The 72,089-nt window shown below is 32.4% G+C and overlaps 7 protein-coding genes across 8 annotated transcripts; 6 read left to right on the top strand and 1 right to left on the bottom strand.

Moving 5' to 3' along the window:
• The first annotated feature begins 20,720 nt into the window (after positions 1-20,720).
• LOC105776384 (copper transport protein ATX1) lies at positions 20,721-22,778 on the top strand. The gene is made up of 3 exons (XM_012599003.2): positions 20,721-20,911; positions 21,790-21,865; positions 22,469-22,778. Exons 1-3 carry the CDS (start codon positions 20,903-20,905, stop codon positions 22,630-22,632), a joined length of 249 nt encoding a protein of 82 aa, XP_012454457.1. The 5' UTR covers positions 20,721-20,902; the 3' UTR covers positions 22,633-22,778.
• Positions 22,779-23,207: 429 nt separating this feature from the next.
• Positions 23,208-26,926, top strand: LOC105776382 (uncharacterized). The gene is made up of 3 exons (XM_012598998.2): positions 23,208-25,577; positions 26,256-26,367; positions 26,510-26,926. Exons 1-3 carry the CDS (start codon positions 24,141-24,143, stop codon positions 26,764-26,766), a joined length of 1,806 nt encoding a protein of 601 aa, XP_012454452.1. The 5' UTR covers positions 23,208-24,140; the 3' UTR covers positions 26,767-26,926.
• Positions 26,927-28,534: 1,608 nt separating this feature from the next.
• Positions 28,535-30,453, top strand: LOC105776383 (40S ribosomal protein S15a-1). Of its 2 annotated transcripts, none has more exons than XM_012599000.2 (4): positions 28,535-28,675; positions 29,601-29,754; positions 29,828-29,988; positions 30,075-30,453. In XM_012599000.2, exons 2-4 carry the CDS (start codon positions 29,622-29,624, stop codon positions 30,171-30,173), a joined length of 393 nt encoding a protein of 130 aa, XP_012454454.1. In that variant the 5' UTR covers positions 28,535-28,675; positions 29,601-29,621; the 3' UTR covers positions 30,174-30,453. The 2 variants fall into 2 exon arrangements, with proteins under 2 accessions (XP_012454454.1, XP_012454456.1); XM_012599002.2 differs by having other exon boundaries at positions 28,537-28,675; positions 29,604-29,754.
• Positions 30,454-33,672: 3,219 nt separating this feature from the next.
• On the bottom strand, positions 33,673-39,576 carry LOC105776863 (uncharacterized). Its single transcript, XM_012599803.2, has 5 exons — positions 39,095-39,576; positions 36,388-37,096; positions 35,320-35,689; positions 34,154-34,511; positions 33,673-34,052 (listed from the first exon to the last, which is right to left on the bottom strand). The coding sequence occupies exons 1-4, from the start codon at positions 39,336-39,338 to the stop codon at positions 34,461-34,463; spliced, it is 1,374 nt and encodes a 457-aa protein (XP_012455257.1). The 5' UTR covers positions 39,339-39,576; the 3' UTR covers positions 33,673-34,052; positions 34,154-34,460.
• Positions 39,577-46,038: 6,462 nt separating this feature from the next.
• Positions 46,039-48,407, top strand: LOC105777376 (putative pentatricopeptide repeat-containing protein At3g08820). The gene has a single exon (XM_012600627.2). It carries the CDS (start codon positions 46,232-46,234, stop codon positions 48,308-48,310), a length of 2,079 nt encoding a protein of 692 aa, XP_012456081.1. The 5' UTR covers positions 46,039-46,231; the 3' UTR covers positions 48,311-48,407.
• A 210-nt stretch (positions 48,408-48,617) lies between these two features.
• On the top strand, positions 48,618-51,429 carry LOC105777377 (organelle RRM domain-containing protein 1, chloroplastic). The gene is made up of 8 exons (XM_012600628.2): positions 48,618-49,212; positions 49,307-49,535; positions 49,625-49,722; positions 49,805-49,870; positions 50,466-50,537; positions 50,776-50,844; positions 50,925-51,031; positions 51,136-51,429. Exons 1-8 carry the CDS (start codon positions 48,633-48,635, stop codon positions 51,229-51,231), a joined length of 1,317 nt encoding a protein of 438 aa, XP_012456082.1. The 5' UTR covers positions 48,618-48,632; the 3' UTR covers positions 51,232-51,429.
• Positions 51,430-68,295: 16,866 nt separating this feature from the next.
• On the top strand, positions 68,296-70,090 carry LOC105777365 (cytochrome P450 77A3). The gene has a single exon (XM_012600611.2). The coding sequence runs from the start codon at positions 68,376-68,378 to the stop codon at positions 69,891-69,893; it is 1,518 nt and encodes a 505-aa protein (XP_012456065.1). The 5' UTR covers positions 68,296-68,375; the 3' UTR covers positions 69,894-70,090.
• The last annotated feature ends 1,999 nt before the right edge of the window (positions 70,091-72,089 follow it).

The raw sequence follows: 72,089 nt of genomic DNA, 5'->3' as shown, positions 1-72,089 counted from the left end.
CTCCAAGTAGTACCGAATGCGGCACAAAAGAGTAGTTTGCAGCTAAGCTGCCAGTAAATTAGGTTTAAAGCCTTTCAGTACACTTCCTCCAAATAACAACCCCCAACCCAATGCAATGCAACATACCATGGATGATATGCTATTATGCAATTTCAGTACATATATTCAGTTCAGATATTAACATGCTCAGAACAAATATCATTCAGTCAATTTCACACATTTAGGGGTCTAAGTAGCGCTTACCGACCTTACAGTAGGTTCACAGTCGACTTAGGCAACCCGTGCAACCTTAGAAACATTTCGGTAAAAATGGGCTCATACGTCCATGTGTGTCCACGTGGCCACTCGACCCAAATTGGTCTTGGCCATGTGATCAATTTTTAATGTAACCCATGCTAGCTAAATATTCATATATGTTTCCACTATTTACTGATATGATCATTCAGAGTTGTCTACTTGAGTCATTATCACTAAATTATTTATAACTTGAGCTACAGAATACCAAATTAAGATCCGCTTGATGTTTTCAAAACTAGACTCAAATACATTTCTACCATAAAATTTTCAAAATTTATAGCTTACCAAATAAGTACAGTAAAATCTTCAAAGTTATCCCTATTCTGCTGTTTGACAGCTTCAACCTTTCCTTATTAAAAATTATTTGTCTCTTAGTACGAAACTTGGATGATGTTTCTATTTGTTTCTCTTGAAAGTAGACTCATTAAGGACTTAAACATATATATTTAAGCCCCTAATTATTTTTTTACAAATTTTGATGATTTTCCAAAGTCAGAATAGGGGAACCCGAAACCATTCTGACCTTGTCTCACAAAATTCATTATATCTCCTAACTTACAATTTCATTGCTTACATTGTTTCTTCCATGAAATACTAGACTCAGTAAACTTTAATTTCATATTTTATTCAACCTCTAACTCAATTTCCACTATTTTTGATGATCTTTCAAAATTAGACTATTGCTGCTGTCCAAAACTATTTTCGTGTAGAATGTTGATTTCCAAGTTTATAACACCCTTATTTCCTTTCTCTACAATTTTTCGTATAATTTTCTCTTAATTCTCTTATTTCTCGACAGCAAGCAATTTCGGCTTTTCCCCGAATCCTATTTTCTGCATTTCGGGTACACACCTGGTATCGATTCGCTCTGCACAGTAACTCGAGCCTTCAGAAACCTATATTTGACCAATATATCCCTTAATTAATCACTTGATTCGTCAATCAACCAAACATCCCCAACATAAAACTCGAGAAACTAAACCAACAATGATTCGAAAACTTACCGCGATGAATCTGATAATCAGTCGTCTCCACACACTAGAATATCCGTTTAAAACCTTTGAACAGTGCCTAAACAAGAGTAAAACGAACCATTTGTTAACTTCCTAATCGAAATACGATAACTAAGGGGGGAAATTCCACTTACCGAAACAGATGAAGTCGAAAGTTTCACCCAAAGAGACGACTCACAAAAAAAATACAGAAACGAAAAGAAAGGGGAAAGAGAAGAAAAAAGATTCGACCAAAGAGGAACAAAAACCAAAAGTGAACAAGAAGGGAGAAAACAAGGCAGAGAAACAAAAGTCTAATGTCAGAAAATTTGTTGGGAAAAGAAAAAAAAGAAAATAGAAAACTGATAAGGAGAAATCTTATTTTGATAACTTCTCCCCAATTATCTCCTAAAAACACTCCCTATTAACCCACTAAAACACAACTACTCAGCAGTCCAGTTTAATTTGAACTCCACCACGCCACACGCCTCAAACAAAAATTAATTCCCCTGCGCACAGTACCTCTTACACACTACCACTCCACTTAACCACCAAACCAATTGGCTCATTCTGATAATTTTTTACCAACAATCAAATAAAAGCCTACTGAACAAGAGTAAGGCCGGATTCATTCAAAATACCAAAATTTTTCCAAGCGAAGGCTTGAACTTGGGACCTCCCAAACACTCCCAGAACTCATAACCACTAAAGCTGACAGATATTTGTGTTATATTTTCACAATAACGAAATTAGAAATTTTGGGGCGTTACAATTACAACATATTATAAAAATATTTTTGGGTCTTATATGAGCTTACAAAATCTCTTAAGATGACTCAAGGTTGAATAAGGACACAATTGTAAATTTACAAAATATCGTGTTGATGTCACTACTACAGGGGTTCCTTATCATGACACAACTCACTAACTCGATCTTATCGCAACTTTGAGAATACTTCATCATGACATAACTCACTGCTTGATCTCATCGCGACGTTCAGAGTACGTTGTGACGACATGACTGCTTATTTCCCAAAAGGACCATACGATACCAAGTTGAAACACCTGAACAATTGTGTAACAACTTCAATTCAGCCAATTCAAATATCATACCAATTCCATATATGCCTAAAGATACCATAAACTCGATTTAAGATAGTGTTAAATAACCAAACTTCCAAAATGACTAATTTCGATACAAAACTAGCTAAAACCCTAGGTACATACAATTTATTAAAACAACAGAAACTATACAAAAATTGTTGAGTCAAGTGTCGTGCTTGGGATGTTGGATCACTTCTTGTAAATTTGAGATTGACTTAAATCTGTGCTCGAAATAACAAATCGTACGCTGAGCGATAAAGCTAAGTGGTACTTTTATGGTTCAAGTTAAAGTTATAATAGCAAATACATACAGTCAAACTCAAATCTATGTTTAACTCATTCACATATATCATTTATGCCAATAGTTTCCATTCATATATGACCTGAATATATATAGCAATTTGCATACCAATGCACTAAAATTTTGCATATAACTTACAATGTTATAACATTCAACATTAGGATACCATTTCTTTCATTTATATCACACCAAATTGAAACATATTCTTATTGACAAGTTCATATGATTGTGTCATACCATACTCTTTAGTACTTACCATACCATTTTCCATTCATTTCATATGCTACTTAGTCAATTCATACCATCATCTATAAGTATAAACATATGCATAGTTATTCACTAAACTGAATACTCAATCTCAGTATACCAACTCAATCACTTTCGAACTTAATAGCTCTTTCATACTCAAATTGCCCCCCAAGGCTCAATTTTAATCGATTAGTATAATATTTTATATACTATTTTATCGCAAATTACATATATACAGATATAGTTTCATATCATTAAATCATATCATATACCAGTATGAATTCACAAGTGTTGGGAAATGTGTCCATATTGCAGTAAACATGTAACTATTTCTATGTATTTGAATGATGAATAAATAGATAAAATTAATTTCACATTTCACTATTATATCTTTTGTGTTTTGTCTTTCATGTTTTGCATACAAAGCGAAATTGTGACCAAAAAATATCAGTTTATTGATTGTCTAAGTTCATACTGATGATAAGTAGCATTGTAAGAATATTTACATTTCGAGAAAGACAACGTGCTTTAGTAGATAATCTAAACGAGTTTATAATCTCGTAAAAGAATCAAAGTGAGCATTTGTTCAAATACTTAGGAGGATTATAATGTCGTCTACAACTCGAATTAGGGAGATGGCTAGTCTGACTATCAGAATAATTGACTCCATGGATAGAGATATAGATGTACTCATTGTAAGAATAATACATTGGACTGGACCCAAGTTTAATAAATTCTAAATTTGTTTGTGAATTGATGCACTTGTGACATTCATGGTGTGACTTAACTAAATCCTAATTTAAATTTGTTTGTGAATTGATGCACTTGTGACGTTCATGGTGTGACTTAACTAAATCCTAAGTTAGTCACTGACCATGCGTATGTAAGTCATATGCTTTGATATAAGTGGAGGCTTATGCTCTAAAGATGAACAAACCAATAGCTGATATGTTGGGTACATAACTTGTGTATGGCATGGCTTTACTAGCAACTATGGAATTCATATCTCAATTAAAGAGTTAACGATATTCTCTCATTGACATTGTGTGGATTGATAAATATGAAACGTGGTTACAAGTTGCTTGTTCTAGAACGAGCAATTTATCACAGTCATTAGCTGGCAGTGGTCATATTAATCATTAAAAAGACACAATAGTGACAATGAGATAAAATAGGATTGTATTGAGTAAACAAATTTAACTCAAAGGAATCAAGGATATAATATAAGGGTAACACACACATGGTGAGGTCATTAGACAAAACAGTTGGATGAATTGCTTTCGTAAAGAGTATACAATAAGGAGTTTTCAATCATGGTACTTCTTGTGGATTGACTCCATGATTAAGTAAATTACGAATTATCGGAACGATGCTTCTGGACATAATTGCAATTACTCAAGCATAATTGTATATGTCTGATTGGTCCCTCCACTAACTCAACAAAAGTTCGATCAAACTGCATTTGTATCAGAATAAAATTCTACGAATTTGGAAATAATTTAATTAAGTCGATTTATTCGGTGCGAAATTAAATTATGTGGTCTTGTGAATTTTTCAATTAGAGAATTTGATTAAAAAAATTTTGAAAAAATAATTTGGAAAATCTCAGTGATTTTTGGGAAATTTAATCAAATTAATTAAAAATAAATATGATATTTTAGGAAATTAATTTTCAAGTCAAACAATTAGTCAAATGGGTAATTAAACTTGAAAATTGAATCAGAGATTGAAAATTGAACCAGAGAACCAAAACCGAGACCAAAACCCAAAAACTGGTTGAATCAGACCCTATGTATGAAACTAGGCCAACGGTCCAACCGATGGCTGGACCGGACAGATCGGGTCGTCACTGGCTTAGACCGAACTGACCAGGCCCATTTGGGCAAAACGGCAACTATGGCACCTTCAGGCACGACAGCTGCAACAGCAGTGATTTGACGACCGACGGATGGCCAGTGGCAGTGGTTCTTAAGTGGTAAAGCAGTGGAAAAACTAGACTCCTAGTGGGATTCTACTAGGTAACTTGATTTTAAATTAACTTTTCCAAAAATAATATTATTTTAATAAATTTAATATTTATCTAGATATTAATATGATATATTTAATTTAATATTTATCTAGATAGTATTTTATTAATTTAATATTAATGTGATTAATTCTAATTGAACTCTCCCAATATAAAGAGAGTCTCGAGCATTATTCTTATACACTTGAATTCAAGAAAAGTTGTAGAGAGAAAATTATGTGAAAAATATATTTTAGAAAATTTCTAGAGATATTCTTGTTACAAACAACTTGACCTCAAAAGTTTAGAGAAATTACAAAATTTCTCACTGGTAATTTTGTGAAAAAAATTTTAATTCGAAGCGAGCCCACACTCGATAGACATGACCTTGAGGATAGCAAAGAAGACTACTCGGTCGAGACATTCATCCTAGACGAATCAAAAAGATACAATTTTGGTTAAGTGTTTATTACTTTAGATAACACAACCATGTTCTTGTTTTTGGAAAAAAAACTTTGGTTTTTCCTTAAACCTATTTTCCATCGTGTTTTTCAAACCCAATTTTCCAACAACAAGTTCATATTATTTCAATTCATATCATACATTATAATAGTTACCAAAATTCAGTTTATTTCATTTTTCAATTTCAAGTTTTGATTTCAATGTTTCGTTCAATGGAACCCTAGTAAAATGGACTCGGATACACAGGTGAGCTACACCACACCAAATAGCTCATAAGAGCTTAAACTACACCACACCAAGGCACCAAAGTGTAATGCCTATGGGTATTAAATGCATAAATATGTTTAAATACATCCCTCCACCACACCAAAGTCTATGTAGAGACATATAATACTCGATGATCCACAACAGATGTTAAATCTCGATATAACCTGTAATAATCATCGTACAATCACATATCTCGTACAAGCGCCCATATGACCCTATTGGCATGTCAATCATATCCTAACATTTTACTAAGTTCATATGGGCATCAATATTCATATTTGCATTGTCATACTTGTAATTACTCTTGTTCGCATATCCATAACCTGTAATAATTTACATTTACCTATCATACCTTATGTTTGGTCACATTTGAATTTCCGTATCTTGTACACTATTCTATCATATAACAATCATTTGTCATTTAATTTAATTTCAATCCAATTCATACATATATATAATTTCACATTCAATTTCAGAATCACATTTCAATTCATTATCAACACACAACATTTCATATCATATAGCATGTTCCAATCCATTCTTATATTAAAACCTTGTCCCACTAAATCATACTATTTTTCATTTTATTCAATTCATTCCACTATCTCGATATTCAAAAATCAATTAAAGAAAATCAATTCTTACAACAACTATATACTCACCTTCGAAATCGCATCATAAAAGTACGAATCGAAATCTCGCATCACTCGCCGACGACTGTTTCTTTTCTTTTCCCTCTCGATGGCCTGGAAATCATCTTTAGCTACCACCGATAATCCAATAATAAAAAAATATCAGATTTCATTGGATTCACATCCAAATACAAAGCCACACACATTTTACATTTTATTCAATTTAGTCTCTAAACTCGGGATAAGCATATCTTTCGATTCCTAGCTTTGGATTAAAATATGATTTTATATTCTTTCATTAGAGACTTTATACTTTCTATTTATATCAAAATTTTATTACAAGGTTTACATTTATTCAATTTGGTCCCTAATGTTACAAAACTAACAATTAAGATTAATTAACTTTGCAATCTAGTCATTTTAATAATCTAAGTTTAATATCTATCAAATTCAAGTCTAATTCATCAATTTATGGTAACTTTCTAAAATTTAAACAATTAATCAAATTGGTACATGGGCTAGCTAAACCAAGCTCCCATGATAAAAAAAATCTATAAAAATTACAAGAAAAGGACTTGAATTTCATGCTTAATTTACTTGCCTAACCTTGAAAATATTTGGGGAGGTTTTTCTTCCTCCATGGATGATGAATGAGAAAAATGATGACTTTTCATCTTTCTTCACTTTCTTTAGTTTTTATACTAATGTTTAACCTTAATTACTTTACTTAATTAACTTAATTTGGATTTATTTTACTTCAATTCCCATTAATCACAATTAGTGGTGAACACCATCATCACCCACTATCTTATGTTTCACAATGGTTAAATAACCATTTTGGCCCTTTGGTTATTTTCCATATAAGTCTTCAAGGATTTGTCAGTTAAAACTCTATAATAATTGGAATTTTATAATTTAGTCTCTGAGCTTTAATTAACTAGTTTTTCGGCTAATTTACTTAACGAAACTTCAATATATTTCATAATAACTTCATAAACATTTTTATTTAATATTTACGGACTTGGTTTATGAAAAAATAGTTTCGATACTGTATTTTTTAACACCACTAAGAATTAGGTCATTACATCTACCATAATGAATTCACACCCCTTGTTGGTGGGCCTTAGGAATTTATAATTCATGTTAGAGATTCACTTAGTACTACTAGCTTGGGTTTTCCTCAGGATCCCCTTTTTATGCTATCAAGTGAAGCATCACTTTTAAAGGTCATATTGAATGTCATGTCTGATTGGAATACAACTTTGTCATTGTAACACCTATTACTCAGAGTGAATCGTTACATCACGAGCAAAGGATGTCACATTTGGACACTAAAGCTATTGGATTCAAGTTATTGTATTAATAGAAATAATGTTGGGTTTAAATGTAGTTGCTCCGGCAACAAATGTAACATCTTATAGTTTGGATTTGACGACCGGATCGAGCGAAGGGTGTTACTATTTAGTCTCTTCTTACTACAATTTAGTCTCTTCATTCAAATCTACGCATTTTGTAATTAAAATTCAATTCATATTTTCACCAATCATTCATCAACTTTTATACATATATTCTTGACATATTCACATACAATTCAATCATCTAACCATTTTAATATGACTTACTCTTAGGTTAAGTTAGGTAAAGTGAAATTCTCGAAGTACTTACAATAAATGCTTGGATGAGCTCTTTCTTCTTTCTTCACTCCTTTATTACTTCTTTCCCCTTATCACGGCCTTATTGACCACCTTTCTTATTTTTCTCTTCATTAACATATCACATACATACAAGATTTAATATCAAAACAATAATCACATATAATTTCCATGCAATTTTAATGAAATAAACATGAAATCCTTAAAGAAATCTCATCATCTTTACCTTAAACTTTTACTCAAATCCCTAACTTCACTTTTCTCTCTTCTCCAATGTAAACACTAGTTAACTTTACAAGAAACTAAGCTTGCTATAGGGTTGCTCTATTGATTTCACTAAGAATCTATGGAAGAATTTGAAGTTTTTAAGCTTGAAGAGGTTGAGAATAGTAGAAATGACTAAAATGAAAAAAAAATGAAAATTGATTAAGAAGAGATATGGAGGTGACGTGAATGGATGATGATGGAAGTGTTTTCTACATCTTTCTTTAACAAATATATATTTAATTTAGTATTTAAAATATTAAAAATATTTAACTAAAAAAATCTAAACATCACCTTATACATCTTGTAGCCCACAATTATTTTCAATCTCATCCACAATTCATAACACTCTCTTGGTTGAATTGCACTTCTAGTCCTTTCTCTTTTTCTCCTCAATCTAATTCAATCTTTTATATTTTTAATTTGCACTATTTTGCCCCAACACTTTTCACACTATTGCAGTTAATCAATACCTTAAATTAATTTCTATCAATTCAAAATTCTATTTAATTCGCTATAGTATGTAACTACCTTCTCTACTAATACTCATGATTCCTATTTTATTTATTTTGAAAATTCTAACATGTGCAAATTCCAAAATAACATTATTCTCTTCTTAGGGGGTGTTAGGGATGTTACAGTCATCAGTTGAATATATTTCTCCGTTCAAGTACATTTGAGTCAAGAATCGATTCACCATATTGATGCTGCCAAATTGTATAACTATTATAAAAAAATTCTAATAATTTGGACAACTCAACAACAAAAAATCCAGCATCCTTGCCGCTAACTTCCTACAATGACAAGTGTATACAATAACACCAATAATAATACGACAATTCTAACAATTTCAACAATTCTTAATAATAGTAATTCGAATAACATTAACACTAACTTATTACATCGACCACCATATATAACAAACACAACTTCCTTATATCTTTGGTAAAGACATATTCAACAAGTCTAAAAACATTAATAAGATAACACTCCCATTAGCACAACTTAAAATTTTCCTTTCAACGTTTCATAAACACAATATTAACCTAAGTTTGGCTACAAAAACTAATCACATTTACAATACAACTATTTTACGTATTATGGAAAATGGCATTTAACTGATTAACTGAGTTGTTGAACCTTGTCAAAATCGAAAATTTTGTAATAAGATTACATATGATAAATATTTTAAAGCCAGTGGAATTTTAGTATTTTTACTTTTACATTTCTTTTGAAATAAAATCTCAAAATTTATAGGAAAGGGTATGTCATTACTTAGCTAAAAGTCAATAGTGTCGAATTCCTCCTTTACTATATGTCACCTACAAGATTCTTGAGTGAAATCTTTTATATCTTTTCTCAGTGCCGACTTCATTGTATAGTCTTTTATCATTATGAAATAAGTGGACGGTAATTTTTCACATTTTATCTAAAAATTATATGGATCTCGACATCTGAAATACTTCTAAAAATCGTATTTTAGAAAATAACTTTTTCTCTTAACTTATTTTAATAAATAATGTTAAATTTTATAATATCAAAGTAAAAAACCCCATTTGGATAAGGTGAAATAATTTTTTATATTATCATAAATAAATATGTGAACAAAACAAATTGTTAGGCTATAGAACTTTGACCCAGTTGAAGTCTTAGACATAAATTCATTAATATTGATCTAATATATATATTTGAACAATTTAAAGGCAAATGAAAATGATCAAATATTACTTTTAATTTAATTATGAATATATTTAATAACAAATGAAAATTAAATGTGTACCAATATGAAGTACTAATGTGTACTATGCTTTGAATGGAAACTTCTGTACTGCAACATAACTAACACTGAAATTTTTAATTTTAGCCTTTCACCTACTTCTGCCCCTCCATAACCACTTTTTTAATAGCACCAACAATTAGAAATATAATAATAAATAATATTTGTTTATGGGTGAAAATTATTTATAATAAGTTATATTAAAATTTTGGTTAGAACTATGGTGATTTATGTTCAAATCTTACCATGTACTATTTAAATTGATTTTATTGATTCATATCATATATAAAAAATGTCTTTAAAATAATATTTATTATTTTGTAAAACGAATCATTTTAACGATTTGATATTCGGTTAACTTGTAACATCGGCGTATTATATATAATATAGATATTTTAAATGATTATAATTAAAACTAAATTAAAATAATGTAGAATTGAGAACTATAGTATATCTAAAATCAAACTCACAAAATTAAAATCTAAAATAAATTTAAGAAAATTCGGACATAATATTATTTTTATATATAAATATTCAAGTTAGTTAAGTTGATTTAGTATTATTTTATTATTCTAACTCGATTTGAAACTTTTTTTAATTGAGTTGAGTAAAATGAAATTCAAGTTGAGTAGAATCAAATAAATTTGTTCGAGATAAATTAAAAAAATTAAACCGGCATATTGAAATCTTGTTGACAATATGTCTAAGTTCGAGTTAAATAACATAGGTACCATATGTATCTCGATTTTCTTTTAACAAGATAATTAGTATGATAAACTTGATTTGATAATTTATTTGTTTAAGATCTCAAATTTAACATCTTAGAATATTTAAAATTATAATTTAACATTTATTATTTAATATATTAAAATAATTTTTGAATATATGTTTTATAATTTTTAGAAAAATATTTTATAAATATTTTGAATTTTACAATATTATATATTTTTTCCATATTAAGATCTCAATTTGCACGTTTTCAAAACTATCTAGGACCCAAGGGTATTTATATCAATTATTTATTTGAGTTGCAAAGTACAAATAGACTCAAACTCAAAAAAAACCGAATTACTTTGATTCAAAAGAACCGAATAACTTAATTCAATTAACTCGAAATTTGAAGAAAAATGTTTTTAATCAAATCAAGTTTTGCTCACCCTATATTTATTTGAGTTGGGTTATTTATTTTTTGGATCAAACTATAGAGTAAAATTTTAAATATTAAAATAAGTTTCAAATCTCAAGACTCTTAGTATATTTGGAATTTGGTCCTCATACTTTTTTCAGAAATTTAATCACTATACTTTTTAGATTACTAGCTATTGACACAGTTATTTTTTTAAATATCAAACTTTTTATAATATCAAATAACAAATGATTGTGCTAAGCATTGTTCCCACTACTATATTTAAATTTTAGGATTTAGTATTATACTTTAATTTAACATAATTGTCCTTTTATAATATCATTAGTTAGTCTAAATAATTGACACTCTTAATTTCAGTTAAAATGCTTATGTCAAATTTTTTCTTAAAATACTCATTTCAACTTATCATGCGAAATAGATTTTTGGTGTGTGTTAAAATATGCTCTTTTTAAAAAAATTCACATCAACATTTTAACTAGAATCATTAAAAATGTTAACAATTTGGACCAACTAATGTCATTGTAAAAGTAGAAAATTAAATTGTGTCAAATTAAAATACAAATACTAAATTCCAAATATGAACATAATTTGACCATTATATATAAAACAGAAAAACATAATAGTTGTACACGCGTCATGCAAAGAAACTCTCAAGGGGCGTTTGGTTCTTCAAATGTAATATTACGACCATTTGTATAGGGTAACATTCCAGAATGAGATTTTAGTGTTTTGATTGTCAACATTCTAGTCATCTGTAACATCACATTACGAAATAGTGTTAAGATGCTATAATATAGGATGTAATCTCGTTACAGCCTCTTCATTAGGTTATCTTAGATTACGGGCATAATCTTAAATTTTGGATCAATTTACCCTTCGTTTTTATTATTTAATCAATTTAGGCTTTTCTCTTAAATAAAGTTTAAGACTAATTAAAAACAAAATATTTTTTCTTAATAGTGAATCAGTAGATGTCATTAACTACGATTATAATTATTATACTTTATTTAATAATTTATTAATTATTATATTAATTATTTTATAATTATAATTATGATTGGTGTTGTATCACTTTTATAAATTATTATAACTATGGTTTGTAAATTTATTTCAATATCATATATTTACTTATTAATATATAAATTGTAATAAAAGTGAAAGTTGTAATAATTTATCATAATTTTATGGAAAATGAGACAAAAATATTCAATGAACTAAACTTGTTAAAAAAATAAATTTTATAACAAGGACAATTGACTAAAATGAGTTTGTATATAATCTTACATTCCGTCAACCAAACACATAAATCTTACATTCTAGTCAAATGAACCAAATAATGAAATCTTACATTCTACCCGTAATCTTATAAGGGTATTCCTTTTATGTATAGGTACATATTTTTTTCCTTAAAATTACATTCTTAACATAAAAATCTATAAGAACATGGTAAGTTTAAACGTGTGTTTTTTTTTTTAAATTCCGCCTGGCATTTTAACCGAAATAGTTGAGGATAATAATTATTTGGACCGGCTAATATCATTATAAAAGTAAAGGGTTAAATTATGTCAATTTGAAATACAAAGATTAAAGGTTAAAGTATTAAGAAGGCTCTTGTACTAGAAGTCAGATTGCATTTTGCCACATCTATTAAAAAACGAGCAAATTAACCCTTATACGTTAGATCAAAGAGCAAACTGGTCATTTTCTTAAAAATTTTATCAATTTCTATTGATAAGTGATGACGTGGCAGACAAAGCAAGTAGGCATCAACACGTGACTTATCACATGTAGCTCATGTTGACATGGTATTTATACTGTCATGTTAGCAAATATCTAAAAATTATAAAAAAAATTGTAGAAAATTATTTAAGAATTATAAGAAATTATTGAAATTATTAAGATTTTATACAAATATTTAAAATTGCAATAAGTATTTGAGTTAGAAATTAATTATGATCGAGTTAAATTTTATTTAAATATTTAATAATTATTATGATAAATTACTATAAATATAAAAAAATACAAATAACTAGGAAATTAATATAAAATTCAATAGAAGTGAAAAGTTTGTTTTAAGCTGTTTTTTACCTCGCATCTTATCCAGTGCTAAGTGGATTGATTTGAGAAAATATTTTATAAGCTTACACATTAAATTATTTGTTTATATTTAAGATAAATTACACTTAAATCACTAATGTCATGTTTGGTTTGGTGTATTGGCTATGCCAATACACCCCTAATCGGTGGACCCCACCTAATCCCTCTCTATCCCCATGTTTGGTTCAATGTATTGGTAATACGGGTGTAATCGGTTACTTTCCTAATCGGTGAAAACCACCGATTTCTATTCCCCCCTTTTGCCCAGATTAGGAACGGCTTCAGCAAACCCTCCTTGTTTTACCCTCCCCCGATCCCCTTTGTTTCTCTTCTGTTCCTTCAAGCTTGCTCCCCCCGTTTCTTTTCTTTTCTTTTTCGGCCGATTTGCTCTCTGTCGATTTGCGTCATCGGTTAGTTTTCCTAACCCGATAGAATTCGAGGTCAACCTTTTCTATTGTTTTTATCTAATCGGTTTCCCCTTTTCTCCTTACAGGTTCTTCTTCATTGTGCCCCTTTTCTCCTAATCGATTTGCGTCATCGGTTAGTTTTCCATAGTTTTTTTGTTTGTATTGCATGTGCGATTGAAATGTGTTTTGTGTTGTTGGTTAGGCTTAAGAAATGCATACTGTTTTTTGTTGATATTGTTATTATGGATATTGTAGGAAAATTATGCATGTATGTCTTTATTCATCAACATAGGACCGACAATCCTTTGAAAACAATAGTCGGATTTTTGTTCTCTCTCTCTCGCTAATCTTGGATTTTTGTTTGTTCTGTTGTAATTTTTGAGTCCTTTTTGATCTCCAAAACCAGAGGGAGTATTCTCTTTGAAGGTACTTTTTTTATCGCTTTTTGGGTTATAACTCGTTTGGATCTCCATTTTTCGTGTTTGATTTCATGTTTATTGATCTGGGTATGCTTGATTTTGTTAGTTTTAATGGGTTTTGTTTATTTTTTTTGCTTAATTCTTGTTTTGATCTAATTGCCTGATGGGAATGTCAATTTTTTAGATTGTTCTCCAATTTCTATTTTATCTTTAACCTGGTAGGTCATGATGGTTCTATCTGCTTGTTAAATCTTTATTCTCCTATTTTAAGTGCAAGGGAATTTAAGAATTTAATTTGTTATTGGTAACTAAGCATTAGAGCTTAAAAGATCTTAGCTCTGAGCAAATTTTCTGAATGGTTGTTGAGTTCGTCTTATTCTGTTTTTTCTTGCTTTCCGGTCGCGTGATTGATTATGTTAATTGCTGCTTGGATTGCTTATCAATGGCAGTAATGCTCAAAATAATGTTCAAACTTGCAGTCTTCTGATTATTTGTGTTAATTGTTGATTTTGATTTTTCTACGGATGACAAGATTCGAACAAAGTGTTTAGGGTATTCTCCTAAGAGCGTGAAACAACTGAAAGCATGTGTTTGGAATTTTGTGTGGGTGTGTGTGATAAGTGGTCTTTTGTTATAATATAATCAAAATGATGGATGATTGGTTTAAAGAATGGTCGTTTCTCTTTCTAAAATTCAGTATCATGTGAAGTTGGCAAATCTGTGTCTATATGGAAATGTAACTATTTTTTGTTAGAGGAAGAATGCTAGTTGGTAAGTATGTATATTTGGTTTTGTACTTGATTCCTTTTGAGTGATATAATGCATGGTTTTAGGTGAAATGCAATTTATGAAGAAATACATTTTAGGCCGAAATTCATATGTTAATCGATAACTTGTATGTTTATATATATATATATATATATATATATATATATATATATATGCTGCCAAACTTAGTATGTATAGTTCAATAAATTGCTATTCAAGTTGTATATGTTTGGTTAACTTATGCTTAAGTTAATTAAGGTATTGATATGAGATCATTCGGTATTTGGGAATATAGTATTTATTAAAGAGGAATATTTGAACATACTTGTTTAGAAGATGTATGGGACTATGTGATTTGGATTGGTGTTTATATTTCATAAGCATGTACTGTCTTAATAGATAAATTGGTAAAATCGCTAAAGCATGAATTACTAATGACACATATATATAAGTATATGTTTTGGTGAATATCATGAAAACACATATTTACTATGGTTTGAGAGTTTTATAATGACCGTATATGTATAAATTAACTTGGATTATGGATTTGAGAAATGGTTAGTGGCACACATTAATATGTGTATGTGCACAAGTTAGTAAATAAATAAAAGGTATAATTTTTGGTTCTTTGAAAAGTTCAATATTGTATATGTTATTTTGATCTTAGTTATTTGGTTGTGGGTTATGACTAGTTTTAAAAAGTTATTAATAAGGGTTAAGGGTGTTACATTTTTGCTGAGAGAGTGACCAATTTATACATTTTCAATACTGACAGGGACCAAAAGAGCATTTATTCCAATTTGTTATTCGAATTATTTGAATTCTAAAATTTTAATTTGACTTGAAATCAAAGCTCAAACAGTTTATTTGAGTTAACTTGAAATTTTTGAATAACTTGATTTGATGAAAATCTAATTTTTTTTTATCTTTTTCGAATGGAATCAGATTTTGCTCGATCTTAAAATCTTGACAAAGTACAATGATATCTTTACTCAAACAACTTTTCATTTTCAATACATGTTGCAATTAGTGTCTTGTTTGATAAATTTATTTGAAAGTGGAGCTTCCATATTTAAGTTATAATTGTTGATTCAATTATTTATACATTTGATTTTAAAAATTACATCAATAATTAAAATAAGGACTTTAATATTTTATTAAAATAAGGACTAATCAATAATTAAAATAAGGACTTTAATATTTTATTAAAATAAGGACTAATCAATAATTAAAATAAGGACTTTAATATTTTATTAAAATAAGGACTAATCAATAATTAAAATAAGGACTTTAATATTTTATTAAAAATCAAGAAATTTAATATTTTAATAAAGAAATTTAAATTTAAAATGTTATAAAAGTTTTAAAACAAGAGAAAGAAGATTATTAAAGCAAATCCTCATTCTTATAAAAAAATAATGTTGCTTAGAAAATCTTTTCACATTTGAACCTACCATGTGAAGAAAATCTAATTAAAATTTGGTCTCCAAATTCATATTTATTGAACCCTTTTTACTATTTCTAATGAAAATTATATATAAATTTGTTTTCAAAGTGTTCAATAATGTGAAATCATAAAATGGAGTCGTATGTATGATTTTTCAATTAACATTATTATTAAATAAAGTACTAAAACAAACCCAAACCTTGTTGCTTAACAAAATATTTTTCTCAATCATACCACAAAATTTGTTGCTTTACAAAATAAACAAGTTTTGATACCTTAATTACTATAGTTAATATAAGGGAGGGCAATCAGGGATCTAGCTTTGTTGCAACGATATCATTTAGTAGATAATTTTTTGCTTCGTGTGTTCTAAATTTGTATTGTTTATTTTTATTTGATAATGTCTAATTGTAACTTCAATTCATTGATAGTGTGTTCTAATTTTAATATGTTGCAATAATGGCTCGTCTGCCTTTAATTGCACAAAGTGTGTGGCGTAAAAGAATTGGTCTTGCATTGACAATATGGTTGGAAATCTGTAGCATTGCGATTTGGTTCTTATTTAGAATGGGTGACAGCCTTAACCTACAGACTTATAGACCAAGGATTAGGTCCTATACCTTAGATTTTTATGCAAAACGGGATTATGTGAAGAGGCTTGTATATGCTAGTGACGAGACTTGTATTGAACAAGTTAGGACAAATAGAACTGTCTTTTTTAAACTATGTGAGATGTTAGAATCGATAGGGGGATTGAAGTCGTCAAGGTTCATGCTTGTTGATGAGCAAGTAGCAATGTTTTTACATATCATCTCCCATCACCTGAAAAATCGAGTTATCAAGCATCACTTTAGAAGGTCCGGGGAAACTGTTAGCAGAGCATTTCATAGTGTTTTAAATGTTGTCATACGCTTACAAGATGTCTTATTTAAAAAGCCGGAGCCAATTACAGCCGATTCTTCTGACACAAGGTGGAAGTGGTTTAAGGTATTAGACTGAGTTTTATATATAGCTTGTACAACATTTAGTTGACTTAGATTTAAATTAGTATTCTAACTCAAGGTTTTATATCATGTGATATAGAATTGCTTAGGTGCTCTTGATGGAACCCACATCAAGATTAGGGTGCCAACAGTTGATAAACCTAGATATCGAACCCGAAAAGGTGACATAGCAACAAATATGCTAGGTGTTTGTACACCTGAGATGCAATTTGTTTATGTTCTTCCTGGTTGGGAAGGTTCAGTTGCCGATGGATGGGTGCTCCGAGATGCCATTAGTAGAACACATGGACTAAAAGTTCCTCATGGTAAAGAGTATAGTTAGAGGAATTTGAATTATTCATTAAGATCAAACTTTGTGTGCTGAATTACTCATTTATTAAAAAATTTATTTTATAGGTTGTTATTATCTAGTTGATGCTGGATACACAAATTGTGAGGGATTTCTTGCACCATTTAGAGGACAGCGATATCATTTGAACGAGTGGCATCAGGGTTATCAGCCAAGTTCTTCGCAAGAGTTTTTTAATATGAAACATGCCTCAGCACGTAATGTCATTGAAAGATGCTTTGGCTTATTAAAACTTAGATGGGGAATACTTAGGAGTCCATCGTTTTATCCTGTAAGGGTGCACAATAGAATTATTATTGCATGTTGTTTGCTCCATAATTTTATTCGAACCCATATGAGTATTGATCCCATTGAAGCGGAGGTGGGAGAAGGATTACCTACTAATGTGGTGGATGACGATGAACCGAATATAACAAATATTCATCCATCGGATGCTTGGGCTACTTGGAGGATGGATCTAGCCAACCAAATGTTCGATGAATGGCAAGCATCTAGAAATTAGTTAGGTTTAGGGACAAATTGAGTTACAATTAATTTGTTGATGTTATTTTATATATCTAGTTTATGAAACTTTGTACTAAACTTTGTGTTATTTCATTCAATTTAGTATTGAGCTTTTGATTCATGATATTGAACTAACGATATAATATTATAAACTGTTCACCTTTTGATTCATGATATTAAAAACAGTAAATAATGTAAATTTGTTTTTTTTTCTTAAGATAAGTATGTCAGGTGTTCCACAATCACATGCTTCTTCTCAAGCTTCTCGAGGAAGCAAAAGAAAATGGATTCCAGAAGAAGATGCAGCCTTGGTTTCTTGCATGGTGGATTTGCACAATGTAGGAACACTTAATGTCGATCTAGGGTTCAAGGCCGGTTATTTGAACGAGCTAGAAAAAATGCTAGAAAAGGCTTTACCAAGAGCAATGTTGAAGGCGAAGCCAAATATTGAATCTCGGATTAGGTGCCTAAAAAGGGAATGGTCAGTCGTCTACGACATGCTTAATGGCCAAAACAACAGCGGTTTTGGTTGGGACGAGCATAGGCAGCTCGTTGTTCTTTGAAGATGCGCTTTGGGAATCCTATGTAAAGGTAAAATGTATTTCAAGTATTTATTTGTTTTTTTACAAAACTTATAACTAATATGATTTCCTCATTTTTTTTAGAGTCACAAAGAAGCCTCTCAATTCAGACATCGTTCTTTCCCTTACTACAACCAGCTTACTGCCATATACGCAAGAGATCGGGCGACTGGGAAAGACGCTCAAACAGCTGCTGATGTTCTTGAAGAAATACATGCTAAGGATGAACGTACTACGATATGAATGAAGAGAGAAACACATTCTATGATCAAGGTTCGACGCCTCTCTTTAGACGACATGGATGTTTCTGGTACAGATCCGCGATGAGATAGAGACCAAGGGGGTTCCTCATCTTTAAACAAGAGAAAGAAGAAATCTGATGCTCGTGATAATGTGTATTCTTCATTTGATGAGGCTGCCACTTTGTTGGGGGAAAAAATCCAAGCCGTTGGCGATCAAATCAGTAGGAGTATTGCCTCCGAGGTGGTAGTTCAGCAGAGGTCAGAAGAACATCAAAAGATGGAAGAGAAAGCTTCAAATTTATATTCAGCCTTATGGTCAATTGAAGGTTTAACCGACGATCAACGGTATGATACTTTGAGTAAAATTCCCAATCATCCAACTCAAATGATCGTTTTCTTTAGTTTATCTTCTGTTGCCCGATTGGAATGGGTCAGAAGATTTCTTTCTCACCATTAAATATCAATGTTCAAACTTTTTGATGTTGTAAAACTATATAACATATGGATTATGATGTACAATTTCATTTTCATCTAACCTTTTCTTAATATAAGTTAATTATGTTTATGCAGAATATAATTCTCAAGTTATATATTGATTTTAGTAAATTGATATAAGAACATTTTATTAGTAAGAATTTTATGAAATTACATTTAATATTAATTATTTTAAATTGTATAAATTCATATAAGAAAATTTAAAAGCATACAATTTTATGAAATTTAATATTAATTATTAAATTATATGTAATAATTATTATTTTAAATTATACAAATTCATAAAATATAATTTATTAGTTATAATTATTTTAAATTTTATTAAATCATATATTTTAATTAAAATATATTTAATATTAATTATTTCAAATTTTCATTTATAGTATCATATATTATGATTTGAGTAAATTCATATAAGAATATTAATTATTAAGAATTTTATTAAATTATATATTTTAATTATAATATATTTAATAATAATTATGTTAATTTATATTTTACAAGATCATATATTATGATTTGAGTAAATTCATATAAGAATATTAATTATTAAGAATTTTATTAAATTATATATTTTAATTATAATATATTTAATAATTATTATGTTTAAATACGATTAAAATATTTATTATTGATAATAATAATCTTAAGCAAATTTAAATAAAATAACAATATTTAATATAAATTTCGCTAATAACAATACTTATATATTAATTATTAACAATATTTATTATATATTAAATAACAATAACAATATTTAATAATTTACCAAAATAAATTTCATTAATTATTAAGAATTTTATTAAATTATATATTTTAATTAAAATATATTTAATAATAATTATGTTTAAATATGATTAAAATATTTATTATTAATAATAATAATCTTATTAAAATTTAAATAACAATAACAATAATCATTTACCAAAACAAATTTATGCTAAGGATATTCTAGTCATTTTAGTTTTTTCCATTATGCTATTACATCTCTATTCCATTCAACCAAACACAAGATTACTATTACGCCTCTATTCCATTACATTCAATGGAACAGTTGATTTGCTATTACACCTCTAATCCAATACACCTCTAATCCAATACAGCGAACCAAACGCAATCTAAGTTTATATTTTATTTATTTATTTTTAAATAATTATTAAAATATTTAAAAATTTTAAATTTTATAATTTTTTGAAGTTAGAAAATGTACAACGACTAAAGCAAAAAAAAAAAAAAAGTAGTAGAAAATGGTTGGAACAGCTGGTGGTTTGAGCTTTGAACATCACGCTACGTTGAATATGGAAGAAATGGTCCACCGCCCTCCAATGGTTCTTCTATAAATTTCTACCCTTTCCATATTCGCTTCTTCATACCTTATTCTCAACAATTATCTTCTTCTCCTTTTCTCTCCCGCTCTTTGAATTTCCAAACTTAAAAAGCTATGTCTCAGGTAACTTTTCTTTTTCTTTTTTGTTTTTTCTTATTCAAATTATCTCATGTTTCTTTTCGTTCCTTTTGGCTGAATTTTTCGAAATCTGTAATTGGTTTTCTGTATGTTGGGAGAATTTTATCCTTGCTTTCTGGTTTCTGGGTCTTTATCTGTTTGATTTTTGGATTGAAAATAGAAGAGGAAAGACTAAAACTTTAGGCCGTCTTTTGGGGTTCTCCCTAATTCAAGTTCCGATCGTTATATCAAATTTTGATAGATTTGGTATTTTTGGGGTTTCAAGGGTTTTGGGAGAAAATAAGGTAAGCTATTGCGTTTAGAAATCTCTAAATGGTGGTAATTAGTATCTGTTAGCTTTGTTCATTGAATTAGGGCTTTCTTTCTGGTTTAGGGTTGAGTTGACCTTCTATTGATGTGTACAGGGAATTTTGTTTAGATAAAATTATAAAATTTTGGAGAACCAAAGTTAAATTTCTTTTTGTTAAAAAGGGCTAAAAATGTAAGTTTTCCATGTAATCTAATACTAAAAAAGCTTAATTAAATGTTTTGATTTTTTAGAGGGGGCTAAAAAGAAAATTTCCCATTTAGCCAATGGGACCAAGGCCCTGCCTACCCTTTGCTAAGCCCCTGGCGGAGTGGGTGGTTTTTGTGGAAATTCTGCTTGTGTTGGTTGAACGACCACATTCTTATGAACACTTAGCCAAAAGAGGGAAAGAATATAAGTGGTCATGGTTGGCTTCCATAATCCATATCAATTTTCAAAAACATCTAATCATATGTTTTGGCCTGGTTTTGTTTGGTTCATGGTCGTTGAACACAGCTTTGTAAGGTTCCCTTTCCGATAATGTTATAAACTGTGTATTGTTTTTGGTTGATTGCAGACTGTTGTTCTCAAGGTTGGTATGTCATGTGAGGGCTGCGTTGGAGCCGTGAAGAGAGTTTTGGGGAAAATGCAAGGTGTGTTGTAGATCTTGCTTTTGTTTAACGTCTTGTTCGTTTCTGCTGATCATAATGTGAAATCAATTTCAACAACTGTTGCTGCCGTGGTTTTCCACTGGTCTCCCTGAGAATTACTTCCTAGGCAAGCATATTATGTCGGACTAGAGGAGCCGGTTAATTTAAGATCCGATTGTTTTGCAGAAAAGTGGCTTTTGAATTTGTTTTCTTGCATTCTTCATCACAAATAATAGTTTGGTCCCAAAAAACTTACCCATTTTTTTGAAAATGCCTTGTACCCTTGAAAAGCGTTGCATTTTCCGAAAGATTGATCCTACCAACCTGTTCTTGAAGCAAAACAGAAAAGAACTGATCTCTTATGTACTTATAGGGACCGATTCCTAAGAATTGAAGCTAGAGACTGATCTCTCAAGTGTACGGATTGACCCTTTTTATAGTAGAAAACTATAATATTTATACCCCCGTTTATTTAGTAGATTTGTGAAGGATTAGCTTCTTTCTTGCATTCAGGTGGGAAATTCTTCTCTCAAAGCAGACATGCATAGTTACACATATATTGGCTGAAGAATTAGAATCATAATAATGACTAATATTCATATTCAGGTGTGGAATCATATGAAGTAGATTTGAAGGAGCAGAAAGTGACTGTGAAGGGCAACGTCCAACCCGATGCGGTTCTACAAACTGTGTCAAAGACCGGAAAGAAGACTACCTTCTGGGAAGGAGAAGCTCCGGCAGAAGCCAAGACAAAGCCGGCCACGGCTTAAAATGTCTTAAGCCCTTATTGATTGATTGATTGGTGTGCTTATAACATTTCAAACTATCCTATTCCTATGGACTGTAGAATTCTTGGATGATTGTGATTTACTTCCTGTGTTGGTAACTAAAAATGGAAGATGATTTTCTTATGATATTTCCCTACTTTTTAAACAAACAAAGTCCGTGTGAGTTATCAGGGTGAAATAGATGGTGGATTTTAAAGAACTATTGGCTGAAAATTCCACTTGATATTTTGTTTGTCCGTAGACGGTAATGGAATTGAATGGTCTTCAAAACTTGATACATACTATAATCAGACAACAATTCAGGAAAACGACATACATTGTCCATAAATTTTATTTATTATTTTATCTAATTTAACTGTAAAGAAATAATAATAATAATAAAATTAAGAATATAAATATTATGAAAAAATATATTTCACGTATTTCTGTTGATGGATTTAAGCTAGCTACTTCTGGTCATACACTTTACGAGGCTTTTCAGTTTTAGTGTTAAATCAATGGCAGATGTTGAGAATTCCCATATTATTATTAACTTCCCGTTTTGCCCTCGACTTGCTGCTGTGCCAGAACCCTTCCGCATCCTACCACACCCAAGGCTCTTTTAGTCGTTTCACATCACTCAACCCGAAGCGAATTATCCCTTTAATACCAGTAGATAAAAAATAAAGAAAAAGAGAAAAGTAGAGGGCTAAAAACGGCCCAGTCATTGAATCCACCCAATAATCTCAACCGTCCATTTCATAATATCAAGGGTTCCCATCACTCGGCAAATTAATTTCCATTTCCAAATTATTCTTTTTCCCCTTTGGACACTCTAGATTTTCCCTCTTCAGTGGTTTTTTTTATCATTTCATCATAAACCCTAGCAGCCTCCATCTCTCTCTTCTAAAAAAAAAGACAAGATTTACGTGAAACTCCATAACTCTCTCTTCCCTCTTTCTCTCTCTTCAATTTTTAGTGAGAGAGACTATTTTTTTAAGTTTTTCCCTTTTTCTCTTCAAAGATCTTTGGTTTTTTTTCTTTTGTCTAATTTATGGGTTTTTTTTTTATTTTTTATCTGGAGTTGAACGATCTCTGTTAGTATGGTATTGTTAGTCACTCACTACTCTGTTGTAGCTATCTTTTACTAGTTTCCTTCTTTCGTAAGAAAAAAGAAAGCTTTTTTTTCCTTGTAGCTGAGTCAAAACGATCTGAGTTTCCCCGAGTTGTCGATTTGTTTTTTCTTTTCTTTTTTTGTGTGTGAACTAGTTGAGTTATGGGTATGGGTCCGTTTCGTAAATGGGGGGTCATCTGTTGGCTGAATATGTGTTAACGTTCTGTTGGGTTTCACGAGGTGGTTGGTGGAGTGGGGGCTTTTTCGGGGTTGGTTTTTGTTTTTTTTCGGGACTCGTCTGAGTCGAGTCGGTTACTGAGTCAACACGTGGAGTTGGTGTAGGAAAAGATCGTCCGAGAAGTTCGGTTACAAGCAGAAGCAGCAGCACTGGACGGCGATGCCTTCGGTGGGGATGAAACGGACCACAAGGGTTTGCAGGATGAAGAGCTCGGAAGCCCGGGTTCTTCGTTCCGGGCGGCAACTCCGGCCTGATTCCGGCGAAGTGAAGCCCAAGAGGCGCAGTAACGATGGCGTTGAATTCAACAACTCGGTGAAAAAAAACCCAAAGAGTGAAGTAAATAAATCCTCTGTCGCCGAGCTAAATGGGAAGCCTAAAAGATTAGGCCACGAAGAGATTCCAAAGAAACGGGCCAAGAAAATGAAAGCTGAAGCTCTAAACAATGGCACCGCTGTAGATAAGATGTTTGGGATTGTTTATACTAGAAAAAAGAAGAGAAATGGGGTCCAAAAGTGCCTTCTTTCTGAAAATTCAGAGTCAAAGACTACAATCAAGTCCACTGCACTTGAAATCGATAAAGTCAGCTGCAAAATTGTTTCGAGTCCATGTTTTAAAGCTTCGAAGTCAGTTCGAAGCAGTATTCAGAAGAGGAGGAGTTCGCTTAGGAGAATGAGGGCTAGAAACACTTTCTCTAATGGAGCTCTCATGTCTGATTTGATTACTAGTAGGAGAAATGGGATTCCTTTTTCCTCAGTAGTTTCGAAAAACAAGCTTAGGAGTTCAACCCGCAACGGTTCAGCGTCGAGCTTAAGCGACATGAGCTCTTCGGTATCAGATTTAGTGCCCAAGGTAGAACCGGATTCATCGCAATGCTCTGCCAATGTATTGATCATCGAACCAGATAGATGTTACAGGGAAGAAGGAGCAGTTGCGTCTTTAGAGCTCTCTCCATCAAAAGAATGGCTTGTTGTAATTAAAACAAAAAGGTCAAACAAGTATTCTCTCAAGGCAGATAAATTTATGAGGCCAAGCTCAGTCAACCGTTTCACTCGTGCTGTAATTTGGCCTGGGGATGATAACTGGAAGCTCGAGTTCCCGAACCGTCAAGACTGGGTTGTTTTCAAGGATCTTTACAAGGAATGTTGTGAGCGCAATGTGCCTGCTTCAGTTTGTAGGGTGATCCCTGTGCCTGGTGTTCGTGAAGTTTCAGGGTATGCAGGTAAACCCAGTGTGCAGTTTCGAAGACCGGATTCATATATCTCTATTGATGGTGACGAGGTATCAAGAGCCTTGGCAAAGAGGATTGCAAACTATGACATGGATTTAGAAGATGAGGAGTGGTTAAAGAAGTTCAATTATGAGTTTTTTCGTGGAAATGGGCATCTCCAGCATCTATCGGAGGATTGTTTCGAGTTGATGATTGATGCTTTTGAGAAGGCCTATTTTTGTAGTCCAGATGATCACTCAAATGATATATCTGCTGCTGCTGCTCATTTGTGTGTTGATCTGGGTATTAAAGGAGTGGTGGAAGCTGTTCATGCTTACTGGTTGAAAAAAAAGGAGCAAAGACGGTCACCATTGCTTAGAGTCTTCCAGGTAATCTTTATGGAGAATTTTTCTATGGACATAAATATAATTGTAGATTCATTTGGGAAACTGAACTATCCTTCGATGTATCATATCATCATTGTACTACACTGTCATTTTGTAAATGAACAAAATTCTAGCTTGTGTCCCTAGTATGTGTATTTGTTTGTTGAAATTTTCAGGGAAGTTTAGGATGGAAAAGTGCACTTCTTTTGAAAGGGTTTATTGTCCTATTTCTTGTTCTGATTCCCACAATTTGTCATGCAATGAGTTCATAGAATTGTATCTTATTGGTCAAATGATCTTTTGCTACAACAGTTGCATGCAATGATGCCATACTATATTGACACAATTTAGAGGGAAAAAATAACAGATTGTGAATCAACCATATTGCAGATAGGATTAATACAAAGCACCCAAATATTCTTTCTCTGAACTTTGTTTTATATTCTGTTTTCTATTTGTCGAGAATTTGGAATTTCTGTTCTGCTGCAATGGGAAGATATCGTTTTAGTGATTGGGAACGAAGTATTGTCATCAACTTATCATGCTATATACCTTTTTGTTCCCTGGCATATCTTGAAATTTGAAATATGCATCCCTTCCGTCATTACTGTTCAGTCCCCTACCTCTTCTTTCTGGTGTTTTGGTAGATATATGATCAAAATGAATGTTGGATTGTAACAGGGTCATCAGGTCAAGAAGGCTCCCGTAGTTCCACAGCCTCTTCTACGTAAAAGGAGGTCATTTAAGCGTCAAGCTAGCCATGGGAGAGGCAAGCTACCGAGTTTGTTGCAGGGTACATTATATTCTCTGACCATATCAGCCATGCTCAACTATACAGGCTCTGTTCTGATTTTAATGTGTGAATGGTTTTTCATGTTTTGTGTGAATGTTTAAGTGTTAATAGAACCTTGTTTCATGTTTTGTGATATGTGCAGCCATGGCAGCCCAACATGATGCAGTGGAAGAAGAGATTGTGATGGTTAGAGTCGAAGAAGCTAGAGGTGCAGCAACCAGAGCGGTTGAATCGGCCATCCTGAAACGCGAACAGGCACAGATGCTACTTCAAAATGCGGATATGGCTACATACAAAGCCGTGATGGCACTTAGAATTGCTGAAGCCGCTAGCATTGGTGAATCCTCAGAAGGTGCAGTTGGTGAACTTTTTGTGGATGAGGTGCCGGTAATCAGCTAATGGTTGATTTTGGCATCATCGGGAGGACAAGAGTAGTGTAATAATGTAAAGGTTTTCTTAATTGAATTGGAATGTACATTGTGTATTATTATAACTTGATATCATACCCAAAAAAGAAAATTTTCGCCCAGATCTGAAAAAGGCGAGGAATTACAGGAAATTTTGAGCCCTCTGGTATGATCATACTACTCTTTGGGGTTTGAACTAAGTTATTCTTAATTTCTTAAAATATAATATTGATTTTAATTTAGGTTTGATTGACTTCATATCATGACGTCCTTCCGGATTTCTTGGTGGCCAAGTTTATAAATGATAAATGTTTCTCTTTTTTAAATATTAGAATTTTAAAAAAATTGTTAAATTAAGCCGTATTTATGGGGAAAAATACCATTAAAGGTCTGTTTTTTTTTTAAATTTATTGAAATGGGCTCGATATTTTGTTTTTTACCTGAATAGGTCTTTTTTCCTGAAAACGAGTCCCCGTCAGCGCGATGTCAGGGGACGTGTCAACAAAATGCATCCCTAGGGGCGCGCTTTGCTTACGTGGACACAAAGCGTGCTTACGAGGACGCACTTTGTTGCCACGTAAGCAAAACACGCCCCCAGGGACGTGTTTTGCTGCCACGTGGCGCGCCCCTAGGGATGAGTTTTTGCCGTTTCTCCCACGTTAGGTTTTGGAGGATGCTTTATCAGAAGAATTTCTAAAATCGTGTCCATGTGAACGCGCTTTTGCTACAATAGGTTCTGAAAAAATAATTTCGAGTTGACGTTTCTGAGCGAATAGTATAAAAACGCTTCAAGTAGGATGCTTTATCAGTTTCGGGTCCAACTTGCATCCCCAGCCTACGGTCGCCACGTGCCAAAAACCCGCTTCCCGCAGGTAATTCTCTACCAACGGTGATGGAGGACCATGCATATTCCGGATATAGCATTCTAATATCCGATCTACTGACTTTTATAACAAATAATAAATTAATAATTATCTAAAAATACATAAATAAAAAAATCTTAAATAATATTTAAAAAATAAATTTAACACTTACCATTTTCATTTGTTCGACGAATATGTGCTGGTTATCAAGACGAATCAATTCTCTGGCCATTACTAAGTTCGTACAAATTTTTACGATTTAAAAAATTTTTAAAAAATTAATTTTTTTTTAAAATAATTAAAAATAGTGATTTAAGAGAAATTTAAGAGAAAATTGAGAGCAAATTAAAATTAAATATGGATTTGAGAGAAATTTGGAAGGAAATTGAGAGGAAATTGAGAAAATAATTGAGAGAGGATTAATTTGTGAAAAAAATGAAAGGGTGGGGGGTTTTATAGTTTTTTTTACCGTTGGGGGGGCAACGGTAAAAAAAATGACCGTTGCACTGTTCACACACGGGGAAAACGCGTCCTCAGGGACGCGCTACGTGGCAGCAAAACGCGTCCCTGGGGGCGCGCTTTGCTAACACGTCCCTGGGGGCGCGCTTTGCTAACACGTCCCCTGATATCACACTGATGGGGACACATTTTCGGGGAAAAGGCCCATTCCGGTAAATAATAAAATACTGGGTCCATTTCGGTAAATTAAAAAAAAGTTTTTTTTTTAGTATTTTGCCCGTATTTATTCCTCGAATTCAATTTTAATTACTACATTTATTTTCATATCAATATCATTAATATTATTAATAATCTTAAAAAATTAAATTAAATCAAAATTATATATACACCCTAAAACAGTAGAATTTAGTGCTATATTTTGGGCCTTTGTATATCAAAGGCCGACGTAAATCCCAAGCCCATAAAACTGAAAATTCAATTTAAAGCCGAAAACCTAGCACTCAGCCGACCTCTCTGCCATTTTCATTGGGCACACTCTTTCAAACTAACCCAAACGCGGCCGCCGGGTTTTGTTTTCAGGTAATCGGCACTTTCACACTCTTTTCTTTCCATGATTTAAGATCTTGGGCCTGTTTTTTATCCTCTTGAGTATCAGTTCTGTCATGGAATATAGATAGCAAGATCTATTTTACCTATTCGATTAGGGTTTAGATCTTACTTATCTTCGTTCTTTTTACGTCATTAATGTTTCAATCCTTTTACATAATATGAAACTGAAAGGATTTTGGGTTCTCTGGGCAAGTTAAGAATCTATTGTCTCGTCTGGTACAAAGTTTTTGGTGCCCTTAACCTATTTTACTTCGCTTGTTTCTAATACGACGTAAGCTTAGATTAGAAGTTGGGTTTATTGGTTGGAACTAGACCCGTCAAACTTTCAACTGAGCGACTCGGGTTGGTATTGGGTCGGGTTTTAAAATTCTCGGTTTATTTTGGGTCGATCGTTTTAGGTTTAGGTAGTTTTGGGTTTCAAGATTCTCGGGATTTTGGGTCCGGTGAGGTCAATGTGGGTTCTGTTCACTTCAGGATAGGGTCATTTCTGTTTACTTAGGTGAGTTTGGATGGGCATTACGTTTACCTGCGTTTAGTGTAAAAACAATGGTGGCGGTGAGATTAGATACTGTAGCGTGAGACAAAAAGTAAGCTAAACGTACCGCACCGCACCCAATCGCTCATCCAAACTCACCCTTAGTCAGATCATTTCAAGTTGGGTCGTGTTGGTTTAGGGTTATTGCCTATTTTCCTCCACTTGCCTCTATCACTGTGTAAGCTCGGATTAGAAGATGGTTTGTTGGTTCTTCATTTGAATAAGATATTGGATCACTGGAAATACTGTTGTTATTATAGGAGAATGATGTTTAGAAGAATGATATGTTCAAGTTGTTTTACTGAGTTTCTAAAGACTAAAAGAAACTATAAATAATTGCTTAATTTGATGCAAAATCAGCAGCAGCTTGTATTTAGAAGGATGGTGAGGGTCAGCGTTTTGAACGATGCACTGAAGAGCATGTACAATGCAGAAAAGAGGGGCAAACGGCAGGTCATGATCAGGCCATCCTCTAAAGTGATCATCAAGTTCCTTTTGGTCATGCAGAAGCACGGTTTGTTTCAACATTCAATCTAATCTCTACCCTTATATTTGTTCCATCGATATGCTAACATTGGGATTTGCAGGTTACATTGGAGAGTTTGAGTACGTTGATGATCACAGATCTGGTAAAATTGTAGTTGAACTGAACGGAAGGCTGAACAAGTGCGGGGTGATCAGTCCTCGCTTCGACGTAGGAGTGAAGGAGATCGAGGGTTGGACTGCCAGGCTGCTTCCATCAAGACAGGTTAGCCGGAAAACTGAACTTCATAATTTTATGCTTTCATAAGATTGTTTTACCCTATTCTACTGAGTTGTATAATGGATTTGCAGTTTGGGTACATAGTGCTGACAACATCAGCTGGAATAATGGACCATGAAGAAGCCAGAAGAAAGAATGTAGGTGGGAAAGTACTTGGGTTCTTCTATTGAGGGGATTTCATTAGAATTAAAACTTTTATGAATTATGTTTTTTTCCTTTAAACCTCTTAGTTAGCAATGCCTATTTTCTAAATTTTGGTACTCATCTATATGTATTTTGCTTATGATGTTTGGAGATTTTGAATTGCTGAATATTCATCCTAATATGAGACTCCAATAGCAATAGCATTAGCATTGCTCTTTTCCCCCAAAAAAATCCCCCTTTTTTCTTATAATAATATGAGACTCCAGTTGTTTCAAAGCATACAAGGCACAGTTTCAAGTACTAAAAGGAGTCGTTAAGAGTATAAGCTCGTGGGTTTTCGTTAACGATTGTCCTTGTGATAGTCGTAGTGGTTTCAATGCATTGAATTGAAGATAATACTTAAGACAGACTGTTTTAACTAAACTTAATAATGCCTTTGAGATGCCTGACAAGTTCAGAATCCCGAGGAAGGTTCATGAGAATGCTCTAAAACATCCCCGCCAAAGAAAAAAGAGAAACAAAGAATTAACGAAAAATGAAGTTAAATGATAGGAATATAGTGAGAGAGAAGCTGAAAAGGATTATAGAGTCCAGAACATGGTATTGGTGGGTTGGTCTTGAAGCTGTTCGACGGAATTACTAGGAGGGATTTGGGGCCGTAATGATGAACAATAAGAGAAAACAGAGCATTCCCAATCGCTACCGAGAGTGACTGACAGTTTTCAAAGCCGCAACACTTGGAGGATTCATAGGAGATGAAGCCAGCCATCGCTGGAGAAGCAGAAAGAGAGGAAGTTGGAGAAGATTCAAGCGGTGAAGATGGCGGTTGACGGCAGAGAAACGATTGGAGAAGCATAATTGTCAGAGAGATCTTGGAGGCTGATGTTGGAAAAGAAGACGCCGATGGTGGTGGTTTCAACTGAAGAAGGATGGTGATGAAGAAAAAACCCCGAAGCTAAGTGTTTAAATTTTGTTGGTTTTGGTTTAAAAACTAAAGCTGACATGGAAATTTAAATATTAGATTTAATTTTTTTAGAAATCCATGTCAGATTTTTCTCTGTCCTGGAGTGATCAAAATGATCGAAATATATAATGTAGGTGCTTAAATTGTAAGCTTCTTTATTTGGGTGCCTAAAATGAATTTTTTTTTTTTTATAATTTGGTGAATATTTATGTAGTTTACCCTAAAAATCTATAAGCCATTAAAATTATTTTAAAAGTATAAAATTAAAAATATATTTTTAAATTTTTTAAAAATAAATTAATTGCTAATATAGCATACGCCTAGATTGTCATGCCAACAAAGTTAATAGCTGTTAATTTTTCTATCCATTTTGAGGTAATTTGACAAACAATATAAGTTTAAGGGCTAAAAGAGATAAAATATTAAATGGAAGGCTTTTTTTTGTAAAATTAGAGGACTACATAAATCATTATACTTAATAATTATCAACCTCAAATAAAAATTTATTATATTGGTAATTTTTTGTTGTGCGAAACAAAATGATAATTCAACTACTAAAGTGAAAAATATTTGTTTTATGTAAAAAATTCAACATTAACTATAGTTTAAGTTTTGCATTTAGTTCATGTACTATGTATAAGTTGTAGATTTAGTCATTTTAGTCCATATACTTTATGAGTTTTAAAATCAAACTTGATCAAACCTTAACTATTAAATTTATTAAGTTTTATATTTTAATACTTGATGTGGCAAACATATTATCACATATATAATGTCATGCCAACTTGTTATTTTCACATATTACTCACAAAAAATCAATTATGAATTTAAAGAACGTTGATTGCGTCAAGACTGAAATTTTATAATTAAAAATGCAAGACTTTAGGCATAGTACAATACTAATAGCAAAATTTAATCGGTCAAGTATTGAAATTTCAATATTTGAAATATACAATAACTAAAACTGACCATTTTGAAAATTAAAAGGATTAAAAGTAACCAAATTAAAATATATAGACTAAATTCACTAATAGAATTTGATCTTAAATATAGACAATAATTTAGATCGGTATGTACAAATATCATATTTAGTAAAAAATACATGCATGACAAATATAATTATATTGACAAACTTAATGATTTAATTATCAAAATGTTAATTGTACAAAATGATGAAAATGTATAAAGCTTTTACACTGCGTAAATTTTCTCTTATTATTTTGGGTTTCATTTGAACTCTTATGATAAAATACGTTTTGGACAATGTGTAACATTTATAATCTCTATATTTTATAAAGATTAAGATAGAATATTCTCTTTGGTTTTGTGGTTAAACTAAACCTCTCTAGTCCTTTTAGCTCAACTGGAAATCCTTTACGGTTCACTTATGCTATATTTGGTAGGAGTATTATTTTTTACGCATAGTTTAATATAAATGAATTTTAATGAATAACTTTTTGCTACTCACATTAATTGTTTTGGAAAAGAAAAAAGAATTTTTTTGTTTATTTTGAAGAAGTTTTATATTTTATAAGAAATTCTTCAAATTTGTACAAACTATTTATGTTTAACTATTCTCGGATTATTAAAATTCCTCACTAAAAGCTGGTCCATGTTACACAACTACAGCAAAACAAAGATTTCCCAAGGACCAGTAAAGGCAACAATTTCAAAATAAGATCCTATGGGAAATATGGAAAAAAAAGGATCTTGAAAGGTTAGGTCCTCCTCCGACGTGGATGAACCTTGGCATGCCCAACACCCTTTCGCTTTCTTCACAAAATATACTTGCAGCAATTCAAGGGTTTAAAAACATTAGGAAAGTACCCAAGAATACATCTACTTTCTTCCAATAATGGACTAAAATAAAGGATTAATATGTGCATTTGTCCAAATATATTGGTGCTTGATTTTGTATTTTCCTCACATATATTACCCTTAATTTGTTAACAATATTAATCTTTTAAAGCTTAATATACAATTTGCCCCCTGAACTGGTCTAAAAAATTTATACTTCTTAAAATTGGTTTAGATTTTAAAATGATGTTTTATTTTTTAAAATTAATATATGCCACATGGTATACTAAGAAGTTACAACGTGTCACTATAAGAAATACCACATTAGCACAAACTAACAATGTTAATATCAAAGTACCAATCTAATGATAGAATACAAGTTCAAGTACCAACTAGAAAAAAATAATACGTATAACACCACCAGCAAAACCTACTCCATGCTATAAACCAAACAAATTTCTTTTTAAAGAAAACCTCATCCATGTTCAATTACTACTACAAAGAGTTGTAAGGACAGACAACTGGTCAAATTGAAGTTAAGATATGTTAGCGTGGAACCACACAACTTTGTCATTAGTTTTTCTTTTCCGTTGTTAAGAGCAGGGAACATTGACCCACTGCTCCATCCATTGTTGGCGGCAGCAAAGAACAAATAGCATGTAATTTTGAGATCTATTTTCTACTGAATAATCTAAACAAAGGAATTTAACTTCAAAATTTTATACTTATCGTCCAAAGTTGTAAAGAGTATTTAAGCTGTAGAATATTTAATGGGCACAGTTGATGGTATTAAGTCAAAAGCCAGAAAGCCATTTCACAAGCTGCTGCCAAATTGTGCTCTCAAACAGAGCAACATATAGCATTCTGTCATACACAAGAAGCCAATCATTGCTTGTGCAGCTAAATATCCAGAAAACAAAAGTGTGTATGCAAGTAAATCAATAGACTAGCTGAGATGGTAATCAAAAGGTTCAAAATACACCTGGGTCAAATAGTAATATGGTACATAATGTGGTCCACTTTATTATTCCAGTAAAGGCATATTATTTCACGGCAAAACGCTTTTACCCATAGGCAATAGGACACAAGCAATTTGTCGACTCCGAAACAAGATCTTCCCATTTCTCTTTGGCTCCTCGTATAGCTGTAAGGTAAAAACATACTTTTATATGGATCAATAACCTACAAAAGAAAATAAATGCTGTGCCTAATATCATGTTTGCTTTGGAGTATGGTGAGAAATACCTTCATCATTGATGACTGATTACATTCTTAGCTCCTGTATTTTTCATCATCATCATCAACGGCAGTGAATATGCCCAAACCAAATGAGCTTCTCCAACACTCCAACCTTCACCAGAGTTATAGAAGCTCCAACATAAACCGACTGCGGGGGAGTGGATCGATCCATGTATCCTTCATTATTATGGTCCAGTTCACCCCGGTCCTCTATGCCTGCACTCCTGCCAGTTTACATAACTCGAGACTGCATTGCTTCATCACATTTCAAATCATTGTTTCACTGGCAGGGTGCAGGCATGGCCCAAGCCCCTCACTGGGGCCGGGCTAATCCAAAACTAGCATCAGGCTGATGTTGATGAGGCTGTATAATTCAATGATTCAAATACCAAAATCAGAACTGCAAACTAATGAGACAAACTTTGTTTTCAATTTTTGTCCCTTCCTATCCCTCCCGCCCACCTTTTTCCAAGACATAATGCAAGAAACCAGTCCACCCAAATAAATACAAGCCCCCCTAGTTTGAGAATTACAACTTAACTTTTGTGCATCTAACTACAACTATATTCTCTGTAAAAACCTATACTGCATATTTACATTTTAAAAAGTTAACAATTTAAAGTCGGGACAACTATTTCATTTCACTAATGTGTAAATTCTGTTTTTAATCGAAAACAAGTCTTACTCATTCCCCTTCTCTTTCATGTGCTTCTAATCTTCACTGCTTTTTCAATGGTGCTCTTGCTGTCTCCAAAACTGATTGTTATATGCAGGGATTTGTGGCATCTTCGAGCCAGAGTAGCAAAAGAAACCTAGGGATAGATCTAATTACCCCATAATATCTGATACACCCTCAAATACATAACGCCAATTCCTCTAGACATAATTAAAGAAAGCATCTGGCTTATGATAGACTTTACCGTGATTGTAAATTCTACATAGACTGACCTATTGCCTATCCTAAGTTATTCAACTTTCAAGATCCAAATTAAAAATAGTGGACGAAACAATGTTCACTGCATATGCTGCAAGTGATGATGAAAAACTGAATGTCGCTTGAACCCCTTAAAATGAAGGGTTAACTAACAAATAGCGACTAAAAATATGCATCAGAACGAACCAAAGGGGTGTATTTACTGACATTGGTAATGAGAGTTGTGAAGTTGCTATACCTGCGAAAAAGGCTGGTGAACATGCTCATGAGGGTGGATAAAAGGCATTCCAGGACGCTGAAGAGGATACTGAGAAGAATGCAGATATATGGCAGATGTGGAGCGTGCTCCAACATGATTTGGATTAAAAGGAGGCATCATTGTTTCAGGATGACCATAACTGATTCCTGTAGCAGTTGGTGGAGCCACCCAGGGCCCAGGTATATGTTGTGGGAGAGGCCGAGGTTGGTGTTCAGTAGCTATTTGAGGCCGATGAGTGGATCCAAGTTGTGGAAATTCGGTGTTGTAGTTAATTGCAGGGGTGTACATAGGTTGCATTGTGTATGGACCACTATTGAACCCAAAACCAGGATCAAATCTTTGCATGTACCTGAAGAAAAACAATCACTACATAAAATTGTCTCATGAAGGAAAAAAGGGCTTTGCAATACCTAAGTAGCATATACAACAAGAAGTAGAAAGGAAATACAAATGAAATAGGTCAATCCAGCATTGATCTTAGCAGCATGTGAATTTAAATGTATATTTGATATCATTAAGATTTTTATCCAAATCTCACTTTTTCTCCCTCAATTTGAGATAGAACAAAATATTCCCACCATGCAAGACAACAGAAAACAAAAACCGCAGATCTTTTTATTGTTAGAAACCTTATTAAGGGTCCTAAATTATCAGTAGCTCTATCAAACTTGCTATTCATAAATAAAATGGTATCAGAAAAATATAAGGATGCTAATGTTTTGAAATGGAACATATAAAGAGAATTTATAAAAGGATAGAGGAAAAAAAGAAGATATTTAAAGAATAAAGATTGGCAATAACAAGATTAGATCAGACAGAACAAAAGATATAAATGGGGACTCATCAATCAAGACTCATTCACTCATAATTCAAAAGTAAAGAAAAATTGTTCTAAAGCCTTGTTCTATGAGAGCAAAACTCCCTCTCAAGTTACAATATAACTTTCAATATTAACTTCAATAAATCCTGCTAAGTTTGAAACCCCTGCAATAAATCAGAAAACATAATACCCTGCAGGAAACAAAATACTTAAACAGAGGGATATACCTATCATAGTTCCTGTCATAATCAGGGTCCTTGCGGTCAGTCTCGCGATCCCGAAAGATGGCCACCCTATTATGTGGTTTGCTCCTACCAATTGGCTCCTTCTCTGTCCTACTTCTAGCCGACCTACTACTACTTGAAGAGTATTCAATCAAACCACTACCAGAATTTACATCAGCAACCACTGAAACAGATTTCTCTTCCATATTTGGCATCCTTGAGGAACCATAGTAGTTAACATCCTGCAACCTTGGTTCACTTGGTGGTTTTCCACCAGAACCACTGCTAGAACTACTAGAGTTAAATATTCTTGCTCGAGCTCGGTTATACTCCTCTTTTCTTTCTTCCACACTTTTGGAGCTGTTTGACTTCATAGAATTTGAATTTGAATTGCTTACAAGCTGAGACCTTTTCTGTGGCCTCTGTTTAATTGCCACCTTAACAACACCAGGGTCTTCTGATGGTAAATTTACAGGGATGTCAGCCAGTCGTATACGAGGAAGCCTACATTCAGAAGTCTTGCAGACAATGATTCTAGAACCAGAACCATCCGGTAAATTATTGTCTAATAAAACCATCGACTGCAATGAATAATGCTGTGCGATACGATGCGCAGCCAACCTTAAATATGATGTAGGCAGCTGCTGGAACTCAAATTGCTGCTGATTAGGATCACGGATAAATTTTTCAACATCTTGTTCCATCCTCAGGACTGAACAAAAGAAATTAAGAATTCTCAGTTCACAAGTAGAGAAAAGCACTCTTGCTCAAATATTGAAACAGACAGCACACTCATTCTTCAAAGATACTATAGCAGTCAAAAGATTAAGTGCCAGAATATGATGCTTTAAAATAAAAAGAATGAAAGCCACAGCTGTAAAGAAAGACTATATTTTCCTCTTAAAAGAATGAATCAAAAAATGATAATAATCAAGTTCACAAGTGAATATTAAAATCAAAAGGGCATACTTTTTAATGCTAGAAAAAGCACATAAAAGAAACCAAAAAGCTTCCTTTGCAAGAAGGCATGTAGCAGATTCGATGAAGAACTTAAAGCTTATCAAGGAATGAATAGCTAAAGTATCAATGTGATATTAACTACCTAGTAAAGGAGTCATTCTTACTTAAAAGTCACTATACTGGTTATCATCCCCAATCAATCATATTCAAACTTTAGACTCTTTTCTTTCCCCCCAAAAAAAAGACTTCAGACACTTTCTCGCATCATGCAGCCCTAACATATCTCTCTTGTTAGCCAACCTAAAAGTCCCTATATGGAAGTTAAAAAGATAAAACTTGCGGAAGGCTTCAGCAAGAGAAGCTTTTAAAGGATGCTTTTCTAGAATCCTTGCTCATGAAAATGTACTTTTGAAACAAATAGTACCAGGCAGCTCAAAAGAAATCATTGAAGGCTGCAGTAATAAGACAATTTTTAGCAGATTTTAGTTATTAATTTTACAATTTTTACCCTTTCTGGCAATTCAGATTTACCGAATCCCAAGAGAAGTATTTAATGGAGTTAGATTTATCAACAAGAATCTAGTCTTTCAAAAAAAAAATGGCTTTTCCTTCCAGAGAAGGTATATGATCAAACTGGCCTTACCAACTGAAGCAAAAGCTGTGTATTTTTGAACAAAAGTGGGAAACGAACTAAAATAATTTCCCCTCAACTATACAGAAGGAATATTTAGCAAATAATCTATAAAGATGTGTATTTTTGAACAAAAGTGGGAAACGAACTAAAATAATTTCCCCTCAACTATACAGAAGGAATATTTAGCAAATAATCTATAAAGCCTTGATTTCAAGATGATGTTCATCACTTCCAACTCTCAGTTTTAATTAATTAAAACAAATTCCAGATAAAAAAAAGAAACAACTGCATAACAAAGCCCAGAAGTCATGGAACTCTCGTAGACTTATGACTCTTATTCCAGCAATGCGTTAGAAACCTTATTCATCTTTTTTCGCATCAGAATAGTGAACTAGCTTTGCATCCTAATTTTCTTTTTTGATGATCCAATTTCAAATATGATCCACTTTCAACTTGTGCTATCAACGCATTCTTTATTACCCCTCCAAATGCATTCTTAAATAGCCAAATTTTGAAAGGCAGACAATTTATTTGTGCTACTATAAAATGCTAAGAATCTTCTAAGAGACCCTTCATCATATCTTTGTTACCTGACTAAGTTCACGAGCTTCATTCTAGTCATTGGAACATAATGAGTTATGCAAGGGTCACCAGCGATGTTAGCATATCAAATTCACTATTACAATTTAACAACCTTAGCATATCAAATGTACAAATTCAAAGTTAAGTACTCATTTGTAATCGAACATTACAAATAAAGCCTGATTAGAATGTTGCAATTTAGGATATTAATTATTAAATACCGCATATGCACCAACGACATGATTAGTTCCAAGAAGAATTCAATACCCAATTTTATCTTTCAATCAAAGGTGTTCAGAAGCTACTAGGATAAGGTCCAGTGAAGAAACACACTGGTTAAACATAGGGAGAGAAAACAACAAAAGATAAAAGAAGGGTTAACAAACAGCTTGAATGTCCAATAATCCTATTATCTACCATTCTTGTTCCAAACAGAAATCCCTAAATCCAAGAACCCTAATGAATTTTCTGCAAACAGAAAGAGAGAGAGAGAGAGAGAGAGAGAGAGAGAGAGAGAGAGAGAGAGAGACTTACTGGAAAGGCGCTCACGGGGGTTTTGAATTGCCTCGCGGAGAAACTGATCAACCTCGTTAATGGCATCCTCCGAAACCACCTTCTCGTCCGGAGAACCAGAAGCAGAAGCTGAAGAAGTAGCATCGGGAAATTCCGGCTTGGATTCCTTGTTAGAAGAGAGCATCAAGCGGCTCATTGTAGCGTCCAAATCGGCCACCTCCCACGAGTCCGGCGCCCCGAGATCCTCCACCACAGAGCCTTCCATGGTGGGAAAAAAAAAAGAATAGCGGAAGTTGCTTTTTGCGGGGGCTATACCAATCGAAAGAAGGGGGGGAAATAGGAGCTAGGGTTTGAGGAGAGGAGAATCTAAAAGGGAGAGAGGGAAGCAAAAAAGGAGAGTAAATTTCATGAGAAATTAATGATTCGATAGGGTTAGGGTTTGGAGATTTTGGGATTGGGAAAAAGTCGGAGAGAAGGACGGAACCGATGCCATATATCCCAATTATTACTTCTATATTTATATAATAAATAATTATTTATTATTCCTTTATTATTATGGTGGACAATAATAATAAAAAGAGGAAGAGGGGATAGGGGATAGGGTTTGGAATTTTATTACTGTGACTTTGATTTGATAGGTTACGCGTGAAACATTGTGTCCCACCGCACGGACCAATATCTGCGCTTTAAGTTTTAATTGGAAATATATTTCTAAGGTTAGTCCCTGTACTTGTATAAATTTTGATATTTGGTCCCTGTACATTAAAAGTTAAAAATTCAATCATTTTACTTTTTCAATTTAAAAATACTTGTCCAATCATTTATGTCGTCAGTAGTTTCTGTCAAATTTTATCAATTTAACATGTTTATTTTCGATTAATCATATGTCATGTTAACAAATTTTAACAATTCCCAATTTTATTGACTAGACTAATATTTTTAAATCAAAAAGTAAAATACTTAATTTTAAATTTTTAGTTATCTGTACTAAATCTCAATTTTGATCAAAGTATATGAATCAATAACATATTTTATGTCACACCTAGTTTCTCTTGAAACTCAAAGATTTGGAACAATTAGAGGTTAAATTGAAAGAAACCATAAGTTGGTGGCTTCTATCGGAAAATCAAGAAAAAATAGCAACTAAAATTGGATAAGTTTGATGTCCAAATTTTGTTTGATTGGATTAGAACAAGTAGTTTTCTTAGTGGAAAACAAAATGATTATGGATGAATGGTTACGATGGAAGGTCGCGTTTAAAGGGCTATTAATAGATGAGAAATGACTTCCCAGAGAGGATTCAACTCCATTCTATTTCATTTTCCTCTCTTCGTTATCTTCTTCATGTTGGGAAATTAGGTTTCTAAATACAACAAAAAATAAGTTTAGGGAAAAACTAGAATTTTAATTTTTTTTTCAAAATTAGAACTTGATTATGATATCTAAAATAATTAATACCTAAGATGAACGCTTCAATCAAGTAGTATTCTCTACTTTCCTCAAGCTCAAGTTTGTCGAGTTTGGACTCGCTTCGAAACATAAAATTTTCACAAAATTACTAATGTGGTAATTTTGTAATTTCTCTAAACTTTGGGATCAAGTTGTAAATAAGAAAAATGTCTCTAAAAATTTTCTAAAATAATTTTCCTTAGAGAATTTTCTCTCTACAACTTTCTCTTGAATTTAATTGTGTGAAAAATAATGACCTAGTGCTCTCTTTTATATAAGAGGTGTTTATATAATAGGAGAGTTTAGATAGTCCAACTATGATTAAACTTAATTATTTTAATATTAAATCTTATTAAATTAATAGAATATTTATCTACAAGATAAATATTAAATTAAATTTAATATTAATATAATCACTTTAATATTAAATTAATAAAATATTTTTAAGATAAGTATTAAATTAAATATTAAATATTAAATATATGAAAATAATATTAATTTTGAAATAATTAATCCGAAATCAAATTCTCTGGTAGAGTTTCAGTAAGAGTGTAAGTCTTCCACTACTTAACCATCAAAGAACCGTCGCGGCCGACCATCTGCCGGCCACCGGATTGTCGTTGTCGCAACCGTAGGCACTGTCGTGTTTGGTGGTGCCATCACAGGTGTGACACCCTCACAGCACCTCAAAAGATAAATATTCACTAATTACTATCTTTGTATTAAGTAAATATTTTCATTTCAGTAACATATCAAGAATGCAATATGATGCATGCGTCTTGTATTAAAACCTTGGAAAATATTTTTCCACTGCTATGATCATTCTCACACCCATCAATCATGTCGCCTTGGAGTCCTATAATTAACTAGCAAGAACATGAATTACATCCAATCGGTTCATGAATCTTAATTCTCAAGACTTCACACAAACCAACGACCGTTTAACGTTTAGCCATCATCTCTAGCTTAAATATCATTTCTTGGGAAACTATTTAACTGAAGATTGATGACAAACAATGATAAATAATTTTATTCACTTAGTATTATTAATTTTATGTGTTTTGTGTTTAAATCTTATTTTACTCCCAATTTAATCTATATTTCTCATTTTAATATCGTACATATTTAATGTGCTATTATTGTTATTTATTATATGTTATTTTTAAACACACCTTTGTATTCTAAATACGTGATGCATACGCGTACGCTATAGAATTTCTAATATATCTTTATAGTTTTTAGAATAATTAAAACAAAATATTATCATTTTTTAAAGAATCAAACTATAATTTTACTATATATATATATATATATAAACATAATTTTCTACCTTTGCCCTCTAAATTTTCAATTGATATAACGTAGGTTTTGATTAAATATATAGATGTCCATTAAGATCAGACATCTTATGGCTAGGGGTGTTCATTCGGTTAACCGACCCGAAATAACATTAACCGAATTAACCGACCTTTCAAAATTTTTAACCGTTAATCGAACCGAAATTTTTTCAGTTAATTCGGTCGGTTAACCGAATTAATCGAAAATTATATATTTTTATTTTTGGTTAAAAATTAACCGAATTACCCGAATTAACCGGATTACCCGAATTATCCGAATTAACCGAATTGAATCACTACATAATTAAATTATTTTTAGACTTTTAGACTTTAGTTTTAGTTATAGTTCTAGAATTTTATTTTTATTTATTAAATTATTTGTAATTTTATGATTGGGTTGAGTTGGGTAATTGGGTTGGGTTGAGTACTTGGGTTTGGATTGGTTTTAGGTGAATAGTGGGCTTATTTATATATTATAATTTTATTTATTAATTTTTTGGTTAAACCGAAAAAATTCGATTAATTGACGATTTTGAACCGAATTAACCGTTAACCGAAAAATCAAAAAATAATTAACCGACCCCCGACCGAAAAAATTCGATTAACAGATCGATTAACCGAATTCAGTCGGTTAACCGAATTTTTTCGGTTTTACCCGAATTTTGCACACCCCTACTTATGGCTGTAGATATTGAAGAATCATTTTATACATTTATGTTTTAATAAATAATATATTATTAATCGTTCGGTTAATCAAATTTTTTCGGTTTTACCCGAATTTTACACACCCCTACTTATGGCCGTAGATATTGAAGAACCATTTTATACATTTATGTTTTAATAAATAATATATTATTGGTTAAAAAGACAACATTCCATACCTTAATTAATAGTAGGATACATCAGATAATTGACTTTTTGAGCCATATCTACAACATATATAAAAACAGAATACATTTTTTTTACTCTAAAAGTAATTAGCTTAGGGTGCAACATCTACCTGATGATTACCCGTCTAAATTCGAGGGTTTAGATAAAAATATAAGTTCAAAAAATAAGTTTGGATAAAAATAAGTTCTGTTTTTTAAACGGATCAAATATCGGGCAGAAATTTTTGACTCTGGGCCTGCCCGACTCGAATCATACGTCTATACTTTTTTTTGTATTTTTAATTTTTTGAAAAATACTATATTTTTAAATTTGTTTTATATTAAAAATAATCTAAAAAAATTATGATCGGATCGGGTCGGACTCTGATTTAAAAATTTTAATATAGACTAAGCTTAGACAAAATTTTAAACCCATTTTTTAAGTCGTCCCTGAATTTAAAATTCTATATTTACCCAATTCGACCCATGATAAGGTCTAGTCCAATTTAAAACTCCCCTCCACTATGAAAGGATGTTGTAGAGCAAATATTATACCCAAATTAAGTTGCTAATACAAAAGCATAAATTATAAAACCCATGAATTAACATGGAAATTCATCATCAAACAGTCATAACTCTTAATCAACCACACTAAAATTACCTTTATATTAATTTGAAGAAAGCATATATAATAAAAATTTAAATTTAATTTTTATAAATATTTAAAAATAATAACATATTACTCTCAAATCTTATGAATTTCAATATTATTAAACATACATATTTATATTTAATCATATAATAAATTATTATAATTAAAATTATTTTAATAAAATTATCTAATATTACAATTTTATTTTAATAATAAATTTAACATTAATAATAATTTTAAATTCTAAGTAATACTGTTAATATTTTATTAGGAAAATATATTAGCATTGTAATAATAAAATATATATTACAAATTATCAATATTTTAAATTTTTTATAGTATAAAATATGAATATTTTTTAGAATATAAATATCATTATTTATTTATATCCTACTTAATTTCATTTAATTTCATTTAGCAAGAGAGTTCCGATGTGTCATTATTGCTTTCATTAGGAGCGAATCTAGTAAGGCAAGCAAGTGCCTTGGCTCCCACTAAACAAAGGCGATGTTTTTAAAACTGGTTCGGTGGTTGAATCGATTAACTCATCGGTTCAACAGTCTGATTAAAAAAGTATTAAAAATTAAAAAAATTAAACCGGTTCAACCGATTTTTTAGTCAATTAATCAATTCATATATATTCTCGAGCTAACTAGTTCAAAGTCACTCTATAGATCAATACCCTGATTGGTTCCTAGTCCAATTTAGTTTTAAAAACTTGGAAGAGGTAACATTGCTTTGCAAATTCTTTAGAAATTATAGAATTATGAATTTGTACATAGTAAAATTACCTTTTGACCTCAAAAATTTATAATTTAATTTTAACCCCTTAAATTTTTTATACTTAACATTAATCTTATTATAGGTTATTGTCATATATGCTCTTTTTTATACAATGTCTAAACTACCCATAATCTCTCCCCACCCTTAAATAAGAGGATAATATGCTTCAGCGCACTCGAACCCACGTCCTTCTACATTGGCAATAATGCCGATGTCAATCGAGCTAAGACTCAGCCGGCATATATATACTTAACTTCAACTTAAATTTTAATTAGATATTTGTTATTATTAAGTCTATATAAAATATTATATTATAATAAAACATATTTTGATTATCAAAGGAAAATCCTTCTACAATATTTTATAACAAATATAATTTATGATATGTTTATTTCACTTAAAATAAGTTTGAAAAGTGATTTAAATTTTTTGTCAAACAATAGAGAATATTTTACGCAGAATCATTTAAACACCGGAAAATATTAATTTTTTTTTAAATCTACATATATAGTAGAATTCATAAAATGTAAACTCCTAAGCTTATTTAAGTCGCTTCTCTAGAGTATTTACAATGCGATTTCCTTATCTATTTATCCAGCTTAAGGGTGAGTTTGGATGAGCAGTGCGTTCATTTACGGTTAGTGTAAAAACAGCAGTGGCGGTGAGATTAGATACTATAGCGACACTGTAGCGTGAGACAAAAAGTAAGCTAAACGCACCGCACCCAATCGCCCATCCAAACCCACCCTAAGTTAACCGATTCTATTTTAGTACCATTCATAATAGTGGGAATGCTTCATTCCGATTTTATTATCGGAATAATAAAATCTAGAGTCAATTTCAGTGTAAATTTTAATTAATACCGATTGTACTAATGTATATAAATTGATTTTGTTTGTATCGACTAAAATATAGTGTACTAACCGATACAAGAATTTTTTTTTTCAAAATATACTTTTAAATTCGAATTTAAATTTTAAATTTTTATTGTTTATTTTAGATTCGTTAATTATGCATTCTTATATGTATAGTATGAGATTGTCTTAGTATTTAATCTATGGAATAATTTTTTTTGAGTTTGTTTATTTTGAGTTATAGCGGAGTTGCAGATAGTTATTTGACTGAAATGTGTCTTATCCATTATTTATTGAGTCGAAGCTGGAAGGTTCTTGTTCGTTATATTCCGAGATTCCAAAATACAATAGCTAATCATATGATCAAGTGTATGACGACAAATTTCACAGAAGTTCATTGGTTTGAAGAACCCCCGCAATCAGCTAGAAGTTTAATTGAGATGGATTATGTGATTTCTTTGAGGAATTAGTGCAATATTTTGAGTTTTTTCGCTTTAAGCTGTGTTTTTCTACAAAAGAGGGAGAGAATATTTTATATAATTGATGAGTATTTTATATTTGAGATTTATTTAATCTCATTATTTGATATTAATATTTTATTATTTTTAAAAATAACAATAGATCCAAAGTGATAATATCAATAAAAAATTATACATACATCGATACAATACTCTAGTGCATATAAAATTCATCAAATTTAAGCTGATAGGATCAAAAGCAGTAATTGGTAAAGAATCCAATTCCACCATAATGTGAGTGAGATTTTGTGGTTAGCAAGGATGAAGCCATCAATAATATATTATCTTCTTATCTCCAATCACTTTTTTTCACCTTTATTTTTACAATATATTTACAGAAGAGACTTTTCTACCATACAATTTAGTCTGTCCAGCACTAAAATGAATGAAGCAAATAAATGCAATTGAAGCAATGTTAAAAGCTATCTAGTCAAAAGAAAAAAACAACTGCAGCTATGAAAATGCACATTTGCTTAAATTTTAAGAAATTAAGAAAAAAATGCTTTTTTTTTTTTGTTTGTTTTCAATATCAAGAGCAGTAAAGAAATGAAGCGCTGAAAAAATATTTTTAAAAAATTTGATAGCGTTTATTATGGCTGTAAGTGCACCAAAATCTCCGCTCATATTTTAACTTGTATTTACAATTACGTCTGGCGGTTGACTGGTGTGAACCAGTGTGGCAAAGCCTAGACATCCATGGCAATGGCCATGATCACGAGCCTCAGCCCTGCAACTTCATCATTTTCGAAATTCATTGAAATCAAGAAATGCATTCTCGAAGGCTTTACCTCCATCAAACACCTCAAGCATGTTCACGCCGCGCTTTTCCGCTTTGGCCTTCACCAAGACAGCTATCTCCTGAACCTCGTCTTGAAAGCTTCCTTCAATTTCGATCAAACCAACTACACTCGCTTCATCTTCCATCAAGCCAAAGATCCCAACGTTTTTCTCTGGAACACGATGATTCAGGGCCTTGTTTCCACCGATTGTTTCCTCGATGCTACCCAGTTTTACGCTTCAATGCGTACCCAAGGCTTCTGGCCCAACAATTTCACTTTCCCTTTCGTTCTCAAGGCCTGTTCCAGGCTTTTGGATTTCCATTTAGGAATAAGAATCCATGCCCTCGTTATAAAACTAGGATTCGATCGTGATGTCTTTATCAAGACAAGTTTGCTGTATTTGTATTCCAAATGTGGATATTTGGATTATGCACGTAAGGTGTTTGACGATATTCCTGATAAAAATGTTATTTCTTGGACAGCAATGATTAGTGGGTACATAGATGTTGAACGGTATAGAGAAGCGGTTGATTTGTTTCGTAAGCTAATAGATATGGGTTTGAGGCCTGATAGTTTCAGTGTTGTTAGAGTTCTGTCAGCTTGTGCTCACTTAGGGGATTTGAATAGTGGGGAGTGGATTGACAGATGCATAACACAGTTTGGGTTGAGCAGAAATGTGTTTGTGGCAACCGCTTTGGTTGATATGTATGCCAAGTGTGGGAATATGGAGCAAGCACGTTACGCTTTTGATGGGGTGCCTGTGAAGGACATAATTACTTGGAGCACTATGATTCAAGGCTATGCATCTAATGGACTCCCAAAAGAAGCACTAGACCTCTTCTTCCAAATGCAGAAAGAGAAGTTGGCACCTGATCGTTACTCTATGGTCGGCGTGCTTTCCGCTTGTGCCAGGTTAGGAGCTCTAGAGCTAGGGGACTGGGCTAGTAAGTTAATGGACATAGAGGAGTTTCTGTCTAACCCTGTTCTAGGTACAGCATTGATTGACATGTATGCAAAATGTGGGAGTATGACTCAAGCTTGGGAAATCTTCAAGAGGATGAAAGAGAAAGATGTAGTAGTTTGGAATGCTGCAATATCTGGGCTTGCAATGAATGGACATGTTAAACCCGCATTTGGTCTTTTCGGCCAAATGGAAAAATCAGGTATTCTACCTAATGCGAACACTTTCATGGGCTTGCTTTGTGGATGTACTCATGTTGGTCTGGTTAACGACGGTCGACGGTATTTTGACAGCATGAATCGTGTCTTTTCTTTGACTCCTACTATTGAGCATTATGGGTGCATGGTGGATCTTCTAGCCCGTGCTGGCTTACTAGGTGACGCTCATCAATTGATAAAAAATATGCCAATGGAAGCCAATTGTATTGTTTGGGGGGCCTTGTTGGGTGGATGTCGACTGCACAAGGATACCCAGTTAGCAGAATATGTACTAAAGAAACTCATTGAATTAGAACCATGGAATTCAGGAAATTATGTTCTCCTATCAAATATATATTCAGCGAGTCATAAGTGGGATGCTGCTGCAAAAATTAGGTCAATCATGAATGAAAGAGGAATACAAAAAGTACCAGGGTATAGTTGGATTGAAGTAAATGGGACTGTTCATGAATTCCTTGTGGGTGACAAGTCTCACCCCATGTCCGAAATGATATATAAAAAACTTGGTGGATTGGCCAAGGAACTTAAAGCAGCTGGTTACATTCCAACGACGGATTATGTGTTGTTTGACATAGAAGAGGAAGAAAAAGAGCATTTCCTTGGTTGCCACAGTGAGAAGCTGGCTATTGCCTTTGGTTTAATCAGTACCGCTCCGTTAGACGTGATTCGAGTTGTTAAAAACCTTCGTGTATGTGGTGATTGTCACGAAGCCATAAAGCTTATTTCAAGGATTACAGGAAGAGAGATAGTTGTTAGGGATAATAACAGATTTCATCATTTCATTAATGGTTCATGTTCCTGTGGAGACTATTGGTGAAATTATAGGCAGATGTATAACAGCTGAGAGATAAAGAAACTTGAAACTTTCTCAGTTTTGCTGTAGTATCTCAATATCGAATGTTGTTTATATGTAATATTGCCTAGATAGGAACTATAAGTAAGGCGAAGTTAGAAATTTTTTGGTGGGTGAGTGGTCGAAGTTAAGTTATATAATTTTATAAAAATTAAAATGTAATTTCACTGTATTAACAAATATCTTTATAGATTTTAGAAGGGCTAAATTAAAATTTTATTATTTTAAGAGGGTATATTATCTTAAAATTATAAAAATCCAGTCTGACTTTTCGAAGCCTAACAAGATGTATACTATACTATTTCCAAAATCCTCAGGACATTTGTTTACATGGGCTGGGAACGGCAAACGTGGCCCAACCCAACCAACCGAAGCCGAGTACCAGAAGTTGATAAGCGCGAAGCATAAGCATTCAGCAGGGTCGGGAGAAGCAACAGCTATGCCTATGGAAGCTCTTTGTCCCTCACTGGCAGTGCCCACCATTTCTTTTGGAATCAACAACTCTCACAAATCACTGCCCTATCTTGCTTCCCTAAACACTAAAATCAGCTTTCCCATTGCTGTTCAGAACCACTTCAACCTTTCCTTATCCAATTCTTGTATTTCTTCATCTAAAACTGAAATTGCAACCTTAGCTTCCTTTGTTTCTTCTTCAACAGCTAAGGGCAACTACTGGGTGGTGCTAATGGCTAAGCCTCCAGAAGGGTTCACTTCCAAACCCCAAATCATTGATTACTATGTCAATACTTTGGGAACAGTTTTGGGCTCTGAAAAAGATGCTCAGATGTGTATATACGACGCTTCTTGTGATACCTACTTTGGCTTCTGCTGCCATATTGATGAACAAGCCTCCCGTGAACTTGCTCGTTAGTGTTTTCTTCTTCATTCTCCAGTTTGTTTTCTTTATCTCTGCTTATTTTGAAAAGGGTGCTTACTTATTTTGCATCTCTACATTTGTAGGTTTACCTGAGGTTTTATCGGTTAAGCCAGACCCAAATTACAATTCTAAGCAAAAAGATTACACTGCTTCAAACATTGAATTTATTGCTAACATAGGGAATTTGCAGTTGTTTCCTGCTGGGAACACCAAACACTGGCTTGTTCGAATGGACAAGCCTGGAATTGGGGTTGTCACAAAAGCACAAATGGTTGATTATTATACTCAAATACTGACCAAAGTTTTGGGAAAGTAAGCATTTCCTCATTAAGCACGAAAGAAATCTGGGTTTTGTATCATAGAGTTTATTAACTTTGGGGTGAAATGATTGTTTGTTGCAGTGAGAAGGATGCTCAAATGTGCATATATCATGTATCTTGGCAATCCCAATTTGGTTTCTGTTGTGAACTTGATGAGGAAAGTGCAAATGAATTAGCCGGTCCGTATGTGTTCTTGTAATCTGTATTTGTAAGGTTATAGTGCATTTGCGGTTTTGGACTGAATGCTTCCTTTTACCACAGGTGTGCCTGGAGTTTTATCTGTTGAACTAGATAAGAATTTTGAGTCAGAGAATAAAGACTATGGAGGTTTTCCCCTTATCTCACATCGTTTTCTCTCATTTAAAAAACTATTTTCATTGTTCTGATATAGACCTCTTCATTGACTATCCTTCACCATCACTGGGTGGGAATATTTTATAATAAGAACTAGGAGGAGATCCTTGTATATAGATGGTTTTCCAAATCCCAATAAATTAGTTTCGGTTTTGGATTTGTTGGCTTGATGAGAATTTGGAAAGGGTATAAGAATTCGAAGGTTACAAGAAGGAAATATAATAATTTGAAGGATTAGTTTCATGTGGACAAAATTCGTGTGGGCGACTAGATGGATAAATGATCTCTTAGTTTGAAGGAAATGCTCATATTCTTATATGAGATGATATATAATTTCTTATCATGTTTAGCCTGCAAGTAAGATAATCTTCATTGTAAGATTTAAAATTTTGATATGTATTACTTTCCCCTCTTAGCTTTTGTTAGCTTACAATTATTTTTCCCTCTATATTAACATTCAAACATTCATTCTTATTTTGGTCAAACATACATGGCTATCAAAGTATCTGTCTTTTTCATTTTTATCTCTCTTTCCTTCCAATACAGAGTAACAATTCTTGATTTCTAGGTAATAATCTACAAAATTCTACGAGTGCTAGTGAAACGACCTCCATAAGAACTAAGAAACTTTTCATAACAGGTAATTGTTGCTGCTAATCTAATTTTATTCTCTTTCCCCTATATGAATACTGTCTTTGTTGATTTGATATCTTTGGATCATGTAAACCGGAAAAGTCTTGTTGCATCATTGCCTCTACTAGTCTTTGTATATTCTTTCATGGGATTCAAAACTTTGAGGCATTGTGGATTCATTTTATACCTTTGTTTCTTATTTGCTAATGGATGGTCTCTGGTGATCTGTTGTATTTCTCGAACAGGCCTATCATTTTACACTTCTGAGAAAACATTACGTTCACATTTTGAAGGTTTTGGTGAGCTTGTTGAAGGTATCTTTGCACGTTCCATGAAACGAGTTTCATGCAAAAAATGTAGATTTAGTTGCTAATAGTGCTTCTATTCTCAACAGTTAAAATCATAATGGACAAGATCTCTAAAAGATCTAAAGGGTATGCATTCGTGGAATACACCACAGAGGAGGCTGCCAGTGCTGCACTCAAGGAGATGAATGGCAAGGTATATAATTGCAAATACCCCTTTTTATTCATGTACTTTTTCATATCTGGCTTATGACTGAAAATATAAACTGAGGCTGAGTGCTTTCTTGTTTGCTTTTGTAGATCATAAATGGGTGGATGATAGTTGTTGACGTTGCCAAGACTAAACCGCAGAACTTCAGCGGAAGTCGTCCAAGACCGACAGTCCAACGAGAATGAGAAGGAAGTTGAAGCAAATACCCTTTTGGGAATCGGCAACAATTTTGCAGAAAGGACTACCAAAATTTGGTACATTAAAATTACTAGAAATGATCAATATGTATATATATAATTGACTTGGTAAATGGTAAATCCATGTTCAACCTTGTTAGCTACCGTAATTCGTCCATTATTTTCTAATTAAGTCTAATTCTTCCATCCTTTCCGACACGGCCGTGGCTGTCTAAAATATCTGGTAAAAAAATACAAGTAAAAGCATTATCAAGATGGAGATTTTTGGATTTTCGTTAATTGATTTCATTGCCATGGAATGTTAGAATGTTACAATGTATATTTGCAACCCCTTGGGAGTAAAAATAATCAAAGATAATGCTGGTCTTAGTCCCTGTTTCCTCTATTCAGCATTTGTTTTATGTGATTTTGATTGGATTTTAGTTACGGCAGAGAGTGTATGATCTATAAACATGGCATATTATTTTCTTATCAAGGTGACTTAGTAGTAGTTTATACTGCTGGTGGACAGCTGGTTCAAAATGTTGTCTATTAACCATATCAAAGGCATTCTTTTAATTTGAATAAAACAAATTTAGCCAACTAAAACCAGTTGATCAAAGCACTTCTCAACCTTGATATAAACGACATTCACAATCGTCTTTATATATATATATAAACGTGGTACATAGTTGGACTAATCGAAGAACAAGTACATACGAACATAACAGCTAAAAGTAAGCGGAAGTTTGTAGTAAACTTGAAGCAGCATACTTAATCTTGGATTTAATGCTGCAATGTGATTTAATGCTGTAAAACATGAGTGACAATCAACAATATTTAATCTTGGATTGGATTTGCTTGATGTGGTTACAAATGCTCTTCATGCAGCTGAGAAGCTTCTAACATTTATATATATATATATATATATATATATATATATATAATTTAGTTCTTATTTTTTTAACTAAATATGATCATTAATCTTTTAAAAATTAGTTAAAATTTTTTAATGAAAATGCTAATTAAAAATATTAACTTTTTAACGATGTTGGCGTGACAACTTGCATGACGGGCCAAGTGTTCTTCATGCTGACATGACATTAGTTGTCTTATATATCACATCAAAAAATACTTTACAAATTATAAAAATATTTAAAAAAAATTCAAACTTAAAAAAATTATAAAAGTTCAAAAAAAAAAGGAAGTATGGAAGTACATATAGATTGCCTTGCAAACTATTATGTTTAAAAATTTAACGTTTTAGTTATTATTTTATTAAAAAATAATGACTCTTTCGAAAAGTTAATAGTCAAATCCGACTCTTTTATAAAAGATTAAGAGCTAAACTTAGCTAAAAATAGATTAAAGGCTAAATTGACTAAAAATATGTAAACATTAAAAGCTAAATTTGATTTTACGCCAAAAATACTAGATATTTTAATAGAATTCAAAGACTTAACTTTATAGTGAGAATTGTAGTAATTATGTAGTGAGAAAACAACAATAGTGGAGATGATAAATTTAAACCAATTAGCATTAATCAAAAATTGATTTTTGTAGAGAATGTTAAGTTTTAAGAAAAGTAAACCAGTTTTACATAACAAATACTAGAATGATATTCCAATTATTTAATTTTTTTTAGAAAAGTGTAAAAATGACTTAAAATAAAGCTTTTCACTAATTTTAATTTAACAAAAAAATATGAAATATTATTTTCTTATCTAGGTGGCTTCGTTGTTTACACTCTAGCGACCATTTGGATAAAATAAGAAATATACAACATTCACAACAACAACAAAAAAAAGAACCCACAGTAAATTCAGTAATGGCAAAACCTCGAAAAACAAGACCAAATAAATACATTTTGTCTTTTTTTTGGGGGGGGGGGTCTTTTTATCGCTTGTTAACTTCAATTACCTATGTGATAAATAGAAAGTATGATGTGGTACTGGGTGTTAATATATTACGTACTGTATTAGAATAGTAAATTAACGAAGGATTGAGATTGGTAGGATGTGAATTAAACATATAATGAAATTAGAAATATGAATTGGATTGATATCATGATTTGATAATTCGAATATAAATTGCGATATATGAATATGGATGGTATGCGAAAGATTATGAGGTACAATTAAAGGAGTTTGAGGATCGATAAGGAAAGATAGAAAATGAATTTATTTTTATTCAGAAGTGAAATCCCAATATCTTTATCACTTTTTAGGTAAATTTCGTGGACGAAATTTCTTAAGGTGGGAAAAATTGTAACAACCTGATTTTTAGTAGTGTCAAAAAACGGTGGTTTGGCAACCCTATTTTCTACGAGTGAAAATGTATGTCACATCCAAACTTTTAGACCCGCAAATATTGGGTGTCTCCAAGCCCTAGAAAATTTTAGCTCTTACTGAGTAGTAAGCTTTGTGGACAACTCTCGTGTTAATTTGTAAAGAATTGTAATATTGGACAACAAAACCTTAGTGGCTAACTACATTAGGGCCTAGCCAGGAATTTCGATGAGAATGGAATTAAGTTGGTGTGTCATTTGATTTAAAAATCATAAAATGATAACAGAGTGGGGATGGTTGGTTGCATGTTAAGGGATTGGGGGAGATGTAATTGGTAAACTTTCTAAACCTCTTCCCTTTTGCCGTAGCTTAAATTGTTAGTAAGCAAGGGGGTGGACGAATGTGGTGGTTCCTCAACCGTGAGTTGGAGAAGAGAAATATTCTCTTTAAATTTTCAACAAAAGATTCATCTTTATGTTAAATTTTGTCATGCATGTAATGTTTATCATCTTGATTATTTTGGATTGTGCATGGGGAAGGAGAAAGCAAATCCCGAGTAGGTGGAACTGGCCATTGGAGTGGAAATTTTGGTAAACTTCCCTTAAATTGTACACTCTATCTTGTTTAATTAATTGTCAGTTAAATTGAACTAGCTGTTGACCTCATTTAAGATGTCTAAATTTTTATGACTTAATTGTTAAATTGGTTGCTGTTAAATTTTCGTTTGGGAGCATTCAAACATGTTTGAAATTTGACAATTTTATTGTTAAAATGGTTGTTATTCAGTGGTGTGTGACAGGCATTTATACTGTCCAAATTGATGATGAATTTACATGTTAAACTTCAGGATTTTTACCAGGATGAATTGTTGTCCAATTTGGACAAATTGTAATGGAAGTTGCATGATTGAATCTCATATTTAATTTGTACAAATCTTGTTGTCTGATCAACCTTATACATATTAAAACATAGCATTGCTACCGGAGTTTTGAATGTCTTGGTATAGCTGTTTGAAACAACCCCTGAACATGTAAACTTGCACTATTATTTTGTCCGATTTTTAACATTGTGTGTTGTCCGTTTAGGAACGATTTGAATGTGAAATTTGCTTGTGAGTATTCTAAATTTCTGCCTTTCATTGCTGATCGAGACAACCACTATAAGTGCAAATTATGGCATTGTTAGGGATTGACCCGATTAAGCAACGAACAAGAAAAATAGTGAAAGAAATTGAGAAATTGAACAAACAAATTTAACGTGGAAAAACCCTCCAAAGAGGATAAAAAACCACGGGCAAAGATAATTTTACTTTAATGGAAAAATAACGAAGAGTACAAAGATGGAGATAAAAACTAAACCCTGAAACCCGAAAAACAAAGAACCCGAAAAACGTAAACACAAAATTGTCCAAAAGTTCGTTTCAACAGAATAGATGAAAGGCTCCAAACAAAGGTTTTAAAAGGAAGAAGGTTTAACAATGAATGGAAAGTTCGGCTAAGGGTAGAGAATGAACCAACAATTGAGATTGTTGACCCGAATCTCAAAGTAGCTCTTAGGAGAATGTCGGTTTGGGAAACCAACAAAGAACCTTGACCCGCTATCAAATGTGATAGGAACCAAAGGTATAATGAACGCCACACCAAAAGTGATAAGTTCGGTTTAGCAAAGGAAGGAATGACGCCACAAGATAACTTGATAAGTCAATTCAGTCCCGAAAAGAACAAGGAGAAATGAAAATCTCACAAGTTTCAATTTTAACATAAATTCTGAAAAAAGTCCCTTACAATGAGCTGATTACAAGTATTTATAATGCTAAATAAGGCCTAGCTTAAAATTTACAATTATTCAGCTTAAATGAGCTAATAATGAGCTGAAATTAACTTAATCATTAAGCACAAACTCTTGAAATTCCAGGCCTAAGTAACAACAACTTTAATATTCCAATTCAGCTGATTAAATGATCTTGAATGCTTGGGTTTCATTATTGAGCAGCCAAAGAGTTTAGGAAGAGCTTTAAATTCTCCCTTGGACAGCCAAATAGACACCATGGAGAAGAAGAATAGACTGCTGAGTTTAAAGGATGTATAATGCTTTCCTTTAAATAATGTAACAGCTCCTTTGAATGATGCATAATGCTCTCCTTTAATTGATGTAACAACCACTTATATGTAACCGATTCCAACTGATTAGTCACATTTAACACTTTGTAATAGCCTTTGTTCATAATTGTTTCCAGCTGATTAGTCACCTACAATCAAAACACATTAAAAACACATTAAACACATTAAACCACATATTAAACTTAATAAGCTTAATTAATAAACTGTAAATAAACACATTTAACACTTAATAAGATATTCCAACAACTAAATAAACTAAGATAAACATTTATTCGAATAATTAATTAACTAAAACTTAGTTTAATGAAAATAAAGTCAAACAACTCAATTATTAACTAAGATGAGTTTAATATAGTCCAGAAACTCAATTATTAACTAAAATGAGTTTATTAAAATTAAAGTTCAGCTTGCAATAAATTGTAAGGGACGCCTATTGAGCTGGTCTAAGCATGTTTGATGGATTCAGCTACTTGCTCTCCCCAAGCTCGATCAACATAGCTTACTAACACATCTTGAAACCTCTTAACTCGTGACCGAGTTATAGGTCCTTGTGGCAGCTCAATGGGTTCGGTGGTAACTTTTCGCGCTAGGATCGCATCACTTGAAACCCGAAAAATAAAGAACCCGAAAAACGTAAACACAAAATTGTCCAAAAGTGTTATGAGTTTTAATCTCTAATAGGTGTATTTTCTAAGGTTGTAAAATAACTTATTTATAGGATAAATTCGTAGGTCAAATATATTATGCTAATAAATGTTAAATATATTATACTACTAAATCTTCTAGAAAGAATATATATTTTATTTAACTTGACTTACAAGCAATCTCTTAGAATTTGTGTCATATAATAACTCTAACAATCTCCACCTTAACACGAATTCTCAAAACGACATCTTTGCCAAAGCTCGCCATGAGCCTATCTTAAACTATGCAGGGAATTAACTGAGTGAATCTGTGCTTAGAAGCTAGAAGACTTCTAGCCTTCGACTTTTGCGCTTCCAAATCAAAACTAACTCGGGTCTAATTTTTACAAACACAGTGCCCTCATTTTTCAAAACTTGCATCCAAAAGAGAACCTTTCTTCAACGAAACGATCATACATTTTTCCTCCTATGACTAAGTTGCCTTCGCTCCAAATGAGTTGACTTCAACTCCGTAACGGACGAGAGATGTTCGATTTCACTGGTCATTGTAGAACCTTCCAGAATATAAAGGTTGCCAATCCTTTCACATTTTAACAAAACTAGAGCCCCACGAGACACCTTAATACCGCTCAACTCGATGTTGATTTTACAACCTTTCGAGTCTAAAATACTCAAAGAGATGAGATTCTTTTGTAAATCAAGTACATACCTAATATCTGAGAGTGCCCTAATCATCCCATCATGCATCCTAATTTTAACAATACCAATACCAATTACCTTACTAGATGAATCGTTTCCTATGCACACAACTCCACATTCAACCAGACTGTATGTGGAGAACCATTCTCTATTGGGACACATGTGGAAAGAAAATTCAAAATCTAGGATCCATTCAGACGTAAGCTCAGAGCATTCGCTTGTTGACACTAATAAGAAATCATCACCGCTTTCGTCAGTCAAATTAACACTAGCTACATCTTCCTCATTACTCTCAGCATCCCTTTTATTTTGCAGTTTATAATAATCTGCTTTAACGTAACCTAACTTCTTACAATAGCGACACATTTTGTCTTGCTTCTTTGATGCTACCAAAATAGAAACTTATGTATTTGCCTTGCTATCTGAACCAAACTTATTTTTGAGTTTGTCTTTACTCAAAAAATGACCATTTATATCCTCAAATGAGAGTTAGTCTCTGTCATAAATTAGGGTTTCCCTGAAAGATTTGTATGAAGAGGTTAAAGAACACAATAATAGCATAGCCTGATCTTCATTATCAATCTGAACCTCAACGTTATTTAAATCATTTAAAGGGTAATGAATTGACTGATGTGATCTCTAAGAAGCTCACATTCATTCATGCGAAACGTAAATAGATATTTCAACACTAAATGGTTAGTCGGAGACTTAGTCGCATAAAGGGTTTATAACCTTTTCCACAAGTCGAATAATGTTTTCTCCATCAATACCTCCTGCAATACCCTATTAGCGAGGTACAACTGGATTGCAGACAGGGCCTTTTCATCAAGCCTTTCCCATTTCGACCGATCTAGATTCTCGGGCTTTTTCGCGATAACAACTGTTTTCAGGCTAGTCTGAACTAGAATTGTCATCATCCGAACTCGCCACAAATTGAAATTTGTGACACCATCAAATTTCTCAATGTCAAACCTCGTTGTTTCCATCTTTGAATGGGCTGATATGCAAAAATTGAACTACCTCTGATACCACTTGTTGGGGAATTGATTGATTAAACAACGAACAAATAAAAATAACGGAAGAAATTAAGAAATTAAATATACAAATTTAACGTGGAAAAACCCTTCCAAAGAGAATAAAAAACCATAGGCAAAGATAATTTTACTATAATGGAAAAATAACGAAGAGTACAAAGATGGAGACAAAAACTAAACCCTGAAACCCAAAAAATAAAGAACCCTCAAAACGTAAACACAAAATTCTCCAAAAGTATTATGAGTTCTAATCTCTAATGGGTGTATTTTCTAAGGTTGTAAAAAAACCTATTTATTGGCTAAATTCGTAGGTCAAATATATTATACTAATAAATGCCAATTATATTATACTACTAAATATTCTAGAAAGAAAATATATTTTGTTTAACTTGACTTGCAAGCAATCTTTTAGATTTTTTAACTTGACATGCAAGCAATCTCTTAGAATTCGGGTCACACAACTCTAGCAAGCATAAATGCCAAGTGTATTTGAATCTATTAGGCTGTTTAAGGTTTATTTGTTGTATTTATGTTGTCCTATCTTGGACAAAATGAATGTACTACTATGGTTAAAAAAGTCATATATTTCTTGTTGTGATATGTTGTCTATATTGTGCGAACAATGAGGTTGTTTGATGCAATTTTTGTACTGCCCGTATGGTGTCAAATGTTGTCCAATTTGTGGGAGTAATGAGGCTATCCGAATTAGCATAAGAATGCAGTCTGTTGGTGTAATTTTTGATGTCTATATGAGGTTTAATGTTGATCATGTGATGTATGTAATAAAATCAAATTGGAAATTTTAAGGCTGAAAATTTAGTGCATAATAAGGTTGTTTGAAATGATGTTTGCTTGGAACATAATAATGTTGTCCAATATGTATAAACATGGATGACCATTTTGTGCATAATGTGATGGTTCTAATAAATGTATTAAAGTGTGGTTCGAAATTTACATGTTTAATTATTGAATCAATATTAAGTTGTTGCTTGAAAGTGCATCACTAGGAAACAACCAAATTAATGTGTTTAATTGTTAATCGAATTACATGCTTGGCTGTTGTTTGAATTAGTGTCTTAATGGTTTTAAATGTTCATTTTTAGGTTGTACAAATCTAGTTTATTGTTATGAGTTGAGATATTTGGGATGTGGCTATCCAGAGATTAAGTTAAAAATAACAAATTAATCTTTCATTAAAATGGCATTAAAGTATTGAAGTTGGGAGTTAGCATAGTTAACTAATATTGTCCAAATAATAATGTATATTGTGCTAATTTAAATGTGAAGATTATGATGTCTTAAGCTGAAATTAAAAGAATTTAATGACTATAATTATGTTGTCTTCTTGTTGTTAATTAGAATAGAATGTAATTAATTTTGTTGTCTTAAAACATAATCGAGGTGGGTTAAATACTATAAATTGAATTGCATTAATAATGAAATTTTGATATCTTCAAGCGTGGATTTGAGAGGAGAGTATGTCTATAATTTATTTTGTTATGGTGTCATGAGTAAAATGTATAATTTTGGGAATGATACAAAAGAGGTTGACGTTAATGCATGAATTGAGTTTTTAATTGCTGAATAAAATGTTATTTTAGAAATGTAATTTGTATGTTGCTAATGATGAGCTTGATGTTGTTATAAGTAAGTGATTTAAGCTGTTTCATGTGGAAATTGTATTGAATTGCTACCCAAGCCTAGAACAAATCCATGTGTGTTTGATAAGGGTATTAAGCAAATACATCTGTCACTTTAATTGTTGTCCTAGATAGCTTAGGTGCGTGCGAAGGTGAACGTATGCTTATTAAGTTTTACCGAGTGCTAGTGACATGTAGTCAAAGAAAGAAATGAGCGTATGATTGAATGTTACTATTATATATATAATGATATGCGTATATAATTCGCATTGAAGTGGGGAAGAATTGTTATTAGTTTTGGGTGCTTAAAATGTTCAAGTTGAATATGTATAGCGTAGTAACTTCGAGTATTAAGTATGCGGTAGATATATTTATGTAGATATATCCTTTTTACTAAGGATAATATTGGTTAAACTAATATTACATGCTTAAGTTTGGAAATACCACCGAGTACTTTTCTCAGTGTATGGTTTGTTTTATCTATGCGCAGGTTAGGTTTACTTGGTGATTTTCTGAGCATCGACCTCAGCATCCCATTCACAATCCCGGTCTCAGAAATGTTGATTATTCCACCGTTAATTATAGTTGGCATGTACTTAGTAAGTTAGGTTCCACGGTATTAAATAACATTACAATTAGACTTTGATCTTTATATTCTAGTATAATATATATAAATATATGGTTGATCGGTTGTATGTTATTAGTTGCATATATAAACAAAACTTTTTTTGAAGTATGTTTAAGGAATGTATATTTGTTTATATTTGTTTGATTTTAGTCACATTAATTGTATAATTTAGTTGAAATTTATTCATAGTTGCTTTGGCAACATTTGTGACACTGTAGCTCAGACCCAGTGATCGGGTCGAATGAAGGGTGTTACATCTGACCTTTCTTTTGAGAATACAAAGCATGCCTCAAATTTTGACTTAGTTGCAAACCTTCTTTCAATAGTTTCCCAAACATCAAAACTAGTGTGAACATTGGTGAGATACGTCAAGATTTCATCACAGACAGTGGACAACAACCAAGATGCCAACAACTTATCCTGCTGCCTATACAACAATAACTCAGGATTATCAACAAGCTTTCCATTCTAATCAACTACAAACTAAGAAGGAACACTAACAGTGCCTAAGACAAAACCTTGCAATTCATAACCTTCAAAAATTAGCATAACCTGGTGCTTCCACAAGTGAAAATTGTTCTCACCTAGTTTGACAGTTTCATGCTTTAGAAACTATTGAATCTTCCTACCAGCTGCAAAAGAGATTGATCCAGGCTCTAAAGGAGGACAATTCATCTGTTCATCAGCATTGGAAGAGTAGTGTTGACTGCCCTCGTTCCCTAAGATAACTTCAGGTGCCAAAAAGAAACAAAACAAAACCTTTACACCGAAAATAACTTGCACACCAAGAAAAACCTTGGCTCAAATACCATGTTGAAGTCTACCAATGAACAACAAGAAACATAAAGAAAAAATAATAACAAAAAGATAATAACATAAATGAGTCTACTTGTTTTATTAAACTGACTATAATAATCAACAAGAATTAGTCTAACAACTCCTAATTAACTTAGTTGAATACTAGCTAATTACATTGAATAAACTGACCTTGATTAACTACCTTAACTAACAACTGACTATAACATAATTACCTAACTGCTACCAGTTGCAACTGCTTCAACTGTCACTCTGCTGAATTACCAGCTATGTTGCAACAATGCTTTCATTTCCTAATACCTTGTAGCATTTTTCCTAACACTAGCTCTCCTTAAATCTTTTCCCTATGGTTTCAAGGCTGCACTAGACTAGATCATGGGCCGCGTTAGGCTAATACAAAATTTTAGGTTTACTTTTTAGGCTTTGAGCCTGATCCAGCCCAAAAATAGGCCTAAAATTTTACCCAAGCTTGGTCTAAATTAAAAATGCTAAACTCGAGTTCGACTCGACCGTTTGTATTAAATTTTTTAATATAAAAACAATTTTAAAAAATATAAAACATCAAATACACTAAAAACATTAAAATAAATGTTTCCTAACCAATTCAAAGTTCATTTAAAAAAGTCTTTATGCTTAAATGACGCTAAGATAGTTGCAACTTAGAAAGCAAATGCCTCTAAACTAGTAGCAAATTTAACAATAAAAGAAGAGTTATATAATATCCAAACAATAACAATAAAATACTAGCAATATAATAGCGAAATGATAGCAAAACAACAACAAAGAAAGTCTAGGCTATTCGGGTCAGGCTGGGCCCGAGTAAAAAATTCCTACCTAAGACCTGACTTGTTTAGAAAATGGGTCTTTTTTTGTTCAAGCCTAGTTTTGGGCCTATATTTTTGCCCATTTTGGCCCGACCCATAATCAGATATAGACTGCACCTCAAATATTGCTTGCAATTCTTGCAATATGCTTCGACCAATCAATATGTAACATAGCCCCAACCTATTTAGCCTTGAAAGCTATCACAATGTTTTCCATATTATTTTTCATTTTAATGGTATTCATGTTTATTGATTATCGAGTGTGAAAATCTAGTGTATCAATTCTAGGATGTTAGTTATCTCCTTCGTACACAAAATACTTATTTAATTTTCTTAGGATATGTAATTCAAGGATGTTGGTTTTTCCTTTTTCTATATGATGAATTCTGGGAAGAATTTAATTTTGTGTATTCCATGTTATGTTTGTACTCGTTGAGCTTAGTGCTCCATACTTTCTAGTATTTCCATAGTATAGTCTTAGGATGTTGGTTATTCTTTAACTTATGTCCATTTTGCATAATGTAGTATTGTAAATGATATAATACATAAATGCTTAAATCTTTTATATTCATTAGAGTTTGAGAATTGAAATACCTAAATATTCCTTAGTCCATGTCCATTTTGTATTCGTGTAAAGCTCTCTTAACAATGATGACTTCAAGATTCAAATTTAGTCCAAATGCTTGAAAAAAAATACATTGCCAATTCTTCCAACCATTTGTTGGTTCTTGATACATATTTTAAGAAATAATTTTTAACAATATTATAATAATAAATGTAACTACAATAATATTTAGGGTAAACTATACCAACAATCCCTAAACTTCATTTAAAAATACTATTTAATCACTCAACTTTCTAACATTATGTAATAATCACTAACATCATTGAATTGTTACATTGAGATTACTTTTTTGTTAACTTTTGACACATTAATTTAAAAGATTAATAATTAATTTGACTTATAAACTATACCTAAAACATTATGTGATGATGGGAATGAAAGCTCAACTTTAACCAAATTGGATGTGTCACATCCTGAATTTCTAATTAATAATGTTGTAAAGTTATAACAAAGATTGAGTAATTGGCTTGATGGTTAAGAGTTAGTGAAGTTGTCATTGAGACTCCAGTTTGATTCCTCTCTCCTGTATAGTTTATTGAATTTTTGCCCAGAAACCCTAGTAGTGTTGCCCCCTTTAATTGTAACCTAGGTATAAATGTTAAAATTTTCTACTCAGCCTCTTCTTTTCTCATTTTCTTTTCCTATTGTTGTCCCCCTCCATTCTTCCTCTCTGTTTCCCTCAATTTTCTCTATTTTCTTCCCCTCTATACCGCCCATAATACCCCAAAACTCTACTATTGTGCCGCCTCATTGATCATCAACTCCTATTGTTAGTGTTGCCCCCCTTAATTGTAACCTAGGTATAAATGTTAAAATTTTCTACTCAGCCTCTTCTTTTCTCATTTTCTTTTCCTATTGTTGTCCCCCTCCCTTCTTCCTCTCTGATTCTCTCAATTTTCTCTATTTTCTTCCCCTCTATAGCGCCCATAATACCCCAAAACTCTACTATTATGCCACCTCATTGATCATCAACTCATATTGTTTCCTATTTTATTTTCTTCTCATATCATCTTTTACCCTTATAGCCAAATTTTTGCTGCTATTTTTTTGTCATTGCTGTCGCCCCTTTGTTTCACTTATTCTACTCTTTGTTTTTCTGTCATCACGGATCTAAGCAAGTACTGTAAATGCAGGATTTTTATTTTATTCCTAACAGATATAAGTGTTTTTATCCTATTTTCATATTCTGCAATGGTTGAATGATTCATGGCATGATCAAATCTCACAAGTTCTTTTATTTTTGTGTTTGATTGATTCAAGATCTAGATCCAAACCTTACGGATCAACCATAACATTGAGAAATCTATTCGCAGCTCCGTCGTAAGCCAAATAGAGTAAGTGTTAATTTTCAACTTCAAATCTGAAATTTTTGGTTAGCAGCATTGCTTTAGCCGAACCCTATATAGGTGTTAATGGGCTTTTTTTAACATTTGATCTCTGTTGAGTACAAATCTGAGTTGGAACTTGTTAAATCTAAAGCATAAGAGTTGCGAAAAGGCGATAGTGTTCGGATTAGCGTAATCAGGTGTGGGTATTACCTTTGGGTGTTTTATTGTTTATTGAAAATAATGTTATGTGCATGTTAATCAATTATATATGTTGATTTGTGCATGGTCGAATGGTCATGAGTTGGATTCAAAGTTGCCGATTAAGATAAGCACTAATGGTTATGGCTGATTGTCTACAGACTCTATTGTGATTAAGCAAATATGTAAAGAAACCACTGATTGTATGTTTTCTGTATGGTATAACATGATATTGATTATTGAATGCATGATTAAGCATGTCACTGTTATTGATACCGTCCTTGATCAGCATGATATGCTATGTTATTGATTGGTGATATGGCATTACATGGGCTTGAGTATTGATTAGGTGCCAGAATTGTTCCGTGGAGTACTGGCAGTTTATCCGCAAAATTATTGTTTAGCAGTATATCTGCGCCCCAGAGTATTGTGGAGTACTAGTGACTTATTGCAACTTACTGACAGCTTGTTTGCATATTATTAGCACTTTTAACTGCATACTGTTACTAGTGGTTTAATCACATTGAACTTCAACTCTTATTGTTTTGGTGTTTGGATGATGGGTTCTGGGGAACTTGTGGTATGTAACGTATGGATGGGTAGGACTATTGCACTGTATGTAACACCCCTAACCCGAATCCGTCACCGAAATAGGGTTACGAAACATTACCAGAGTTTACAAATCAAATAGACAGAAAGTACAAACATTTCATATCATATAGCATTTATGTCAAAAACCAATCAAAATTATACATATTGTCCTTTAATACGAGCCCTCGAGGCCCAAATTACGCATCAGGAACAAATCGGGACTAAATCGAAAACTCAAAAAGTTTTTCAGAAATATTAAAAATTTTCAACACTACAGGGATCACACGACCGTGTGGCCAGGCCATGTGACTCACACGGTTAGGAGACACGCCAGTGTCTTAGGCTGTGTGGGCATTCGAAATAGGGACACACGGTCGTGCCTCAGCTCGTGTCTGTGCCTGTACCCGTGTGAGTATACTGACTTGGGTCACACGGCCAAGTCACACGCCCGTGTGCTAGGCCATGTGAGCATTCTTTTTTGTGCAAATTTAAGATAAAAGGGACACATGGCCGTGTCATCTGGCCATGTGTCACACACAGTTGAGACACACGCCCGTGTCTCTGCCTATGTAGACGAAAATAAGCCATTTTACAAACTATATTTCTCACTCATTTTTTGTGTCAACTTACAATCAACATTATACATATCAACAAGCCATAATTAGGCATCCAAAACAAGCCAAAATTTCATTATGAAATTTGAAAAGTAAAGAAAAACAAATACGTAAGCAATGAATGCTTAATAAGCTCGTATAAACTTTAATCATCTCAATCCATTTCATTATGAAATTTACACTTATCAACAATAAACATTTACTGATGTCACACGATTCAAGAAACCATATTCAACAATTCACAAAATGAGTAAACCCATAGCATCTCTTATACATATTATCCCATGTATAGTAGAGTTTTAAACAACTTCATACTCTTTCAAATTTCTTTATTCTCATTTGCATTTCTTTACTTATCACACCCATTCCATATGCATAACACAAGTCATAAGCATCTCATACCACCATAAGCACAAGCTAGTGCATGCAAACATAGCCATTTTCAAACTAATCACATAATAAGTCATTTCATAAGAAATTGTATAACTTAAAACTTACCACTCTTTCATGAACACAAGTATATTTTCATTTGAGCACTTACCATTTCAATGCATCTTATAATTAAACACATTACCATTCAACCAATAGCTTGGCACTTGCCTAAACATCAAACAACAACACTTGTTAGTGTACTTGAACATATTTCATATAATTTCAACATCGATAATCTTATCATCTCAACATGTTACACTTGAGTTTATTACTCGTGTCTAATTACATAATTTCCATGTATCAACATATCAAGATATTGATATATATACATATCATGATACATATTATTCTCTTACCATTTCTTCATATACATTTATCATCCAAGACAACTCCTGATATTTTACCATTTGAAGAACGATTTACAGATTTGAGTACATCGTTAACAGAAGCTTGTAAGAGCTAAACAAAAGCTCGTAAGAGCTGAACAGAAACTCACAAGAGTTGAATAGAAGCTCGTAAGAGCTTAACGGAAACTCATAAGAGTTGAACAGAAGCTCGTAAGAGCTAAACAGAAGCTCACAAGAGCTAAAGAGAAAGTAAAACACGAGGGTTCGCAACAAATGCTGAACCCCAGTTTACTTGGGTAATTTGCCAATATCTTCCTCCAATACTGTCAATTCACCAAATCACGAATGTACTTAAATCTCGCGTTCAATCCAAACTGAGTATTAAATTTGATAATATTTTTCCAACAATAATTCAATTCCAACAATAGAACATATATATATTACCAATCACCAATTAACATTCACTTTAATCAAAATTATACAGAATACAGTTCATACGAACTTACCTGGTTAAATTGTAGAAATACCAATATTCAGGGGCATTTTAAAAATTTTTCATTTTTCTCGATTTTCCACTCGACCTTGATATGAAGCAAATGTGCAAAACTAGCTCAAGGAGCTCTCCCTATGTCTGTTTGAACCGAAAATGGGAGAAGAATTTCCTAGAAATCTCTTAGAAATTCAATTTGTACTTTTAATTTCATAATAATTACTATTTTGCCATTAAATGGCCTTTTTTTTATTATTCTTTTCTTGTTATGCCGCCTCATCCTATTCATTTAGGTATATTTACTATTTAAGTCCTCCCTCATTTATTAATCAAGCCATTTAATCACTTAAATATTTTAATTAACAAGTTTTGTATCTTTTTCAATTTAGTCCTTTTTAATTAATTAACTATCGAAACGTTAAAATTTTTCAACGAAAGTTTAATACCATCTTAACAACACTCCGTAAATATTTATAAAAATATCTACGGCTCGGTTTATAGAAACGAGGTCCCGATACCTCACTTTCTAAAACCACTTGACCTAATAAATCATTATAATACACAAATTACTAATTCAAAAACCTTTTTAAAAACCATATTTGACTTGTAAATATTAAATAATAATATTTATGAACTTACTTGCTAAATTTGGTGGCCTCGAACCACTATTTTCGACACTACTGAAAATCGAACTGTTACACTGTATCATTGAGCATGCCATATACATAAGTTTGATATGTCATGATTGTATGAACTATTATAATAATTAAATGTCTCATTGACTGAAAGTTTGCTTATTTTTGCTTGGACCCACACTGAGCTTTTTAAGCTCACCCCCTAGTTTACTCTTTACAAATAACCCTTAGGATTAGGCTCGGACTCGACATACAAAGGTCTCGTCTCAGATTTTCTCATAATTAAGTATTTTTAAATTTTAATTCATTTATTTTGGGGCTACAAATTTTATTAAGCATGAATTGTGGTTGAGTGTTTTTATTTGGGATTTTGCAGATGAAAACGGAACAAATTTAATAACCGGCCAAATACGATCTAAAATACGAATTTTTATACAAAAATCAAATGCAACACTTTTTCCGTTGCGTAACGGTAAAACGAGGTTTTAAGTGGTTTGTTGACAGAATCAACTAAATTTTTTTGTAATAAATTGAACTTAAATTATAAATGACCTAACAAAACAATGTTTTTTTACAAACCTAATGGAATCGTGTTAGGTTTTTCGAATATAGATTAAAAGATGTTGGCTTAAATAAGATTTTAAGAGTTGTTTAATCTTGTTAGATTATTTATATTCTTAAATGAACTCATTTATATTCATTTCACTCTTTTTATGAATTGGCTCATTAAATATGATAGAATATTGTAAAACTGGTTCTAGGAAGGTGAGGTTTTAAAGAGCTGGTTGAATACTGCACCATAGAAACAGCTGAGAGTGACAGTTCAAAGGGAAAAACAAAAATAACCCGTGTGGGCTCACAGTTTAAGTACCGAGTAGACATAAATGAAGTCAAACAGGTGTAGACATCCAACACCCTTGCATTTCCGATCTTCATATTAGATTCCATGAGACTGAGTAGTTGCATGCAATTAATTCGTTTTCACAAATACCCTTTATCTATACTCCTTTTGCTTTTTAGCTGGTTTCTTCGTAGCCCATGGGTTTGTTTTTCGGCATTTAACACCCAGCAGTAAAAGGTAGAAACCTTCCCTTATCAGCTTTAATGGCAGCCCACCTGTAATTTCATGCACTGCTTATTTTTATACCGCCACTTCCCTAAATAATCATCTATCTGCTAAAATTTTTTTCTATCACAGATATGGCTGTTTCATTTTACCATGTCCTCGCTTTCTTCATTTCATGCTTGATTTTGTTTTTTTCATGCAAATCAAAAGCCAAACGACGCTTCAATCTCCCTCCAGGGCCTCCTGGTTGGCCTGTTGTTGGTAATCTTTTCCAGGTTGCTCGCTCTGGGAAACCATTCTTTGAATACGTTGATGAACTTCGTCATCAATATGGACCCATTTTCACTCTCAAGATGGGGACTCGAACCATGATTATACTTAGCGACGCCAAACTCTGCCATGAAGCGTTTATCGAAAAAGGTGTTGTTTTCGCTAGCCGGCCGAGGGAAAACCCCACTCGGAATATCTTTAGCTGCAACAAGTTCACCGTAAACGCCGCCGTTTACGGTCCTGTGTGGAGGTCTCTGAGGCGAAACATGGTTCAAAACATGTTGAGTTCGACTAGGCTTAAAGAGTTTCGCACTGCTAGAGAGCATGCAATGGATAAACTCATTGACCGTCTCAAAGCCGAAGCCGCCGCCAATGACGGTGTTGTCTCGGTGCTGAAAAACGCTCGTTTCGCCGTTTTTTGTATACTCTTAGCCATGTGTTTTGGGGTTGAAATGGATGAAGAAACAGTGGAGAAAATGGATGAAGTAATGAAAACTGTTTTGATCACACTTGATCCAAGAATCGACGATTATCTCCCCATTTTAAGCCCTTTTTTCTCCAAGCAACGCAAGCAAGCGCTCCAAGTTCGTAAACATCAAATAGATTACATCGTCCCGTTCATCGAAAAGCGTCGAGAAGCTCTTTTAAACCCAGGATCGGATCGATCCGCCATGTCGTTTTCATACCTCGACACCCTTTTTGATCTCAAAGTTGAAGGAAGAAAATCAGCACCGTCCAATTCCGAGCTGGTCACACTCTGCTCTGAGTTCCTCAACGGCGGCACCGATACCACCGCAACCGCACTCGAATGGGGCATCGCACAGCTAATTGAAAACCAAGACATTCAATCCAAACTGTTGGACGAAATCAAATCCACGGTCGGGGATCGAAGAGTAGACGAAACAGATATCGAAAAGCTCAAGTACTTGCAAGCAGTAGTGAAAGAGCTCTTACGTAGGCACCCACCGACGTACTTTTCGCTCACACACGCAGCTACTGAGGAGGCAGCAACATTGGGGGGATACGACATCCCGACGGATGCGAACCTGGAGATTTACCTGCCGGGAATAGGCGACGATCCGAAAATATGGTCCGACCCAGAAAAGTTCGACCCGGATAGATTCTACTTAGGGAAAGAGGATGGTGATATAATGGGGGTGAAAGGGGTGAAGATGATGCCGTTTGGGGTAGGGAGGAGGATTTGCCCTGGTTTAGGGATGGCGACGGTGCATGTTCACCTGATGTTAGCGAGGATGGTTCAGGAATTTGAATGGAGTGCATATCCAGCAAATAGCAAGGTGGATTTTAGTGGGAAATTGGAGTTTACGGTGGTAATGAAGAACGCCTTGAAGGCAACGATCAAGCCAAGGGATTCAGGGTGATATATACATATATTCATATATTTGGAGTTGAGATTTAGTGAAATAATTACCTCTTGCACTTGGTATTTGGTAATGGTAAGCATATAGTTTTGGTTTCTCTTTCTAGTTTAGTGGCTGTTCTCAATTCTTGTGCTGGATATTTGTATTTTTTTAATATTTAATTTTATTTCATAAATTTGCTTTAAATTTTATTATCATTTAAATCTAAAATAAATAATTTTCTTTTGAAAACGTTACTTTATCCCAGGTTTAATCTAAACAAATATTCCATTTTCCTTTGTTTTTAATTTTTATTTTCTGGATTCGGATTGCTTCAGCTCACACATGCTTACACAAATTTAGTTATATTTTATATCCTAAAAGAATACTATATTTTATATAATCATTAAATTTATTTTTTAATTTTGAATAATTATAATATTATATATTTAAGGGTAAACTACCAAAATAGCCATTTTTGTTTCCATCAGGTTTCATTTTAGTCACTTATGTTTGATCACTTATGTTGTTGTGTTGTAACATTTTAGTCACCGAACGTCAATTGTCATTAACGGTGTAATGGTAAACATTAAATCATCATTTCAAATGAAAATTTTAGGTTAAATTATACAATTGGTTTATATTTTTTTCGTTTTGAACAATTTAAATTTTTTTCTTTTATGTTAAAAGAGATGGAGAATGGAGGAAAATAGAGGGAGAAGCAGAAGAGAATAAAAAAAGAAGAAGAAGAAAGTTAAAAGAACATAAATAAATAAATAAATAAATTGCTCAAAACGAAAAAATATGGGGACCAATTGTATAATTTAACCTAAAATTTTTATTTGAAAATATGATTGATGTACTACATCAGCTTACAGTTACACCGTTAACGGAAATTAACGGCTCAGTGACTAAAATGTTAGAACACGTTAACATTTTAATAATTTACCCTATATTTAATATATATAATGATTGTATTAAAAATATTTTATATTCATAATTAATCTTTTTTTGTTATAAATCCATTGATAAATGGATGTCCATATAACTCTCATAATCTCCAAATTCATTCTTTTGTAACTTTTGTAACCCTAAAGAATTCATAGGGTACCTTAATTATCTTTATTACGTATTTGTAACCTATAGTGATTGAAGCTCTATAAATAGAAGGCATGTATAAGCTTATTGAATCTAAGAAAAGTAGATTTATAGTCTCACTTTTGTGTCTACTCTTCTCTCTTATTCTTACTATAATTCTTTTAGTTTTATTATACTTATATATATATATATATATATATATATATATATATATATATATTAAAGATCAACTTATCTATTATGATGATTTTATTTAATTTAATTTACTTCTATATTTTAAGGATGGTAAAAGATTTGATCTCATTATGAAATTTGATTAAAAGTAATTTTATGTCAAATTTTATGGATTGCTTGCCGTGCTATTGAAACTTTAGTAGAAGATAAGAAATTTAATTAAATTTACTTATCACATCGCATGCTTATATGTACCTAGATTTTTTCATAAAAATGTTTAGATTTTTTCCATAAAAATGTTTTTCTTAATATATGCTATTTGATAATTGCTTGGTGATTATGTTTGAATGATGATAGATTAATTTTAATGTTATAAATTGATAGATTTGTAAATAACGATCCATTATTTCATTGATCATTTTTATTAATTAAGGCCTAAGGTTCATCATAATTTGTGACTTTGCATCGGTCCTTTAGTCATCATTAAACTAATTGTTTTATGTGTTTATTTGATGGTTTCAATTTGAATATATATATTCTAAATTCTAGACAACATATGTTTTAGATTTTGATATCGGTATAATTTTGATTCAGTGTTTTTAACGTTGGGGTGTATTAGTATCATATAAGTTGTTTTGAGATTTTGTTGTTGATGAATTTTGATTGCGTTCAAACTATACTACTGGAACTTTATTTGCTTACTTCTTGATAAGATCATCAAGATTCAATGTCAAACAAGAAAGGTATATCAACTGTCAAACATAATAATACAACAAAATAATTAGTGAAATTGTTGAAACCCTAATTCTCTCTTTGCTCCCAAGAGTGCTTTGCTAAAAGTCCTAGAGAAAGCAGTAATTGCGGTGGCTTGGGATGGAGGAAAGCGGTGGTGACGGTCGAGAGAGGGGGAGGAGATTTCACTTCTTGCAGAAGAATTGATTATGT

This window comes from Gossypium raimondii, chromosome 10 (assembly GCF_025698545.1).
Source record: "Gossypium raimondii isolate GPD5lz chromosome 10, ASM2569854v1, whole genome shotgun sequence".
Taxonomy (NCBI): domain Eukaryota; kingdom Viridiplantae; phylum Streptophyta; class Magnoliopsida; order Malvales; family Malvaceae; genus Gossypium; species Gossypium raimondii.
This window is presented reverse-complemented; position numbering and strand designations above follow the sequence as displayed.

Excerpts from the sequence above, each read along its gene's own strand:
- LOC105776384 (XM_012599003.2), top strand. Across the intron at positions 21,866-22,468 it reads AGTTTTGGGGAAAATGCAAG|GTGTGGAATCATATGAAGTA; the intron begins GTGTGTTGTAGA and ends ATTCATATTCAG.
- LOC105776382 (XM_012598998.2), top strand. The coding sequence starts at position 24,141 with ATGCCTTCGGTGGGGATGAAACGGACCACAAGGGTTTGCAGGATGAAG. Across the intron at positions 25,578-26,255 it reads CATTGCTTAGAGTCTTCCAG|GGTCATCAGGTCAAGAAGGC; the intron begins GTAATCTTTATG and ends GGATTGTAACAG. Across the intron at positions 26,368-26,509 it reads GCTACCGAGTTTGTTGCAGG|CCATGGCAGCCCAACATGAT; the intron begins GTACATTATATT and ends TGATATGTGCAG.
- LOC105776383 (XM_012599000.2), top strand. The coding sequence starts at position 29,622 with ATGGTGAGGGTCAGCGTTTTGAACGATGCACTGAAGAGCATGTACAAT. Across the intron at positions 29,755-29,827 it reads TTTGGTCATGCAGAAGCACG|GTTACATTGGAGAGTTTGAG; the intron begins GTTTGTTTCAAC and ends TGGGATTTGCAG. Across the intron at positions 29,989-30,074 it reads GGCTGCTTCCATCAAGACAG|TTTGGGTACATAGTGCTGAC; the intron begins GTTAGCCGGAAA and ends ATGGATTTGCAG.
- LOC105776863 (XM_012599803.2), bottom strand. The coding sequence starts at position 39,338 with ATGGAAGGCTCTGTGGTGGAGGATCTCGGGGCGCCGGACTCGTGGGAG. Across the intron at positions 37,097-39,094 it reads CCCCCGTGAGCGCCTTTCCA|TCCTGAGGATGGAACAAGAT; the intron begins GTAAGTCTCTCT and ends TCTTTTGTTCAG. Across the intron at positions 34,512-35,319 it reads TTCACCAGCCTTTTTCGCAG|CCTCATCAACATCAGCCTGA; the intron begins GTATAGCAACTT and ends TGAATTATACAG.
- LOC105777376 (XM_012600627.2), top strand. The coding sequence starts at position 46,232 with ATGGCAATGGCCATGATCACGAGCCTCAGCCCTGCAACTTCATCATTT.
- LOC105777377 (XM_012600628.2), top strand. The coding sequence starts at position 48,633 with ATGTATACTATACTATTTCCAAAATCCTCAGGACATTTGTTTACATGG. Across the intron at positions 49,536-49,624 it reads CTGACCAAAGTTTTGGGAAA|TGAGAAGGATGCTCAAATGT; the intron begins GTAAGCATTTCC and ends TGTTTGTTGCAG. Across the intron at positions 49,871-50,465 it reads AGAGAATAAAGACTATGGAG|GTAATAATCTACAAAATTCT; the intron begins GTTTTCCCCTTA and ends CTTGATTTCTAG.
- LOC105777365 (XM_012600611.2), top strand. The coding sequence starts at position 68,376 with ATGGCTGTTTCATTTTACCATGTCCTCGCTTTCTTCATTTCATGCTTG.